The following is a 62,464-nucleotide window of genomic DNA, read 5'->3' as shown; positions in this document are numbered from 1 at the left end:
ATAATAATACCCTTATTTAATTTTAAGGGTTGAATTTTATCAAATTGATGGAGTTTGAATTTTAATTCAAATCAAACGAACTGAACTTGATCCAATGATTGATCTTGTTATCATAAAATGAGTATAAGTTCTAATTGATTTAAATATTTGAATTCAAAGGGACTTAAATCGAATCTACAGTTAGATTGTTTTAAATTCAGTTGAAGTTTAATTTGTTGATCCCATACTAACTCTTTTATAAGGGTGGATCTTAACCGAGCCGACTCAGTCTTAAAAGTTGGCTTGACTTGAATTCATTTTATTCAAAATTGAGCCAAATCCAAGCTAAATGATTCAACGTATTTCTCAAAATAAGTGAAATTTTGTTAAAAGATATTCAACTTAGTTTATCTCAAATTCATAACTCAAATAGATAGTTCAAATTTGTGGTTTGATTCAATTTGAATTGGTGGTTTGAATCAATTCAAATTCATAGTTTGAATTAGTGATTCGAATCTCTGAGTCAGTTTTACTTAAATTCATAACTCGAATCGGTGATTTTATATAGTATTTAAGTAAAACAACGTCGTTTTGTTAATAAATTACGAACTCGAGCTACAAATCTGAGTCATAAATTTAAACTATGAATTCAAATTGAACCAAATCATGAATTCGAATAAATAATTTGAGCTATAAATTTGAGTTGTTTTTAACTTTGATTAGATAAACTCGAACTAAACTATTTGTCAATCAAGTTAAACTTGAGCCAATAGATGTTCAGATTCGATTTGATTCATATCTCAATCCTCGAATTGCTCTTTTAGATTCAATTCAAAATGTCTGTAAATTAAAATTCCAAATTTGAATGTATTCTAAACCACTTCAGGGGTTTAACCTTCAAAGTCAAACCCATTTTACAGGTTTGTCTGAAATCAAAATGTTTTACCATTATACTTTGAATAAAAAAAAAAATCTTAAACCAATTTTTAATATTTTTTATTATTATTATTTGCAAATTATAAAAGGAACATTATTATTTTATTTTTAATTTAAAATAATTCATTCTGATATATTATCTGAGTATTCGAAACTTCAATAATTAGTTATTGTAAACACAATTAGTGTGTGTATTAATTTGAAATATTTCCCATGTAGTCTCACTTACACTTTAAGCCCTTTTCAAATCCTACAACCTTCAAGATATGAAAAATAATATTCTTTGGACCAAGCGTATTTGAGTTGAGTCCAGACGAGGGTTAATTTGACTTGACTTGAATGATAAACAGTGATGTCAAGAAAAAAAAATCATAAAAAAAATAAGAATTATCAAAGAAGAAGAGTTATGGTGTGGTGTGGTGATACTCACAAGCCCTTAAATTTGAGTTGTGCTAAAACTTCAATTTGAATCTAACTTATTCAAGTTAAACATAAATTTAATTTGAATCCATTTAATTTGAAGGTATCTCTAATTTTGGCTATGCAAGTGTACATAAAGGAAATTGGTAACTTTCTGGCAGTGATGTTAAAGAATAATAAAAAAAGGCAATGCTAGTGTACATAAAGTGAAATTAGGTAACTTCCTGGTCAGTGATGTTAAAGATATAAAAAAAAATGGCAAGTGGAAGGAAGTTTCATATTATCTTTTCATTAAAATAAGGGCAAAAGTCTGTTCTTCACCCAAAATTTACTTTAATCTTAAAAACATATTCTTAGGGTTAAAAAACTTAAATATCTAATTTGTTAAAATTTTATTTTAGAAAAAAAAAATCGTTATTTTTCTCTTAAATCTTAAAAATTTATAACAATTTTCTGATTAATTTGAAAAACTAACATTTTCCCTTTAGAATTAAGTTTTAAAAAGTAAAATTTTTCTCTATTTCAAATTTCTTGATAAATGACGGTCACTCTCTCCCTTTCAATGATGGCTCTACTTTTGGTGTTTTCTCTCCATCCAAATCCCTCTCTTCCAGTTGGATTCAAAGAATTCAAATGAAACCTTTTGTCTGATTTTGAAATCCAACTAGAGGGAGAGGTTTCAGGCAGAGAGAAGGAGTAAGAGAGAGAGCTATCACCGAGAGAGAGAGGGTGGTCATCATTTGTCAAGAAATTTGAAAGGAAAAAAATATTACTTTTCAAAACTTAATCTTAGGGGAAAATGTTACAAATTTTTAGGGTTTTGTGATTTAGGAGAAAATAACGATTTTACCTTTCACTTTAACAAAAACTTTTAACAAAAATTAGTTTATAAATAGATATTTAGATTTTTTAATTACTGTAAATATATTTTTAAAATCATGTAAAACTTGGGTGAGGAGTAGTCCTTCACCTCTAAAATAAATTTTCAAGTGGAAATTATGATTACCTTTGACCCTTGCTTAACTGGCCCGGTGGGATTAATCAGAAGAGTTGGGTAATATTGGTGGGGATGATGAGTGCATGCATGGTCCATGCAACACCAACATCAACATCAACATCATCCGGTTACGTGTAAATAAGTTGTTTTGAATTTTTTTTATTACAATATTTTTTAATTCTTTAATTTATTTAAAGATATATATACATTTGTCCAACTAAATTATACATAAATAGAATTATTATTAAATTTAGCAAATAAAAATAATACAAATATAATTAAAAATTTCATTCCAGAAGGTGATTATTCACTTAAACTAATATTAAAATTTTCATGCATTCCAACTTCCAAAATATTTGAACTTTGAACTTTGAACCAATAAACGAACCCAAAACCCTGTCGTTTTGGCTTATCTTCTTCCTCCGCCACTTATAAATACACAAATCTCCGCACGTCTTCTCCTCGACACCCGCCTCGCCGCCTAGTACAATCTTTCCAGGCTTCTCATTCCTGTTCCCTTTTAATCCATAACCTTTAAATCCTTTTATTTATACCCTCTTCGTTTTTCTTCGATATATTTAAATTTTCACCATGGCCATTGCTTACCCTCATTTGATTCCCGCTGAAAAACCCGCTTCCATGGAGTCCTCTTTATCCTCTTTATCTCCTACTCCCGTTATTTTAACCCAAGACGAGCTAAAAAAAATCGCTGCTTACAAAGCCGTCGAGTTCGTCGAATCGGGTATGGTTATCGGACTCGGAACTGGGTCCACCGCAAAGCATGCTGTGGATAGAATCGCCGAGTTGTTGCACCAGGGGAAGCTTAAGAACATTGTAGGAATACCCACTTCGGAGAAGACGCACGAACAGGCCGTGTCGTTGGGGATTCCTTTGTCGGATCTTGATTCGTACCCGGTTCTCGATTTAGCCATCGACGGGGCGGATGAAGTTGACCCCTTTTTGAATTTGGTGAAAGGGCGAGGCGGGTCTTTGTTGCGGGAGAAAATGGTGGAGAGTGTGTGTAAGAAGTTTGTGGTGATTGTTGATGAGTCGAAATTGGTGAGCCATTTGGGTGGAAGTGGACTGGCTATGCCGGTTGAAGTGGTGCCATTTTGTTGGAAATTTACGGCAAAACGGCTGCAGAAGTTGTTTGAGGATTATGGGTGTGCGGCAAAGTTGAGAACTTGCTTAGAAAAAAACCAACCTTTTGTTACTGATAATGGAAACTACATTGTTGATTTGTATTTCAAGAAAGATATTGGGGATTTGAAGGTGGCTAGTGATGCAATTTTGAGGCTTGCTGGTGTTGTTGAGCATGGTATGTTTCTTGATATGGCTACTACAGTGATTGTTGCTGGGGAGCTTGGGGTTACAATCAAGCATAAACAATGAAACTGAAGGGTATTTTAGTTTTATTTATTTGAAGGCTTAACTATTTGTTTACCGTTTTTATGTTGTAGTCTCAGAGAGGGATTTTTAGGTTCATTTAATTAGAGCTAATTGATTAATGTATCCTCACATTTTGATAGGGATTAGGAGATTTTAGGTGATTTTGGGGACAACTGAGTGATAGAAATAAAAGAAAAAAAAGACAAAGAAGAAAATACATGTATTTCAGCTGTCTTTGCTACTAATTAATGCTTTGAATTTGACTGGGTCAGATTTCTATACTTGGTATTATTCTCTTTATTATTATTATGGGTTGCATGTTTCTTGTCTTGTGATTGATAGCTTGACAAATCTGGAATATGCAACTAATTTGTTGACAATATGTCATCGTCATTATCAAACTGTGGCTCCAAATCTGTTCTTTATGCATAGTTTTTTTTTTTCCTTTTTTCTCAATTGTGGGTAGCATGATGGCAGTTTATCAAGCAAGTGTTTATTGTGGTGGTGCAACTGGGTTTGGATTTGGAAGGTGAAGGTTCCTCGAGTGTTCTTGGCAAGCAGAGTGAAATTGCTTGTTTTAGGTTCCCTGAGTGTTCCTGACTATCAGAGAAACAACTCCTTTCTTTATATTTTTTCATTTAATTAATGTTACTTCGATGTTAAACCTTGAAATATAATGCCAAAGAGATTGTATATCATTTATTTAGCAATTACCCTGAAGCCAGAAGTCATTGTTATTAGGTTTTTACCTATCAGTCTGATTGCAATTTCAATGACATTGCGTGTGAAAATTGTTTTGCCTTGTAACCTCACATTCTTTATCTTAATCTTCTACCAAACCAGTGGTGATGAATCCTTTCTGGGTCTTTTATGAAAGAGAGTCTGAGAAAATCCCTAGATTTGTTGGTAAGTACTTTTATGTGTAAAGCTGCCTTCTCAATATTTGGAAAGATTTTGCATGACCAAATTGAGTTCTTTATTGGATGCTAGTTTGTTTGTAATTTTCTTCACGGTGACTGGACTTGTGAGATAAGATCATAAGAGTTGTCACTGCTCACCAAATCTTGTGGATATTGTTGAGACATCCTTTATCTTGAGCATTGTTGATTTTTTTCAATAATCAAAGGTTTCAAAGAAATCCAGGTGTGACTGAGATGGACTCTAAAGCCAACAGATTCAATTAAAATCCACTTTTCCACCATTACAATTGTTGAAGGTAGCTGTAAGACTGAATCCTTATGAAGCATGTGTAATTGAAGTTTGTAGGGAACGATGCGGGCTTATGCCTTTGCTGTAACTTGTCTGTTAAACAAGTTTATTATCTGTTAAACTTTGTTACAGTGGGGACATTCCAAAACATTTGCCTGCTAAATGAGTCTTTCTCCCCCTCTGCCAATTTGTTTGCTAAGATAGCTTTTAATTGGTGACACTTTCTAGTAGCACATGTTGATTGGATAATTTTAAATTAAGAATAAAGTAACATCTAATCATATAATAACATATAATTTATATACTAAAAAATGGGTATGCATAACATTGCTCTAGATCCTTTAGGTTAAATTCTTGTGTTGAATTTGCTTGCTTGTGAAGAACTCTGGATGAAACCTCAATTTGTTTCTTTAATTGTCTTCATCAAGATTTTCATATTCAGATTGTACATTAACTTGATGAAGGGTCGATCTAAGTTAATTGATAATCGATTTAGTTGATCAATGGTTGGACTGGTAAACTCTTAAAAGAGAGGTGTTATATATTTTGTTTTGTTTAGGGGTGAAATTGATATGTATTTAAGGTGATTCTTCTTGTTTTTAGTTTGTATAAGAACAAAGGAAAATTTTCCCCAAGCGAGTAAAAACTAAGTCGAAAAACCCTAGTTACACTAGTCTACTCTAGTTTTTCTCTTCATCGACCTCAACTATTGCTATCGAGGAAATCATCATTTCATCTTCTCTCTACATTGATTTCATCATTTGTTGCGCTTTTTTCATGATTTCATGCATTTTCACCATTGATATCATATTTTCTGGTTTCTATGTCATAAATCAGTGTTTCACATGCAAAACTGACAGGAAATTTTTGGTTGAGCAGCAATTTAATACAACAAATGACTAAAACCATTGGATTGTAACTTGGAGCCGTTGTTGCCTACAGGTTTCAATTGAACTAGGGCCTAATCAATACAAACATATTAGAAGGTGCTAGGGTATACACTTAAGTCTATTTGTAGAAATATGAAGTTGAGATTTGAAAATGATTTATCTTAATATATTTACTCTTCCGAAAAAACTGTGTAATGAGTATCAATTTAAATGTCAATGATATGTAAGTTGAAACCATTATGATTGAATGATTGGATCACGATGAGAAGGTAATCGAACTCTGATAAGGTAAGATGAATCCACAAATCCAACAATGTCTACAACACTTGTAACGTTTCAGTTTGTAAGCATTGGATACGTAAATATCTTAAATATAAGTGAACTCTTGACCCTTAAATTTAAGGGTAGTATTATGCGCATCAATAATATACACAATCTTATATACAAATAATAATATATTATTATATGATTGGATAGTTTTAAATTAAAAATAAAATAATGTCTAATTATATGATAATATATTATTATTTGTGTATAAAATTGTATATATTATTTGTACATATAATTTTATTATAAATTTAAAGTCTCAATATTGTAGTGGCAAAGATGGGGCACCCAAACAATATAAAGGGTATAGGTTTAAACAAACAATATAGAGTATAGTTTTGAAACTCACTGTAGACACTTCAAAATTAGACTCGAATAGGTTAAGTAAAATTTTGGTCTTTTTGTTAGTGCATTGAAAAATATCTGCTTTATAAACTTTCTTTGAACAAAAAAATTCGTTGTATAGTTTAGCTAAGCCACCCATCAATTAATGGACTCAGAGAAGGTAATATAACTAAAATAATGATCTCTGCTAAAATAAGTGAGTAATATTGTTCTATATGAATGCTAATGGAAGTTGGTGTGGATTCGATCAGAGTTGTTTGAGTTCAAATTGCTATTCAACTCAGTTTGAACCCTCTTGTCTCACTAGCATCCCGCCTTAGAGATTGTTTAGCTAATAATTTTTTTTCTATAATCACAAAAAAATTTATGTTCGTCGAGTTTATACAAAACTTAAGCTTAAACTATAAAAAAATTTAATAAATATAATACAAGAAATTAAAGAAATCCTAACTAACATAAATATTCTTCGTTATAAAAATGGTAAATAATATTATTTTATAAGAAAGCTAATAAAAGTAAACACGGATTCGATTGAAACTGTTCGACTTCATATTATTGTTAAACTCAATTTGAACCCTTTCACCTGACTAGCATCCTACACCAAAGTTCACCTTGGTAACAATTCTTCTTTTCCAATCACGAAAAAATCTGTGTTCATATGTCTCAAGTTTATTGGACTATAATATTTATATTAAATATTATATACTGAATTCTTATTGCAACTTAAGGTTGTAATGAAGTAAAGTTGAACCGAGTAACTGTAAGGTCAATGCAAAGATTGAGCTTGAACTAAAATAAAAAAAAAAAAAAAAGTAATTCTGACCCCCAAGGACTATTAGTTTAAAAAAGTTAATAAATATTGTTTTATATAGAAATAATGATGGGTCGTATTGAGTTAAATCATGTTGGCTCTGGTATGACCTATTGCGTTAAGGGACTGTGTCAAGCCCATACCTAGTAATTGATGCACTCTTAACTGATTAGTCCATGTGATTTTATTGGTTAGTCTACTACTTGCTAATATTTTAATTTTTTTAATTTTAATTAATCTTTTGTGGGTAAGCTTGTCTCAAAGCCCCCCAACATGACTTGCATGGCATGCAGACCCAATCTCATTAACTTGTCTAGTTTCATATGAAAGCCAATAGATGTAGATGTAGATTCGATTGAAATTGCTCGACTTCATATTGTTATTTGGCTCAATTTGAACCATCTTATTTCATTAGCATCTCTCACCGAGATTTGTCTTGTTAACAATTCTTCTTTTGCAATCACAAAAAAATATGTGTTTATATGTTTCAAGTTCATTGAACTATAGTATTTATATGTACCTTCATACTATAAAATTATTATATACTAAATTCACATTGCAGATTAAGGTTGCAATGGGGCAAAGTTGAATTGAGTATTACTAGGCTCAAGGTAGACTTGTTGAGTTTATGAAAAGCTTAAGCTCAAGCTACAATAAAAATTTAATAAATATAATACAAAAAATTAAAATAATCCTGACGTAAGTAAAAATTCTTCATTCAAAAAAAGCAAGTTAAAAAAAAGTGAGTAATATTATTTGATATGAAAGCTAAGCTACTTGATTTAATGTCGTTGTTCAACTTAGTTTGAACCTTCTCATCTCACTAGCATCTCGCATCAAAGCCTTGGACTATAATATTTACCCCATGAAGCATCCTCAAGCCATTCGTCAGTTCCAACTTTTGAAACTTCACATATGGCAGAAAAAGTAGCAAATAAGTACGAGGCCTACTGCATCTGATGTCAACTAAGTAGCAAGGCCAAAAGACAATTTCTCACCAAACTTTTAATATCAAGACAAATATATATTTATAAAATTTAAAAAACTGAAACTGTCATAAATATTTGGGTCTATAAATGTAAAAATTAAAATTTATATTATATAAAATTAATTAACTTGTGTTAAAGTTCAATCTGCATACTTATATATATTACTCACTTATATTATATTTATTATATGTGAAATTTTACTCTCCAACATCTCTATTCAAGTGCAATCACTTAAACTGTTAGACCCAACATTTGGTTTATGTTTTGATACCATGTTAATATGTGTTTGATTAGCAAAAAAACGAAACAGAAACGAAAGAAAGTAAAAGAAAATGAAGCCCTGGTTGACTAACTCTCTGAGAAAATGAAAGAAACAAAGAGGAAAAGGATTACTCTATATGCGTATTTTTATTAAAAATGAAAAACTGTATCATTACAAACATTTGCCAAGCTTATAGAGTAAATTGACACAATTACAATTCTGTCCCTGGCACAAAATCACTTCAAATCCTACTTTTCATTCAAACAGTCATTGAGGCCCAACAAGTCTCACGATTATCATTCTCACCCTCATATACTGACTCAAACACTCACCCATAAATTAATTTCTGTTAAAATTTTTTGTTAGAGACAAAGGTAAAATCATCTTTTTACAACAACCATAAAACCCTGCAAAATTTATATCATTTCTCCCGTTAATTTATAAAACTAATTATTTTCTCTTAGGATTAAGTTTTAAAAAATTCAATTTCCCCCTAGGGTTTCAAAACCTTGCTTTTATTTTCTAGTGATCGGCTTTGGCTAACCAATTTTCTTCCTCAATGGCGACAATGGCTTTGAGGCTTTTCCTTGGCAGCTGGGACGATGAAGGGATCGTTTGGACGATGAATCTTTCATTGTCAAATAGAGCCAGACAACAATGAAGATAAATCATCTCTGTCTGGACGACGACGAAGACGATTCGTTTGGGTTTTATTTGTTTTCTGGAGAAGAAGCTAGCCATCCCAATTGCCAAAGGTCACCGGATTGCATGAGTGAGGAGCCTCTAAGCCATCATTGCCGTTGAGGAAGAAGATGGCTTGGCTAGAGTTGGTTGTGGGAAAATGGAAGCAAGGTTTTGAAACTTTAAGGGAAAAAGTGAATTTTTGAAAATTTAATCCTAACGGGAATGAGAAAATTATTAGTTTTCTAAACTTGAAGGTAGAAGGGAGGGAGGGAGGGAGGGAAGGAGGGGGGGAGGGGGAGGGGAATAATATAAATTTTGTAGAGTTTTAAGGTTTAACAGTAAAGTGACAATTTTACCTTTGTTTTTAATAAAAGCTAGCCCTTGTGTGAGTTTTGGGTTTTTGAAACCCGCAAATGTATATTTTATCTTTTACATTAAAACTTGAGTGGCAAATAACCCTTTGGCCAAGTAGCAATTAGGTTGCAATAGCAACCAAGTCCTCCTGGAGTTTGCGCGGCCAACGAAGTGTATGGAGAAATATAGACAAGAAGTGGACTGATATAGACACTGCTGAGATTGAGCTTCCTGAGTACCTTGTTGATATTGTTTATGGCTATCACAAGTTCTATACTATTACTTACGCTGCTTTATTATAACTGTAGATTCTAAATCTTTGGATGTTGTGGAGGTTGCGTACCTAGTAGATTCGGAAGAATTGTTTTGTATATATTTGTTAGAGTCTTCAAATGATTTGCTAATGATTGTCTGGTATGTTTCAGATGAAAAGTTTTTGGTGTTCAAGTATAAGAGAAATGCCAATGGATTGAAGTGACGGATGGATTGAAGGATGGAGTGTTCTTTGTGGGTCGAAGAAGCTGAAGAGTTCTCTTGGTGTAAAGGGAACTATGTTTATTTCAAAGTTGTACTGCATGAATCAGATGTTTAGACTTTCAACCTTAAGGATCATTCCGGTGAGGTGATTGAAGACTTTCCTAAACCTTTCTAGCCTTAGCCTCTGCCAGCTTGGGTACTTAGAGATTTAGCAAAATTTCCTAAAGGATTACTCAAGTTAATGATCCAATCTATGTCAATGGTGAAAGGAAAGCAACTAATAGCTAACATGCAAGTATAGAACTGAAAACTTCTTCAAATTTTTAACTGTCACCTGAGAAAGTACTCTGAAGCCACTTCGGTTGTTGCCGTTGATCTTCTCTTCTTCAAAATGCCAGAAGCCAAAGCATCTTCTTTCCTAACGAAAGACTAGAACATTCAGCTTCTCACTCAAAACACATCTTCCCTTAATTCATATAACTAAACATCCTCCCTGAACAAGTCCTCCCTCAGCCATTACTCTTGCTGACATTCTGCAGTCTCTTTACCACTGAAACCAGACTTGTCCTTACTGACTCTAATAAATTAAAATCACATTTTCTTCTGCAATCTCCATCACTTGCAGCCTATCTCTCAATTGTGCAAAACGAGGGGTTGAAAGAGCTTTAAGATAAGAACATCAGCCACTTGATGCTTGGATGGAACATGCTGTATTGCTACGGACTTCGAAGCCATCTGTTCTCGAACATAATGCATATCAATTTCAGTGTGCTTCGTTCTACCATGAAAAACTGAATTTGATGCTAAAGAACCAACACTCATATTGTCGCACCAAATTACAGCTTTGCCAAACCACTGCTCTGACTAAATTTTTAATCTTAACAAATGCTTCCAGGGGGCTTATTTCTATCTTTATTATTTCGGCTTAAATCCAAATTCCTGGAGGTACTGTGCTCGTCAACTAGATCTTCGCATTTCACAAATCATGGAAAAGTTCAGTATTAATTGTTAGTGTTTGGAGCTTTTGGGATTAGGGTTTTTAAGATTACACAATTGCATAGTTTCAATTTTAATAGGTAATTTCAATGAATCCATATTTGAACTTTTAATAATTGTGTGCTGATTTTGTCCTAATCCCAAACCAGATGTTAAGGCTTTTAACATTAAACGAAGATTTAGGTTAAAAGTAAAAGATTATTATAAATTATTTAGAAGATTATTGGATATAAATATTTATAATTTGATAAGTATAAATAATTATTATGTTTAGTTTAAAATAATTATTCTAAGATATTTTTTATATTATTTGTTATATTAATTGAAAATAAAGTTATTTTTGTCATTAAAAAATTAATAAATAAAAATATAATTATAATAAAATCAAGATTTTTCTGATAATCTTTTAATATTTAAGGTGAATATATTATCCAGCATATTACTATTGGTGATAGAAAATTATTATAATATTATTAACATATCAAACAAGATAATATAAGTAATAAAAAATAGATTATCAAAATAATTTTTATTGTCTAGAAACCAAATGGCGCTTAAGATTCATTTTGTTGAGAAGACCAACAATTTTCTTAACCCCTTTTGGCCTCCACCAGCTTGGGTACTTGGACAAATTTCTTAAATAAATGTGTTACATTCAAGGCTTCCATGCATTTTTCTTCTGTATTCTTACTTTTCTTGGGAAAATTTGCAGCCATAGACACGACATAATGAATATTCTACATGATGACTTCGTTTTGTTTGAACTTTTGGGCTGCTGCTTAATTTTTAACTTGCTTTTGTGTTCATCAATTTCTAATAAACACTGCATTCATTTCATGTAATTGACATCTTATAAAATCCCAAGTTTATAAATTTATTATGATATTTTAGCTTTGAGTAGTTTATTGTTTTCTTTGTTATGCGGTTCAAAATGGGTAAGTTCGAGGATAATTTTTGTAACAATAATAAGAAATATCAAGGATAGGGATTAGGGTTAGATTCGAATTGAATCAAATCGAACTGAGCTCAAGCTCGATTTAGTTTGCAAAAATGGAGCTTGAGCTTGAATTCAGACTTATCGAGCTCACTGCAAATGAGCTTTAGTTCGACTCATTTCAAGCTTTAGCTCAGCTTGAGCTTGATTCAAGCTCGAATTTTAACTAACTCGTTATTAAAACGATATAATTTTAATATATATTGATCAAAATGATATTTAGGGTTGGATTCGAACCGAACCGAGCTCAGCTCGTAGCCAGCTCGAGCTCGGCTCGTAGCCAGCTCGAGCTCGGCTTGATTCATATATGGGCGGATTGAGTTTGGCTCGAGCTCGACTCGGCTCGGCTCGGCTCCGCTCATTTTTTGTTATCAAAACGACATCGGTTTTAATATGTATTGATCAAAACAATGTCATTTTGTATAAAAAATTTTTAAAAAAAATCTATCGAGCCAGCTCGAGCTCGATCGAGCCAAGCCAAGCCAAGCCCAACTCGTTTCGGGCTCAACCGAGCCAAACTCGAGCTCAAGCTCGAGTTGGCTCGGCTCGAGTCTAGCCCTGACGATATTGTTTTGTATCAAAATTTTTAATTTACTAGTTTAACAAATAGTTTGAGCTCGAAATTACAAGCTCGAGCTTATTTAGGGTTAGCTCATTTTGAATTCATTCGAATTAAGCTTAAACTTAAATAAGCTCGGTTCAAATCTAACCCTAATAGGGACACTGGTGGTTAGTAATAAAATAATTTTTAATTTGAAGACTTTTGATTGTTTTCTAAAGAAAAAATTATTAATCGAATCTTCCAATATATTGGTAATGCAGTAAAGGTGTAATTGTAAATGGTGTCAATGTAGCCATGGCTAATCTATTTCAATTCACTTTATTTATTATTAACTTTATTATTTTGGAAAATTATTAAATAACACATAAAAATATGTTAATTACGTATAGTTAGAATGAATATTTTTCGACTAATTTTAATTTTATTTTAAAATAATTAAGATGAACCATCAATAACATATATACATTAAATTATTTAAATTTATTTTATTATTTCTATCTTTCAATGTTTTAATCAACATTTACTTTTTTTTCTTTCATCCATTCTAAAATAACTGATTGAAAAGATTTTATAAGATTTTTGGTCATTTAATATCATATAAACAAAAAATTTATGTAAAAATTAAAAGAATAATGTGTAGTTATTTTTTGATACACAAATATATATATATATATATATATATATATATATATATATATATATATATATATATATATATATATATATATATATATATATATATATATATATATATATATGTGTGTGTGTGTGTGTGTGTGTGTGTGTGTGTGTATGTGTGTGTATTATCATGTAATTGAGTATTATTTTATCTTTAATTTAAAATTATTTAATTACTTTATGACATATATTAAATATATACTTATTTATATATACAAAAGAGATATATATAATTTTATTGAAATTAAAAATTATTCGATTATAGTGTTTGGGCAAGGTTACAAACCCATTGATTTTTGGGCCCACTATAAAACATGACTGTTCAGTGGTAAAGATACTGGGACTATTACATTATATCGGCTATAGTAGTAAGATTACATAATATTTTTAAAATTAGATTGATGATTATATTGATTGTTTTACTGGTTCATGGTTTGATTGGTTCAATTGATTCAACATAGTTACAAAATAAAAAATAATCAAATTATTTAAAAATAATTAAAATTCAAAAAAATTCAAAAGTCAAACTCAATTTTTAATTGAATTTAATCGAGTCAATAGTAAAACCATTTTTTAATTAATCGGACTAAATTTAGAGTCGATTCTTGATTTAATCGATTGAACCAACTAATCCGATCTAATTTTCAAATCATTAAGATTACCAAACCTATTACATAGATATCCGTTTCAATGCATTTTCCAACAAAAGATGAGCTATCTTTTGGATGAAATTTATAAATGAGCCAAATTAGTTTAAATATATGAGTTATATTTATTTAAAATTAAATTATTTTTAAAGTGAATTCTAATTTCAATTAGTTGATCACAAACAAATTTTAATTTATTCTTACTTGGATTTAACTTAAATCGAGTCTTACTTTAATTATTTTATCATCTATTTTTAAAATAATATTTGTCACTTAATTTGACAAAGGTCATTTTAGTAATAAGTTTTAATAAGAATACATTCAATTCAAAGAAAATTGAATTTATGATTGATTTAAATTCAGATTAAACTTATAATATATATTTCGAGTTTATTCAAATTAAATTATAATGTTATTAAAAAGGTTATTAATAATATGAATCATATTATTAAATAAGTATATAATATTATTATAAAAATAAATAATATTATCAAATGAGAACTAATTTATTGACTAAAATTATAATTTAAGATTTATTTATTTAAAATAAATCGTAAAATTCATCCGACCGAGCTGACCCACCCCTGTTTTAGTATGTTTAAGATTAGCGTGGAAAGCAAGATGGGTTCGAATTAGGGCCGGCCCGTGACACTGCTTATTTTTCTGCTAGATTCCTCGCTTCTACTACCTAAAGTTATCTTGGCACTTTGTATTTCTTGGTTATGGATACTTAACCTAGCAATACTAACTTACCTCACTCTTTCAGCTTGCAGTATTATTCTACTCTGTGTTCTTGAAGATCCATCAAAGCAAGAAGCTCTGAGTTCAACACTTGAGGGTCTACAGAGGTTAAGTTTCTTCAAAACCCTCGTTGAGTCTTTTGTCTTGGTACCAAAGTTCTAATCTTTCAACGGATTTCTTTGCACAGAAGAAAGAAAAAATTATAGGGGTGTGTGCTTCAAAATAAATTTTTGTTGGAAGTCTGTATGTCTCGTCTAGATCTGTTGTTTTGTTTATGGATCTTTCCTTTAATTTCTCCTTTTTGTGTTGCTGGTGTTGGTGGTTTGGCTTGGCTTTGTTAATTGAACCCTGAAAAAAATATATATATCGGCCAGAAAGAGAACTGTCAATGTCCATTGAACCTTTGACTCAAAGCTTGTGGAGGCATAATGATGCTAATTTTAACATGTATGGAATCTGTGGCATGGGTGTAGTAGGGAAATTTATACCGATTATAAAAGTTGACTGACAATTTCTTGATGAGAAGTTGTAGTCAAAATGACTAGTGCTTATGGGATGGGTGGTATCGGAAAACAAATCGAAAAAAAAAACTATATTATTAGAAAACGGTTTGAATTCCTATTGGAGATGTTGAGAATGAATTGTCATTTGGTAAAAATCTTTGCTTTTAGCAGTTGAGATAGTAAAAAAAAATTGTAGGTTTATTGATTGCAATACGAGCAATTGCAAATGCATTGAAAAGTGACTATTGGTAAATGTAAAAATCTCTGAATCTTATGTGATAGATGATGATGTTATTAATGAAAGTGCTACTCAATGGACTAGATGTATAATCGGTTTCTTCCTGGGATATGTTATGTCATATCAAGTTGTGAAATCAATCGTTATGCGAACATGGAAACAATATGGCCTAGAGCATGTTATGTCCTCAGATGGGTTTAGTATTCAGATTCAGAGATGAGAATGAAGTTCACAGAGTTCTCGAGGAGGGTCCTTAGATGTTTGGAGGAAAGCACATAGTTTTACAGCAATGGCATGCTCACACATCCTTTGACATAAATAGGATTTCTAAGCTACTAGTGTGGGTTCGGTTACATAATGATGCTAATTTTAACATGTATGGAATTCGTGGCATGGGTGTAGTAGGGAAATTCATACTGATTATAAAAGTTGACTGGCAATTTCTTGATGAGAAGTTATAGTCAAAATGACCAGTGCTTAAGGGATGGGTGGTATCGGAAAACAAATCGAAAAAAAAAAACTATATTATTAGAAGACGGTTTGAATTCCTATTGGAGATGTTGAGAATGAATTCTCATGTGGTAAAAATCTTTGCTTTTAGCAGTTGAGATAGTAAACAAAATTTGTAGGTTTACTGTTTACAATACAAGCAATTGCAAATGCATTGAAAAGTAACTATTGATAAATGTAAAAATCTCTGAATCTTATGCAATAGATGATGATGTTATTAATGAGAGTGCTACTCAATGGACTAGATGTATAATCAGCTTCTTCCCGGGATATGTTATGTCATATCAAGTTGTGAAATCAATTGCTATGTGAACATGGAAACTATATGGCCTAGAGCATGTTATGTCTTCAAATGGGTTTATGGTATTCAGATTCAAAGATGAGGATGGAGTTCACAGAGTTCTCGAGGAGGGCCCTTGGATGTTTGGAGGAAAACACATAGTTTTACAACAATGGCATGTTCACACATCCTTTGACATGAACAGAATTTCTAAGCTACCAGTGTGGGTTCGGTTACATGGAGTGCCCCTTCCATTATGGACTCAAAGAGGACTAAGCATGGTTTCAAGCATGGTAGGCCGACCACTATCATGCAACAAATAGACATATGAATGCACTCGTCTCTTTTATGCCCGAGTTTGTGTTGAAATTGACACAAAGATTTTCTTAAATTATCTGCAATTTCATTGGGGATTTGTTCATTATCCTTGCCCCTGTTCCTACTGTCCATTGATATTTCTACAATGAACATAATTATCTCCATTAACTCTCGACTGTTAGTCATTAAATCAACTCAGCAAGCAAGGTATCTGAGGAAATGAAATAAGAGAGCACTCAAACCAGCTGTATACGACCTCTCTTTGGCAAGAAGGTGATCATTTTTCCTTCACAGTTTGTAGGGTTTTGTTTCTTTATTCTCTAAAACATATCTGTTATGTTTCATCTCTAATTGTGTTAGTTATTACTTATGGTTATAGCAGTTGCAAGGAGAAAACTCTGCTTTCCAACCTATAGCAGTTGCGATGTGCTTGGGCTGCAAGTTTAGAGGTTGACTGGGCAAGAGGGCGTGGGCAACTGCATCATTATGATTCTACTTGTTCATTGTGTCAATGATTGTGTTAGGGAAAGAGTTTATGCGAGGAAGAAGGAAAAAAAGAGAGCTGCAATGGGAAGGACAAGTGGCTGAATGGGAGAGCTAACAGATGGCAAAAACCTGTTGGAGAGACAAGTAGCAGACAACAAAGAGGATGCGGTGCCCAGGCTTTCAGAAAATATGACCACTGAGAGTTTGTGTGCTGAGGTGGCAGCCCTAGAGAAAGTATGCAGTTGTGAAATCATGGGGGAATATAAGCAAGAAGGCAGAGGGAGGGGAGAAGCTAAGAAAAATTAAAGAAATGGAGCAGTGAAGGAGGGACCCAGCCTCTTGAAAGCTGGTGGGATTGTTCTTGAGTTTTGTTATCCTTTTGTAGTATTTCCTGAGTTATTGACATTGCTAGTGTGGAGCTTATATGAACCATATTGAATACACTCTGGAAATATTTTTTAATACAAGAAAAGTTGATTTCATTGCTGTTACATTGAGTACATTTAATTTACACCAAGCACTGCTAATTTACATTACATTTCCACAACTCCCTGCATCTATTTCCCACGCTAGTTTCTTGATCATCTGGAGTTGAAACAGACAGCTTGTTGGTGCAGAGCCAGGTCCCTATCAGATTGTGAATGCGTTTTGAGCAGCAAAATTTTAAATGTAGTTTGAGCTGCTATGAGCTGACTATAAATTCCAGTTTCACATAAGTTATTTTGGTTGCTTAAGTGAGATATTCATGATTCCTGGTTCTCATATTTGTGAATTTTGACTGGCTTTTTATGTGATTGAGGATAACTGTCAAAACTAAGCTGATCTTTTTATTTAAAAAGAAATTAAATGAGTTTTTCTCATCAAGTTGTTAATATTCTTAGTTTTTTAGTTGCCGGTGCACTTGGATAATTAAAGTTGCCATTATAACTAATTAAAGAAATTTTAGAAGAGAGGAATATTGAAGTTGTGTGTTTGTCTGGTACTTTTTCTCATTGAGTTATTACTGTTGTTAGTGATCATTGACCTAATTTTTGCCTTGTGTTGACAGGTTTGTTCGATTTTTCAGTGGATGTTGCAGCAGTAAAACATTCATCTGGCATTTATTTGTTTTAGACGGAGAAAAGTGGCATATGGAGGAATGCAACCTGGATTTGATGACAATCACACGGACAAGTTCATTCTTGAACAAATGGTTATGAATGCCAATGTAGATAAACAGGACATGATAAATGTGATGCAAGACAGTTTCCATTTCACAATATCTATGCATTGTAGTTCTCGTTCTCTTGGTTTGTATCTACACACTTAGATAAACTCTTGATGAAAATTCCCTTTAGCTCTTAGATGTAAGTCTTCTTGCATCAGGTTTCTTGATTCTCATTTTAACTGAAGAAATGTTTTCTGTTAAATTGCTATTCCATTATATTCTCAATATCTCTTTCTTTATAGCCGGTCTTTATGTTTTGGCTAAGCTCATGTGACCATCTCACTTCTCATACTCCATCTCTTCCTGCATGACTATTCCAAGTCTACCGTAAAAGCTCCTGGGGCTCCACAGAACCCAACTTTAACCAGTTGCATCTTTTTAAATGCTTCTTTAGTAGCATCTGTGTTCATTGCATCCCGCCTTCTATCGAGGCTACATGTCTTCGCTATCATGCTTTTCTCCTTGTTAGTATTCCTTTTCGCTCTGCTAGTCACATACTGTGTTAAGAAATACTCCTAGTTATACCTTTTCTTCTCTTTTACCTTGATGGTTGCGATGTCCCTTGCTTTGGTTCATATGCTGCACTGGTTACTTTTTGTGTTGCTCTTAGGCTTGTTCTTTTGTGTTACTGTGGTATGTCCTTACTGGCTTATACAGATTCAAGAAGACAAATTTGAGATCAATGGTCCTTGGGATGAGGCTAAGCTTTGTTTTGATATTACAGATAGAGAACACTTTGTATGCTACTTTCCATATGTTTCAGTAGCAATTTTTTATTCATGAGAGTTCATTTTTGTACAATTTTATGCTGGCTTTTTTAGTGAATGCTGGTTTTTTTCATTTTCTTGAAGATAACTACTGAATTTATTTCAATTCAAGAACTCACTGTTAAAGATTTAGATCGGGAGAACCAAATAGCAAATATAAATTATCAAGAAGAGAGTATCAAAAGACACTAATTAGAGTTGAATCCGAACTGAGTTGGTTCGATTTCGTTTATCTTGAACTTGAGTTGAGCTTGAGTTAAAAAGGTTGGTTTATTTTTAAAATCAAGTTAAAAAAAGTTTAACTTAGTTTGACTTACAAATTGAATGGATAACTTGATTTTGTTCAAGTTTAGGTCGTGACATGCTTTGACTCATGTCAACTATTTGTTCAAACCATAACATTTTGCCAATTATCAGGGAAAACTAGGTAAGTAATGTTAAATTACAACTCAATTGTTCGATTAGAACGATTGAACTGTTATACTAACATTATGATGATATCATACGATTAAAATCTGTTTTAAAATTTTAGTTATGTTTAGTCATCATTACCGATTTGACCAATGACTGTCCTATAATCCTTTGAGCAAGCCAACACCAAATTTGAGTTTAAAAACATTGTCAAGAGGTAGACGTGATTTTTTAAACATAATTTATATATAAATGGTATATTATTATATAATTAAATATTATTTTATTTTTAAATTAAAATCATATTTTTGTGTACTCAAATTGTATGCCAAAAATGTATGTATAATTTTATTATTAATATTTAATTGTGAGTTTTTTCAGTAATAGATATATTTAATTGTGTTCTAAAAAATGTTTACAATTTTTTTATTGTGAAATCTCCCTTACCGTATATGGCGGCTCTCTATCTTTTCTTAATTCATTATTGAATAAATTACATTTTTCCACTCAAAGTTTGGTTTAAAAACTTTTTTTCGCCTTTACATAACATAATTAACACTTTCTCATTCGAAATCAAACCCTTGGTGTAAGAATAAAATATAAAATTTTCCTACATTAATTTTGAAAAATAAAAAGACTAAATATATCTCATTTATAAGTCATATCTAAATATTTTGAACATGACAATTTAATCCCAAAAAAGTTAATCGAGTTAGTTTACTTTTAAATTCCTTTTTAACTCAGTCTCAAAAGTCAGTTCAACTTAACTCAAATTTGAGTCAAGATCGACCTTAGATGGTCAACTCATTTTAAAAAAAAAAAAGTCAAAATCAAATTAGAAAAAGTTCAGTTTGCTTTTACTCATAAGTCAAAGATTGCTCGATTTGAATTAAACTTTACTAGTGGTTCATTCATGTTATATCAAATAATTGGCAAATTAATATTATTTTGTCTATTATTAGATAAAATACTACTGTTTCGTTAATGAGTGACAAACTTGAGCTTCGAATCTAAACCACAAATGTGAGTTATATATTTGAATTATAAACTCGAATTAAACTCAATCCAAACTACTTTTTATTCAAACCAAACTCGAGCTATCTTTATTTTGGCTTGACAAAATTAAGGCAAACTCAAATTAAATTATTTTTCATTTAAGTTAAACTCAAATTAAGGGGTGTGTAGGCTTATCTCAATTCATATCCACCCCTAAATGTTGATATTAATTTGTTAGGAATAAACTATTCTATATCAATTTGTCCAGGGAATGAACCTCTAGAGAGGCAACAGAAGAATATATTGGTTTTTTCTAAATTTTATTTGGCCAAAAGACTTATTCTCACCCAAGGGTTATTGAAAACCCAAACTGATACCTGTTAACTTTGAAAAACCCAAACACTTGCCTATGATTAATTTTTTGTCAAAAATCTTAGTTAAAGTTAGGAGTAAATTTATTATTTAACAAAAAAATTTAAAAAGACTAAACTTTTATAACATTCCCTACTAAATTTTAAAATCTCACAATTTTTCCCTTGGTTTTTTCTCCTTCGGTGATTCACTCTTCCCGACCATCGGCCAACCTCTCGTCTTTCTTTTCCCTCATCATTTGACTCTTTTTGCACCAATTTTTACTTCTTCAGAGAAAAAAATCATCGTCTCTAGGAGAAATAACCACTTTTCAAACTTTGAAGAAAATTATAAGGGGATGTTTATTTTTTATTTTTACTAAATAATAATTTTATCACTAACCCTAATTGAGATTTTTAATAAAAAATTATTCATGGGTAGTTATTGGGTTTTTGAAAGTTAGTAGATACCACTTTTGGTTTTCAATAAACCTTGGGTGGGATTAAGTATTTTCGCCATTTTATTTTACACCTTTTTATTGATTTTGAAAGGATATGTGTAGCTTTACAACATGAATTCCACTTTATCTAAAAGTTCCAATTGCATAATACATACAAAAGATTATGATAGTTGTCCTTATCACTTGAATTCCTAATATTATTTTCCTAATCTAACAAATATACTTCTTGAACCAAATGGAAGATCCATCCTCTGATCCTGCTCGAAGACCTTTGCCGTTGCACATTCCTTTCACCATCACTTAGCTTGTATAATTCTATTCTGAAATTCTCAATCTAGAAGGATTTACAGATGAATAATTTTTTTTTTTAATATGATTTTATAATTTTAAGGGGTTTTAAATAGGAATAAATTCAATCTGAATTGAGTTAAGTTTAAGGTTGATTCAAATTTAAACTAGTTGGAACTTGGACATAATATCATTGGATAAGTCAAAAGTATTATCTCGTTTACGAGAGAAAAGAAATTATTTCGTTACTAAATTTAAATATTTGATTTTATCAAATTCTTAATTTAGGAATTTGGTTGATTCACAAAATTATCATTTATTTCCTAATTTATCAAATCTATATATTTAGAAGGCCTTAGGTTAGGAAGATTAAAAGCTAGTCCAATAATCTATATTTTATTACTTACATAATTTTATTTAATTTATAAATAATAAAAAATTCTGATAATACTCTATTACCAATGGTAATGTGACAAGTAATATAAGGAGTAATCTGATTAGGTATTAAAAGATTACTGATGTAATATTTATTTTATTATAATATATCCTTATTTATTAAATTTTTAAGGCAAAAATAATTTTATTTTCAATTAATATAATAAGTAGCATAACAAAATATTTTAGAATAATTATACCAAATGATATTTAAGTAAAATAATATATTAATATTTTTTTATTATTTTTAACTAAATATAATAATTATTTATATCAATCTAATTTTATCAAACAAAATAATAATTTATACTTAATAACCTTTAAAATAGTCTTCTAATTTGGATAATAAAACCATCCCAATCCCATACCCCATTAGGATTTTGCTAACTCTTTTCAAAGACTTAATTTGCAAGAAAAGACTTTATTTTTAACCAATAATAACGTCTAACGTGAAAGAAGAAATCACAATCCTATCGAGTCACTATTTTCTGTAGTGCCTGATTGCATTTTCACTCTACTCTTCTTCTTAATTCTTCATCCTCTTGCTCTTTAGCTACTTTGCAGCCATGGATACAATCACTCCCGATTGGACCAGTCTTCCTGGAGAACTCCTTACGTCAATAGCAAAACGCCTCCATACAAAAATTGACATCCTTCGTTTTCGTGCTGTTTGTCGCTCATTTCGTTGCATACTTCCCCATCCTCCAAAGTTCCTATTCCCAGAATCAATTTTAAAGACGACCGACTTTCTAAAAGGTCCCAATCCCGACAGCGAAGACCCCTTTGTCCTCATAGAGTCTACTGTTTATGTCATCCAGCCCCTTGACGATGAAACATCTGCACCATGGTTGGTCGAAGTCGAGGAAACAACTTCAGGAAAATTCCAAATAAAAGATCCCCTCTCTGAATTATATCTTAAGAACTTGCCACAAAAGTCTTTGAACCTGTTGGATTATCGGGTTAAGGAAATAAGTAAATCCTACATGTTTGAATTAGCTTCTACCGATGAAGGCAACGAGAGAGACTCCAGTGATTCTTTTGTAGCTGCAGAAGTAGTGCCGTCTTCTTTTATCGATCAAAATGATGATGGGTTTGTTGTCATGGCGAAATTTGGCGACCAACTAAGTGTATGGAGAAATATAGACAAGAAGTGGACTGATATAGACACTGCTGAGATTGAGATTCCAGACTATCCTGTTGATATTGTTTATCGCAATCACAAGTTCTATACTATTTCCTATGTTGATTCTGCTATAATTGTAGATTCTAAATCTTTGAATGTTGTGGAGGTTGCTTTCCCAGTAGATCTGGCAGGTTGGTTTGATATATATTTGTTAGAGTCTTCAAATGATTTGCTAATGATTGCCTGGAACGGGACAGATAAAAAGCTTTTGGTGTTCAAGCTTGATGAAGAGAAGTGTCAATGGATTCAAGTGACGGATGGATTGGAAGATAGAGTTTTCTTTGTGGGACTAAGAAGTTCATATTCTGTTGTGGCTGATGATTTCTGTGGATGTAAAGGGAGTCATGTTTATATCAAAGTAGTTGATGAAGATGATACTGAATTAGATGTTAAGACTTTTAACCTCAAGGATAATTCTGTTGAGGAGATTGACGATAACCCTTTTTGGCCTCCACCACCTTGGGTATTTGGAGATTTAGAAAATGAGTTCAAACTTATTAATACAACTTAATGCGATGCATTTAGGGATTTCTATATTTTTGATTTTGTCCTTCACTCATTTTGATCGGTTTTTACTTGTTAATCGATAGTATTCTTGGTAAGGAGTTGTATGTGTAGTTGTAAAGTTGCTTTGGAAAGATATTGCATGACTTAGTCAAGTTGTTTATTGGATGCTAGTTTGTTTGTAATTTTCTTCACTGTGACTGGAGTTGTGAGACTAGAGTTGTCTACATAGCTTGGATTGCTCACTATTATGTATGCTTTGCTACCTATTATGTATGCTTTGCTACTATAAATATTATTCTGATAACCAAATATTGTGATTATTGTTGAGACATCCTTTGTCTTTGAGCATTGTTGATTTCGGTTTCAAAGAAATCCAAGTGTGAGTGAATAAAATCCAATTTGTCCACCATTACAATTGTGAAAGCTCAATTGTTGAAGGTAGCTGTAGTACAGAATCTTCAGTAATAAATGATGTAGGACTTTGTGAGTGTTGCATTTATTGGCATGCTGCTTGACTGCAGAACTGTGCATCCTTGAGCACCCCTGCGCTTTTGCCTTTGCCATAACTTGTCTGTTAACAAGTCTATAATCTGTAAAACTTGTTTAACAAACAAATTTCATTCATTTTTTTTACGTCAATATCATGTTTTCTGGTTACTTATTCATGTCGTAAACTGTTGTTTCACCTGTGAACCGACACAAATATTTTGGTTGAGTCACGGTTTAATAAGATCCAATAACTAAAACCATTGGACCATAAGTCGTCGTTACCTATATTTCCCAATTGAACGGGGGTCTATTCAATACATATATATTAGAAGGTGTTAATATATATATTCAAGTCTATTTGCGAGAATGAGAATGTTAAACCCAAGTCTTTCCATTTCAAGCTTTGAGACTTGAAAATTATGCATCTTGAAATCTTTACTCTTACAATAAAACTGTTTAATTGGTAATCAATACTAATAATAATCTATTATTATGTAATCAAATAATTTTAAATTAAAAATAAAATAACAAATTTAATACAAAACATTAATAATTGGGATATTGTACTTTTTACCTTGATTTGGGTTCACTTATACATTTGTACCACACTTTTCATACCCTAAACATTTTTACCATTTTATATGTTGGAATACTTAAAATGTCCTTATTTTCAACCTTGAGAAAAACTAGACAAGACAATACTATTCTATTTATGAATTGCAGAGAGAAAACATATGTAGATATTTAGTATTAATATTTAAAACAAGATTTATATATATGTTAGATAAAATCAAGTGAATTTAAAAATTTTTTATTTTAAATTTTTTTAGATTAAATATAAAAAATTTTAAACTCATTTGATTTTATCCCCCTAAACTCTGGTTGGCATTAATCTAATATTAAAGTAACACATGAAAAAATAATTCAATAAGCCATCCATGAAGAGCTTGCAATCTTAAGGATAGCCTCGGTGTGAGACATATAAAAAATATAAAATATGCAAAGAAGCAAAGAATATATTCTTTGCATAGAATATTGCAGAGAATATATTTTTAAGGAATACGCATAATACATTATGCATACTTGTTTGCTTCCATGTGTTCATTCACGTGAATGTACATATCTGTATGCTTTTGCAAATATTTTCTACAAAAACATATTTGTCTGCTTTCCCATGAAGATCATATAATATAACATAAAAGTATTAGATATATATAACACAAGAGATCATCAAATTATTTTTTCGTGCACAAAGAAAATTCAGTGAACAGCTTCATCAATCATCGATCGATGATGAAACTTCTTGGATTGGCAATGGTGACGCAATGACAAGATGACAGGTGATGTTCCTTATAAAAATGGAAGTATAATTATATCGTACCAAATTTAATTAGATCCAAATTCAATTAAATAATTCAATGTAAATCTTGATTTGATTCAAGTTGAATTATTGTTTAATTTGAATTCAAGCTAAATTCAAATAAAAAAGTTTTGTTCATTGTCAAGTTAAGGGTTGGGAAGTGGAACCCCAACTCTTTTTGCTACTTACCCTTCTGCCATCAATTTTTATAAAATTATCCATTTTTTAACATCTCACCTATATCTATTTTTTTTTTTACACAAAATGTTACTCAAGTTGGTTAATTGAGTGAATTTTATTTTATGTATGTTGGTGATTGAAAATTATCAAGTATAGGTGATCAGTTTTAATTCCCAACCCTTTTTGCTACTTACCCTTCTGCCATCAATTTTTATAAAATTATCCATTTTTTTACATCTCACTTATATCCTTTTTTTTTTTACAAAATGTTACTCAAGTTGGTTAATTGAGTAAATTTTATTTTATGTATGTTGGTGATTGAAAATTATCAAGTATAGGTGATCAGTTTTAAATTTTTTAAAAATTATCAAAGATAAAATTATTCAATCTATCATTCATCATTGAGTTGAGAGATTGAAAATTATCAAATATGTTGGTGATTGAGCTTAAATTTTTTAGATTAGCATAGGTGACCAGGGGGGTTAGCAGAAAGTCAGGGATTGCAAAAAGATTGAGGAAAAAAGAAAGATTAATGTTGTGGTATTCTTTCTTTCTATATAGGTTGCATCAACAGGGGTATTTTGGAGAAAAGAATTATTATTATGATATTTTTGTTTAGAGTTTGAGATGAGTGGTGTATATATATACACGGTTTAGAAAAATAAAAAATTCAATATCCCTTAATAATGGGCCCTCAAGCAATTACCTAAAGCTTTTAAGTCAACTCTCTATAATTGGTCAAGGGCCTTACAGGCCCAAATAGTTTTTTGTTAAACACATTATTTGAAATAGGTCGAATAACTATTTTCTACTCAAGGTTTGATGCAAACCTAATTTTTTATTTATTAATTATTAAAAATCTAAATATCCACTAATATATTAAATTTTACTATTATTGTCAAGCGTAAAATTGTTATTTATCAAAATATTTAAAAAATCTAAAAATTTATCATATTTTTCCCTAAGTTTAAAAACTAATAAATTTCTCTCTACCTAAAGTTTAAAAAATCAACATTTCTCTCTAGAGTTTTTTTAGCACATCGGTGTCAGCAACTAGAGACAGTGATGATGGCGTTCTCTCTCCCTTCTGGCTTCTCTCTCAATCTCGCTCTATTTTGGGCCATCAATCAATGACCAATGAAAGCTTTTGCTATCTTCGATCGCCAGTAGTGTTGGCTGGAAAAATCCTAAGTGAAATTCTGATTTTTCAAACTTTATATGGGAGGAAATTTGTTAGTATTTAAATTTACGGGGAATGTGATAAATTTTTAGATTTTTAAAAAATTTTAACAATGAAATTTAACAAATGGGTGATTATTTAGATTTTCGATAGTTAATAGTGAAAAGTTGGATTTCCATCAAACCTTGGGTGGGAAATATTCATTTGGGCTTTGAAATATTAGTCATATATTATTATTAGAGCTGGGCAAAAAGCTTAGGCGGGCTAAACATTTCTTTATATCCTTTATGTTCTAGATGCTTTGAGCAAAACCTTGGCTTCGAACAAGAAAATCTTTGTATTGTTCTCTCAGACCATCCATCCATAATAGTGAAAGGAGCAAGGATTCTTTGTGACAACTATGAAAACAGCAATATTGTTATGTATAAAGGCTATCAGGAGTAAGGGGGATCCGATTGAGATTTGCTTTAGTTTGAATCGCTATTAGACTTAACTTTTACCCTCTCGTCTCACTAGTGTCTTCCACCAAAGCTACACCTAGTAAACGGGTGGGGCAATCAATATAGGCTGAGGTAAAACAGACAAGAGTAAAAAATGAGTTGATTTATATGGATAAATAATACAAAAACCCATATCTTGTCTTGTGGGTATGGGAAGACCTGTAGGTTATCGTATATTTGAGATTTTATTATTTTTGAATTTGTAAATAAAAAAATATATTAATTTATTGTGAAATGCAATAATATATTTAAATTATTGTTGAAAAATTGTACTGTTGAATTAACAAATTTTTAATTCAATCAAATTTTTTTTATGTAAAACCTACTTTGAATGACACCATTTTTCGCTTATTGCATGTATTGAAGAAGAACAACCACAAATCATTCTTTGAAGCCTCTCAGAAAATCAAAGAAGGTAACTACCTTTGTTTATGAGAAGAATGAATTAAGAGAAGAATGGTATGCAATTGTGAAAAGAGTGAAGAATCAGTTGTTAAGTAGAGAAGAAGAAGAGTTAAGTGTTATTGAGTTAAAGGCAAATAAATGATAACAAATAGTATCACAAAAACAAAGGTGAATAGGAGACAAGGAGTTATGTTTGGTAAACTCAGTTTAAAGGTTCTAATTGGGAACAGTGCAAGCAATTAGAGGTGGGAATTTTGGTTTAAATTTAGGGGGTTTCGATCCTTCTCAACCTTAGCGGAGAGAGGATTCTCTAATAAAAACTAAAACAATAAAACTATGTGTACCCAATTTGGGTACACAAATGTGTATACATTTATATGTATCATCATGTAATTGGATGATTTTGAATTAAGAATAAAACAATAATCAATCATATGATGACATATATGAGTGTGTATACATTTGTGTACCCAAAATAGGTACACATAGTATTGCTCAAACTAAAAAGGAGACTAGGACAGAGGCAATCAAGAGCAGGGATACATGTGTCCTATCCCCACCCCCCCTCCTCCCCTTTTATCTTTATTTCTTTATATTAATATATTTACTTAAAATATTAATATATTTTTATAGTTTTAGATTATTTTGTTTTTTAAATTTATTTATTTTTCTATTGTGCATATTAAAATAGTTAATATATGATATTTGTGATATTTGAAATAGTTAGTTGGTTTTAATTTTACTTAATTTTGTTATTTAATATATTTATATTATGTTTAGAGAGTATGATAAAGTGATTTTCTTTCCATAGATACAGAAAGGAGATTTTTCTTTATGGAGAGAGGATGAGGAATCCTTGTAATCCCCGTAATAGAGATAGAGATTGATATCCCTTACAGGGACGAGAACGAGGATTGAGATCTTTTCCTCATCCCTCCTCGTTGCCATCCCTATAAGCAATTGTGCATTAATAGCTTCTATGTTTAAATTCAAACATGGTATGTTCTGTGTGTGTTAACAGTTAACGGTGTAGACTTAATTTATTAGTTTGAGTAATACTATACAAACTTACTTTAACTACACAAGTAAGTATATACTTATGTATATTATCATGTGATTGGATATTATTTTATCCTTAATTCAAGATTATCCAATCACATAGTAGCACCTATAAGTGTATATATTTATACATTTAAAATTGATTCACATAATTTTATTTTATTAGTTTTATCAGCTGAATAAGAAATATTGGATATAGGTCCACCCATGACGAGTCGACCTGATCTGGTTTAATATAATTGTCAAGGGCAGTTATAAGAAGGAATTGAAGGGTAGTTGGACATATATAAATTGTCCAAACTACCTCCCCATGATATAAGAACGCTATTTTTTACCAGAAAAAGAATTCCCTTCTCTTCCTGTAAAACAAATGCACAAATCCTGTCTCCCAAATGAAAATCAATACTTAGGCAAATGGTATCGTGGAAATAAACTAACGTCAATACCTTGCATCATATTCAAAGAAGTTTCATCGAAAAGTAATCCGGGTACATAAATCATTATTTACAGAATTCATAGAATTTGATCCTGACATGTTTGATTATTATAACATTAATATTAAAGCCTAGGATGCGTATTTGCTATGTTTTCTGTCATATTGCGTATGTTGTGCAAATTAGAATCGGTATATTAAATTTTGATTTAAAAAATTCGTTTTTGGGCACAAATTTAATTCGGCCAAAATTGCATGAAATTGATGTAGAAAAACATGTTGGATGAATGATTGGAATGGTGTTACATGTTTTAAATTCAAAAATGACTCAAATTAATGTCGTAATTGATGGAAATCAACCCAAAACCAAGAACAAAAGGCGTGTTTTTCTCCTCACTATTTTGACAGATTCCAATGCAAATGGCATCGAAACTTGGAATGATAAGGCTCGTCGTCGACTAGGCTACAAAAGCCCCATGGTGTTGTCGCCGAAAAATAATTGAAAATCAACCAATTAAAAGGACAACAAAACTAGGGTTCATCACATAAAATCAGGTCGAAATTGATTTTAAAAAACCTAATTACCTGACCCGTTGGTCAATGGGTTGGTCAAGACCCATCGATCAATGGGTCAACTCATTGAGTCAACTGGGTTCAACCTGAACTGGTCAATACCCACCAAGTCAGTAGGCTTATCAACAGTCAAAAGGTTGACCATATTGTTGATAGCGCATATACGCGTATGGAGGAGATGACCAATTGCTTCTAACATGTGGCGACGTGTGCAGGCACGTGACGATCATTACCCGATGCGTGGCAAAGCGTGTAACGTAATCTCGATGCGTGGATGCATGTGACGTTCTCCATTCGGCATGTGGGAGCATGTGCAACTTATCCTGGTACTGTTTTGACACGTAGAAACGCGTGCACCATCAACTCTATGTGTGAAAGAGTGTAGAACTTTATTTTGGCATGTGATAAAGCGTGAACGCCCCTTTCCAGTGCGTTTTGGTGTGTGAAACTTGTTTCCAGTCGTTCGAAGCTGTGTAGTGCTCGGATCTGTATATAAGATGTGTTCCATGGGTCTTACTATGCATAAAGACATGTAATACCTTATTTCGACTCCCAAAAACACATATTGGTGTTTCAAAATATATGTTTCTACTTCATGCAAGTTTGTTGACTGAGGACCATTACATTGCATGTTGAGACTATCAAGAATCTGTTGAACTCTTTTAATTGGAAGAGAGATAGTATCCATGTATGAATATGAGCCCCGTGATCTATGATCTTGTTCAGGACAAGAATTTGAAATCTTTGGGATAGGTGGATTCATTACAGCTTGCTATAAAGCAACACTTAATAATGTACAAAGAAATATCCACTACTTTAATGTTATCCCAAAAATTAACGAAATGCGAGGTATTTGACCTATCACAAATTTCATAGAAATTTTATTTGGATAATTATCTGGGGGGGGGGGGGGGCGCAAAAAGCTTATTGGCCATGTTAAAATAATTAATGGGCTCAATGGCACCATCCTTGTTCAACCTTGATTGAGTCTAATCAGGCTTAACTTAAGGTATTACCTATGATCCTTTGCATTGTATCTTTACGTATTTAGCAAGTCATTTTGTTTTATATATATGTGTGTGTGTGCGCGCGCGCGCACACGCGCGTGTGTGTATATCATAAATTAATTTTTTTTATTTTTTTGGGACAACATCTCACCGCACTGACTATTTGCAGAGGTCTACTGATTCATGTTATATCCGAAAGGAAAGAAAAGAACAAATCAAATTAATAATTAATTTGTGGTGGGTGGGTGTCAACTAGACCAATGAATAAAGAAACTAACTTTTTTTTTTCTCCTTTTCTTTTATTTTATTTTCTTGTCAACCGAACAGATCCGAGAATGTGTAAGTGGACCAATTCTCACCATACAATTAAAATTAAATTAAAAATAATTAAACTCCACCCAAAAGCAAAGTTTTTGGGTCACCAAATATTTTGATTTTTTCTTTCATGTTGGTCATCCAAATGGACATGGTCAAACCAACCCATTTGAGTCATCATAACAAGGTCAAAATAGAGGGCTATACCGATAACTCAATTTCAATTTCAACAACACTTTAAAATTAAAAAGGAAAATAATATAAAAATGAAGAAAATGTAATTATAAAGTGATTTTAAAAACATTTTTTATTCAATTCCAAAAATTAATTTTAATTACAGTCCTAAAACACAAGTGATAATACTACATCAATAAAACTATATATATATATATATATATATATATATATATATATATAATATATATATATATATATATATATATATTTTAAGTATATAAATATATATACTCTTATATGTATCATCACATGATTAGATGATTTTGAATTAAAGATAAAATAACATAGTATTACTTATACTAGATATACTAATAATTATTATAAACATAAGTATAAATATTGATATGTTATTAGGTATTATTTTATTTCAAATTTAAAATTATTTTATCATATAATAACACGTTATTATTTGTACTCATATTTAGGGCTACAATTAAGCAAAGTTGAGTATTGATTGGTTTGAATTTGAGCTTAACTCGTCTTAATTAGAGAAATTATAATTAAACAATATAACTTATATAATAATCAATTACTTCAATATTAAGGAAAGAAGTAAGATTTTTAAAATATAAGTGTAAATTTTTAAATTTTGAGAGTTTATTAATATTACACTTGAATTGAATTACAAGCTTGAGAGGTTCATGAGTTGATTAATAGTGAGATCAAACTCAATCTAAAAGCCAACTTTGACCCATTTGAATTTAAACTCGATTTGATAATAGTTAAGTATTTCATAAGTAACTCAATTTGTTGGTAGCCCTACTCAGATTTGCATCAATTTTTAGTGTTCACGTATTTGTACTAATTGTTAATCCACGGAGCATTATCTAAGACAAATAGAATTTTAAATATAATTCTAAAAATCATTGTAAAATCAGAAAACAAATAAAATTTTTTGCTCTAGCATGGCAAATATTTTCAGAACTTAATTTATTGAATGAGTTTTCCATATATATCCAATGAATTTTTCCAGGAGAATAGGCGAGAAAGAAAATCCCACTACAAAATGACGAGAGCGTTGACGTAAGATGGTGGCAATGGTGCTGCTAGCTTGTTTGCCGCTAAAATCTGTTTTATATTATTTGTTTTCTGTTTTTTGTCTTCACCCTTGCAAAGTTGTATGTATATATATGTATACACGCCTTGTTTGAGGAAGAAGACACAAAATCAGACCAACGAGAAAACAGGAAAGCGTTTTTTGTGCAACAAAGAAAACAGAAACTCAATCTCTTGCTTCAAGCTTTCCAAAAGCGAAGATTCATCGGAAGATTCAAACACAAAAACAGAAAGCTTTTTTCTTGACTTGGCTTGGCAGCTTTGACAAATTCATACGATTCCCTTCTTGTAAGTCTCTTATTTCTTCTCCCTGTTGTCTTTGTATCTTTGGCTTTTGCAACATTCAAGCCTTTGTGTTTCGTAAAGTTTTCTCTCTTTTGGCATCTGGGTTCATTTCGTTTCTCATTTGTCTCAATTGGGTTGTTGCCTTTGTCTTGTGACTGTTGGCTTTACCTAAATTGGGTTCAACTTTTAGGGTTGTTTCTGTAAAGCTGTTGGTTTCTTTGTTCATCTTTTTGCTTCTTTTCTAAAGGGTTTTTTTTTTTTTTTTCAATTGTAAGTTTCTGATTCCTCCACATGTTTGATGGATTTCAGGACTTGAATTGAAAGAAAAGAGCTTGATCAAGTAGTTTTAGTCTTGAATTTGATTGAATTTTATTATTGAGGAGGTGTGAATTTGAACATGGGAGATCATTTTGTGTTGCTAGTGGATCGGCTGCTCACAGAATCCACTCTAGATGCTGCAATTCAGAGCAGAAATCGCTTTCTCGAAGCAGCAAAATCAGCAGCTGATGACTCAGAAGTTGAGAATTCTCCCAAAAAGATTGAGTTTAGGGATATATCAACTCCAAGGAAAGTGGTGGAGTGCAGGATTTGCCATGATGAAGATGAAGATTTAAACATGGAAACACCTTGCTCTTGTTGTGGCAGCTTAAAGGTTGGTTAATGAATTCAATCAAAGCCTCTAATTGAAAGGCCTTTTCGGTTTTGATCTTATATCAGCTGCAAATTTTGTATTGCTGCAGAAGGGCTGTGTCTATTTGAGCTATAGACAAACAATATGATACTTCAATTGCTCTCATAAATCGAGAATCGCTCTATAATTTTCTTGGAAATGTACGATTTCCTATGCCATAATGATGTTTTGTTCATTTTTGCAGTATGCTCATCGCAGATGTGTGCAGAGATGGTGCAATGAGAAGGGTGACACCACTTGTGAGATATGCCACCAGGTAAACTTTTTGTCACTTTTCCATCAGGTGTTAATCAATTGATGTTCGTGAATTTCATTGGTAATTCAATCATATGCACGCTTTTCTTCGGATTCGTAGTTCATTTGTGACATGTTAACTTGAAAATTTAGCTGATAACTGAGGCTAATTTGGGTGAAAATTCCAGCAATTCAAGCCTGGTTACACAGCTCCACCTCCCCTTTTCCAGTTTCGGCATATTCCGTTGAGCTTTAGGTAACTTTTATTTACCTCTTATCTACTTTGTTCTTTTTCCTCACAGCTTTTCAAGTTTTCACTGACAATATTTCAATTAGGGGGAACTGGGAAATCTCCAGGAGGGAGTTGAATAATCCACAAATCATCGCGATGGTCTCAACCGACCGGAATTTCCTGCATTCGCCTACCTATGATGAGTATTCAGCTTCTACTACAAAAATTTGGATGTGCTGTCGTCTGATTGCTCTGCTTGTAAATCCCCCTCTCGCAGCTGAATATTGGAAGTTGATAATATTGCTTTAAATATCTGACAAAGATGATTTGCCTTTCTTCTGCAGTTCATGATTCTTCTGATTTCAAGGCATACTTTTCCCCTCATACTTGGTGGAATTAATGAATTTTCCTTCCCATTGTTCTTGGTAATACTACATTTCACTCCAAAAAACTTTAGAACTCTTTACTTGCACAAAATCCGTTCTAAGTTTTCTCATTCTGGGCAGATTTTGTTTGTTCGAAGCATCGGAATTCTTCTTCCAATCTATGTCATGGCAAGAGCAGTAACTGCTTTTCAGCGCCATCGTCATCAACAGCAGGTAAGTTTGTAGCAGTGACCTTCTGCATTTTTCTGGGCAGTTTTCAATCAAACGAGCATAATGCAGCCTGCTCATTAAGTTGCTTTGTTTGTTTGATCATCTGGGTGATCTTAGGAGCCTCCAAGTTCATCGATGAATGAAGAAACTCAACTATCGACTACCCCTCAGCCGCATGCTCAGATCCTTCATGTCATCTAAGTAATGGTTTAATCAATATTGGCCTGTGATCAGCAGCTTTCTTAAATGCATTGTGACTGCAGAATTGTGGAGGGGTTGAAATTAGCTTTGCAAATAAACAAAATTGTAGGGTCAGAGAAATCATGCCAATGTACATAGAAACAATTATACTTTGAATGCAGAATCAGGCAAAATCAAAAGATGAAGTGTAAATTTGTAAATGGGATAGTGTTATTGTTTGAAAATAAGTAAAAAATGAGCAATCCTACATTTATTAACAATTGGTATAAACACTAGTATAAATGTTGACGTGTTATCGTATGATTAAATATTATTTTATATATAATTCAACAGTATTCAATCAAATAATGATGCATTAGAGTTTGTACTCATTGTTAGTATATGAAACAATATGGGTAAAAAAGCAAGGTACAGAGATTGAATATATGTAGACAATAATACTTTTAGTATAAACAGTTTGGTATTAAATGATACAAAAAACTTGATGTGTCATGACAGTATTTTGTGATATAAAGTAAACTATTAAGGTCTAAGGGACACTTGAGGTAAAGTTTATTATATAAAAAAAGTTAATGTAATTAGGGTTGGGCAACGCAAACTGTAGACAATATTTTAGACTGATTGTGAAGGTTTTCAATTATCGAAATTGTAAAATCTCGATTTCTTGAATTGTAAATTTATCCACTATAAATACCCTTTTTATCAATTTTTTATTTAATATTGATTCATTATCTATTATAAACAAATAGTTCAATCATATGATTACACCACACTTTAAAAATTGAACCATATATTAAGAACTTTAGTACCTGAAATCGTGGCAATTGACTTGCTTGATTAAGTTTTCTAACGAGCTGAAAATAAAATTTACCAAGAGATCTAGTGGAATTCCCTGGCAATGAAGGTGTTTTCTCATTTCTGGGTTTTCAATTCATCCGATTCCCTCATACCAGATCTTACACAATTCTTAACTTCAATCAGATAGAACAGCTAACGTCCATATTAATTATATGGTATGCACAAACAAGCAACAGTGGTCTTGAGCAGAGCCCCAAAAAGGGTTAACTCAAGCTTAATTCGCTTCCAGAACGGTCAACTTGAGTTCCAGCTTGGCTTGCTCAAGTTGTCTGATTAGTTACACCAAATAAGAACAATAGTTGGTGAGATGAGATCCAATGTGGCGATGTTGGGGAGGTGTTAATCTCAAGCCAAATAGCAATACAAGTCTGAGCCAGCTCAAATTGCCTCCACCCCTACAAGCAAGCTCATCGTGCTCATTTATACATTCATCAAAATATGCTTCATCATAAGTTACCCGGTACAGTGTGCATAAGAAAATTAAAATGTGACTCGGGGATGCAATGACTTCCAAAATTAAGATCATGATAAGAATCTGTACAGTCCCAAAATAAATATCTCAAAATCGAAAGCTTCTCAAAACGGTCAGTTGGTACAGGGTTGTCATCTGGATTCCTATAAAGAATCTGAATTCATTCGGCTGGGTACCTCAAAGGGCTATGTATATGGTTTTGTAACTAAACAAAACCTTAGTTCCAGCTTTTTCGGAGCCTGAAATTTGTTGAACGGAAACACATGAGAATGTTTAACCTCCATCATATGTTCTTAAAAGAACGTAGTTGGTATTTAGACTTCCGATTCTTCTGCTGTAATCGCCAATAGCAAGCAAGTGCTCCAAATGCACAACTAGCCAGGGCAATCGCCAGTGCAGCTCCCACAGGTACTACAACCGCATTTGTTGAGACCACCGAATCTTCAAGAGCTCCGTCAATCTGATCCGTTGTGACAGTGTCCTTGTCCTTGTCCTTGTATAAAGATACAAGTGTTTTCCCATAATAACTAGATAGGAACTTGAATACCTCATCCTGGTCCCAGTCAATCTGACTGGTTTCGATATCTCCCTTCGAGCGATAACATGAAGGGCAAAGCTGTGTCGGAGGCCATATAATCTTGGGGAAGTTGGGATCGGCAGTTTTTAAAGATGCTTCTACCTTCATTAATCTCTCATTGACTTTATTATGTGCACTCCACAACCAAAGGGCAAAATCGCGGGTCCTATTGAAAGGAGTAGTAATACTGGCAACCAAAATTAGCCATTATTAATAAAGGAATGTCAAGAGTTCAGGAATGAAAAACTTATTTAGTTCTCTTACCTTGAACACATCTCGAAAAAATGTCGACGACACTCCTCACAAAGAAAGAAACTGTGGATAAAATCACATAAAGCTGAAAATGTAAATTGGCTCTCCTTGTCATCAATTCTTACAGAGAGTGAATGTAGTAGAACCCACAAGCCACAGCTGAAAATAATAATTAGAAAAATTGATAACACAATTAATAAAACATTTAAACTAAAAGCAGCTCTCAAACAATTGCCTTGTTGTAAGAATAAATATTAGATGTAGAACAGAACAAGATTGACTTACGATGCAGTGATAATGCCTAAAATTAATACAAACAGGAAAAAGAAAGAAATGGCATTGCAAATCAGGTCCATCACCAACTTGAATTTTTGTCACCAACAATATGCCAACAAATGCTTATCTTTATCAAATAACATACAATTTGGTCAATTTCAAATTCTATTTGTAACAACAAAAAACGAAACTTTGCCTCTTTCATTCTGCTCTGTTTTTCCAAAAACTTAAAGAAATGATAAAGGGATTAAGTCGGTGGCCCAGCCTCTAGTTAGACAACAACTAGTTGTAAACTTTCTTCTTGTAGTCATTCATTTCTCTAATCCACACACCTGGACAAGCTTTCACCATGTCTATGCGGTAAATTGGGCAAGTTCTCCATGTCTTCATCAAGAGGAAATTATCACTCTTGACGTTTATGTCATCTATCTTAGTTAAAATATGTTTTCATGTGAATGTATGAATCAACGCTCGGATGGAGTAATTATGGTCATTCCGCTCATAGAAGACACTTGGTAAAATCAAAAGTAATGGAATTGAAAGATTTTGATATAAGAAGGCATGTTTCTTTTGAATTGGCTATACTCAAAAATAAGAGCTGTACTAAATGCACAAGATAAATGACACAACCGCCCAAAGGCGCAAAAATTTAGATAAGAAGGGCATTGCATCCATTCACTCTATACATATATATCTTCTGCATAAAAGCATGTGACAGGATTTACTCTAAAAGACTGAGAATTAAGTCTGATAACTGAAAGAATAATTAAATATGGGTCATAAAAAATAATTAAATACCTGAAACCCCTGGTGTCATTCCTGCTGCCACGGCAAAACATCTGCAAAAGAATACCCAGAGCACACCAAAACAACAAATTATGATTTTTCACACAAAATACTACAACCATAAAGTAATCAAGATCTCTTGTTCTAATGATCCACAGAAAAAAAAAAATCGTATTTCTCAGTTATGTCATCAGTTGTATGATCACATCAACAGGTGTTGGCATTCATAAAATATATTTCTACAGTACAGTTGACAAATTGTAAAAGAGAAAAGTATAAATTGAACTATGCCAAAGCAACAGTCGATAAGACTACTTTTTTTTTCTTCCATGCTTTCATAAGATTTGAATTAAAATTCCTGATAAATTTAAGTAAAGCAAATAGTATAAATTGAACTCTACCAAGTTACAAACAATAAGACTACTTCTCTCCCTTTTTTTAACCTCCCTCTTTTATAAAATTGTAGTTAACACCTAATCTGGCCCCTCTCCATGCTTTAAACATGAACTAAGCCCAGGGGCCAACGCTTCATATATATGCTGGAGCAACAATATGTCATTTAGTACTTACCCAATATCCACGAGGAACTTTTCCACAAATTTGGAAGTTCCCCAGGGCACCCTTTCCATCATTAATGACAACTTCCTGTCTATCAGATTGCATATGTAATGGGGAGAATTCATCAAAATTTACCAATATTTCTGCACTTCCCTTCCGACACCTAAACCAAAATATTTAAGAGTAAAGCAATGAATGAGGATGAACCAAGAAAAATAAAAAACAAATGAAAGCAGCAAACAGCAAGCACTGTAGTATGCAAGAAAAAGGTGCATACTGAAAGTTGAGCTTTACCTCCTAGAAGGATGGTGAGCCACTAAAAGCTGAAGGAATCTTATTAATGCACCCCGAGTTTCTGATTTGCCCATCTGCAACATAATATCCACAGAAATCATAATTGCTTACTATCACAAAAACTAAAAAGCATAGAGTACAAAAGCAAATCATCTACCTTGTGTTCTAAAATGATGTCAAAGGCAGTGGCCGTTGCCTCTTCAACATCATACACAGCTCGAGCAATCTTCAAAGCCATGCAATGCATCAGTTAAGACTTGGATAAAGGAGAAGATTTTGTTTTTAATATTTATGAAGCAAATTTGGGCTATGCTGTTAAAAATACCTGTCTGGGATCTGATATATTTGATAGAAAAGGCTCATTGTCGAACTTCCCATCATCCAAGCCATAGGAGCTGTTTATGAGCACATAGACTAGAAATGAGAGGAAGGTTTGAAGCTAATAATCACAGAATTACAAACTAGAAAATAGGATAAAGAATGTCATGGTATAATAATATAACAATAAGCATTTGGTGTAGATATTCTTACCTGCCTATTTGTTTATTGATCCAATTAAGCAAGCGATCAGCAGTCCGTCCATCATCAATTACACGTATTTCACTTTTATCTTGTTTAGGTTCCCAACTACTAGATATAAATCTAGAAGGAGGGCCCCAGAAGAGCATAGGATAATGACTTACAGAAAACTTTTCACAAAGTTTGTTATTTATCTGTGCTGCCAAAAACAGTAAAAAAAAAGAAGGCAAATCACTATGTCATATCTCCAATATATTGAAGAAACGTCATAAGCAATGAAAAAGAAGTAACTTTAGAAAGAGTCTGATAAGCAAACCAAAGATAAAATCACCAACAAAAAACCAATGCCATAAGATATGCTTGTTCCACACATTATCTATTTTAATTTTTGAAGGCTGTAAAACATTATACTACATAACTATATAGCTGAAAAAAGATGATATCTTATCACAGATCTAGGCAGTCAACGGTCCAGTCCACAAAAACATTTCTAGAAAGAAACAATTACTGGACTTCAACTTCGAGCACACCATATCTGAAGGGAAATAAATTAAGAAGACAGAGCATAAATACCTTCAATGCACAGTCTACCCTAGTCATCAATATGATACCAGGATGCACTGCATTAGGTCCAGTAAAAAGCCTAGCAACCTTCTCATAATGCAGCTGCATAAATGTTTCTCAAGTAATTAAATTGTGCCCAATATAAATGAGATAAAAAAATACAATAGAGACAAACATATTACCTTATAATTTCTGCAAGCAGGACACCTGAAAGCCGGCATTGGCACGAAAATAAATGTTATATATCATACCATTAGTACAAATAGAGTAAATTAAACAGAAAATTTTATTATTTTTTATTATTTTCACTATCCAAAAATGATATTTGCAATTTGTGGAACCAAAGCATACTGACCCAGACACTGTACTAAAATAAATTCATAGGAAACAGACATGCCACCTTCACAAAATTTAGGTTCAAGGATTTTGCATGCTTGTGTATGAATTTATTGGGGACAAACGTCTAACAATTTTTAACTATTATAATAATTTCAACTATAGGACGTAAAACCATTAAGAACATAAGAAAAATAGCAAGCGTGTCGAATCAAGTGTCAAACATGGGTAGAAAGCAAATAACATGAGAAAGTACAAATCATATATTGATATCCAAATTATTATACAAATTAAAAAAATAAAGCAAACTGAATTTTGTAAGATTTATCCTTTGGAAATTCCTCAGAGTATTTTCAAAAAGTTTCCCCAAAATAAAAGTAATCAAAATACATTATATACTACAATTTAAAAAAGGAGAAGAATTTTTGGAACTAAACACTATTTTATACTGATTTTAAAGTCATGTTTGTTACAATGCAACATTAATAAGCGGGGCCCTACCGAACATGATTTTATTTCATTTCAGATTCATGAAAAAAAAGAGAAAAGAAAATGATTTGAAAGCAACTGTAAGGCCCCTTAAAAACCCAGAATGCACCACATGTCACATTCTTCCAACTCCAAGCTGTCCTAAATATCCCAAATGAAACACCAAATTAACCACCCACACTTCTATTAAAAGTCAACTCACCACTTGCGAACCAACATAGAAATACCAAATACAGTCAATCCTAATGAATTAAGCACCTTCCCATTACTATAATCAAAAACACTAAAACAAACTGAATTTTGTAAAATGTAAGCTTTTCAAAAAGTTTACCAAAGATAAAAATAATCATAATACATTATACTATAATTTTGAAAAGAAGAAGAATTTTTGGAGCTAAACACTACTTACTACCTTTTTTGAAGTCACATTTGTTACAATCCAGCAATAATGTTACACGTTCATTTCCGATTTATTAAAAAAAAAAAGGAGAAAAGAAAAGGGTTTGAAAGCAACTGAAAAAGCCCTTAAGAACCCAAAATCCACCACATGTCACATTCTTCCAACATCCAAAATGTCCTAAACATCCCAAATGAACCACTAATATAACCACCTACGCTTCTACAAAAAGTCAACTCACTATTCACGAGCCAACATAGAACTGTCAAACATAGTCAATGCTGATGACTTAAGCACCTTCGTATTTCTCTTTAGTCAGCACATTTCGACTCTTTTTCTCAACCAATTCATGCCAAACACACCTAACTAAAGCGATTAATTTCATCATAAGCAATTTACACTTCACAGCTAATAATTCGATAAATAAACATAATAGCATTATCACTATCAGATTAACTAATTAATTAATTAACTTAAATTCAAACATGACTACTAACCAATGAGCGAAGAACTCAACGACAGCGTAAGTAGCCAGAGTATCTCTAAGGACGGTATCGAAGTTCGTGGCGTTCAATTCGACGGCGTTATCGACCTCTCCGTTATTTTCGCCGTTACTAATTGATCGGAGGATCGACCGCGATCCCACCGAAAACGATGCCGCTTCGGAGACAAACAGGAGCAGCAACAGAAGCAGATTCAATATCAGAATTATGAGCTTGTGATACATGGAAGATTGAGAGAAGTTTTCGGCGATTGGATTTCGTTTCGAGAAACAGTAAAAGTGATTTCTGTGTTTTCAGTTTTTTTTTTTTTTTGTCTTTTTGTTTTTTCATTTGCTTCTGTTAAACCTGTCGAGTTGGTGATTTCGGGTAAAAGGGGGTCCAAGTTCGATGGATTGGTAAATAATAAGCTTCTCCTTTAATACAATCCTAAAACCTTTGGGATTTTGGATATATAATTGAAGTAAAACTATCATTTTAATTAATAAATATTAATTTACAATGATAATGGATTGTTGAAATTAAATAAAAATATTTATTTTTAATTTATAAATAACTATTTATGAATTGATGGATAATCGTTCATAGTTTTTTACATAAAATTTATATTTTTAGATAACATTTTATCCTTATTTTGGGTGTTAGAGAGATGATTGTAATTTCCGGCTTTAGGTAGTGGCTCTTGACAAGGTATGAGGGAGGGAAATCGTAGTTGTTTCTTGTCAGAAAAGAATTAGAGTTGCGTCGTTGTTGTTTTAGTTTCAATCATCATCTGAGACATCAATCAACTTGTCATCCAATAGTTTCATAGTTGTATCGTCATCTATCTTATTCGTTGCTCAACTTGTTAGTAAATCGTTTTTCTTTTCGATTTATTTTTTATATACAATTCTTTATTGTTTACTTAAACTAGATCACAAAAATACCAAATTTCTCTATTTATTTTTCTTTTTAGTTCTTACTTATAACTTTAGCTTAAGTTTGTTTACCATTCACTTTAGTTTCTTATAACTTATTAATGCTCTTAATTATACATAGCTAAATAAAACTGTCATTATAAAATCCTTTGCTCTCAATATGCTAGAACAGGTCAAGGCTAAACAACTTTGCATTGTGTCAAAAGTTTAATTTTTAAATAGATTTTTTTAATATTGTTCATTGGTGCGCTATTGTCATTGTGGTTGGCTTGGTACTTTCAAGTGTTGGGTAATACATCTCTACATGGGGTATTGCTTTTGTGGAACAAAGTCTTACACACTTAGGAATAAATGGATAAGGATATTCATAAGGCTTTAAAGTCTTGTTTAAATAGTGGAAACTAGCCAAAAAGATGTCTATTATTTCCATTTACACATATTTTGAATGCTTTATATTCTCTGGTTGTATGCACACATGAGGAAAAATTTTCAAAACACCAACTAAACTATGGTTGCTAAACATATCTCAAAATACAAAATATTATAAGAAAATAATTTTTATCAGATTTAAATTATAAATCAAATCAAAGTAAATTATATTTTATTCAGTTTGGTTTAATTTAATTTGAAATTTTTTAAAAATATTTTTTTAATTTAATTTAAAAATATTTTAACCGCGTCAAACTAGATCATACACTTCTCTGGTGGTCTAAATTTATGGTCCTGCTCTTTTCATTTTATCAATAAATTATTATTTTCTGAAAAATCATTTTATGATTGTCAAAATACTCCTTGACTTGACTTTGACTTCTTACTTACGCAATTGAACAAGGATAGGCTAAGGGGGATAGCGGTTGTTCCCTACTGAAATCATTGTACAGGGATCTGGATAAGGTGAACTTAAAAAATTAAATGCATTTGTAGCTAGAGACAATTGCTGGCGCCAAGTGATGCAGGTTGTAACCTGAGTGTGAAATTTACGTTTACAAACCAGATTCTGATGCAGACCATTTTCTGAGAAATAAGTAGGGTGAGAATTGGGCCCAGCCCAAAGGCCTAAAACACTGTTTACATATTTAAAATTTTTAATATAAAATATTATAAAAACGATGAGTCTCAGATAAATACCTACTACACTCCTTCACTCGAGCAGCCGCCCCTTTCTTCCTCCTTTGCAAGTGGCGATGAAGAAAAAGAAGAAAAAGCTGGAGGCCAAAAGCCATAAGCATATAATTATATGCTCCGTTCCTTTATTGGTATGGGAGGAGTTGGCAAGAAATTGTTACTGGTAAGTTATTTCAATTTTTTCGGGCTTCGATTTTAAATTTTTTTGCTTGCAAAGGAATCTTGTTGTGGGATGCAGTAGCTTATTCTATAAGATATGTAGTTCTTAATTTCTTAATGATCGTATTGAGTTGAGATTTTTATTTTGCTTTTCCAAATTATTGAAAATCAACCTTCCCAAGTCAAGGTCTTTCTCTTTTATAATTTTCAATAACTTTTGATATTATAATTTGGGAAATTATAAAAAATAGGTAAAAGTAAGAGGGTTTAAGAAAATTACCCAAAAAATTTAGATTAAAGCAAAAATGTTCAACTTTTGTGAAATATCGAAACTGCTCATATATAAACACAACAAATTCCCCTTGTGCCCACTATAAGTTTACTGTTCATAAATAGGGGAAAATTCGAAATTTTCCCCTATCCCATTGTCATTCCACTGTCGGCCTGATTTTCGACGATTTTCGTCGTTTTCGATGACCGAAAATAGCACAGAACGTTAGCATATCTTCCGTCATCTTGTTTGAATCAAGTTATTGTTCATTTTATTGAGATTTGAGTGAGATTTTACGGTTTGAAACTTTAGGGTTTCGACTTTGAACAATGATTAAAATGTTTTGATTCTTGGTTGATTTCGTTGAATTGGTTGAGGGGTTTTGTGTTATAGCCTATGCAGATTTGATTTGTGTTAAAATTGGAGGCCGAAACGACGAATTTTGATCGAAAATCCCTTCCGAAACGTTCGGCACTCCGACAGTGGGAACAATGTTTCCCATTATCGGACGATTTCTCCCACTGTAGTGTTTTCAAAATATTAGGGAGTTGTGTGAGAGTCTTCATTCCACTGTGGACGTTTTTGAAATTTGTCGTGGGATGGGGGGAAATTTAACATTTTCAAAATTTTAAGGGGAGGGGGAACAGGGGGAGATCTACGGGGGTCCATGTGAAATTTTACACTAAACAGTGGGCAAGCCTTGACTTTTTTAAAACTATATGGTTTATATGAGACAGACTTTGAACGACCATAACTTTTGCTCTAGAAGGAGTTACGGGGCCTGTAATATATCAACGCGAAGCTCGTTTTGAGCTCTATAACGACAACTAGCTCTGCTAGTTGCACCGAATTTGAAGGCCAAAATAAAACTATTTCAATGTGTATTATGCAGTTTTATTATTTTATCAAATTTAGAATTTTCGGTTATTATGATTTTGAGTTTGTTTGTGACTAAACTAGACTTTTTTCATATGACATTTTCAAATTTAATATTTGTAATTATGATGTGTTTTTTTAGACATGTTTTACGATGTAATTATGAAATTTTTGATCGATTTTTTGATTCTCATTCATAAGTTATTTGAACGTATAGTTTTATAAATTTAGATCTGTTTTTTAGATTTTCGAGTAATTTTTTTATTATTGACATTCTAAGGTATTTCAATATATCTATTTATTCATAACATGTTATTTTCAATATATTTTTCATGAATTAATTTTTTTATTCGAATTCAGAAATACGAATTTCTTCTTTCCGAATGAACTCGTAGTGATTAATATTAAATAAAAATGAGAGTAAAAGTAAGTATTTAAGTGATATAAAAAATGTATGTAATGAGAGTGAGAGTGAGGGGGTGATGTACTTTATTTGATTTTCTTTTTTATTGTATCTATTTCTTTACTATTAAACGTTAGATGAAATAAAGAAATACTCAAACAACTTATTCTAACAAATATAAAATGAAGAAATAATTTGTACTAAAGTTATTATATCATATATCAATACAATTACACATTTGAAATAATAATAAAAATGCATCGGTTACATGTAACTGAAGTACAATAATGATGAATCATATAACTAACGAAACTAATTCCATCGAATGTCAAGATCTTGTCCCTTTGCCTTTTTTAGATGAACGCTGCGGGGCAGAGGTCGGCACGGGTGCTGGGTTTTACATTAGGTTCGTACGTGTCCTGGTTCATGGCAACGGCTACAAATCCTCGGTGTCATATTTTCTCCTTGCGAAGGACGTCGATTTCTGTTGGAGGGACGACCCGGACGATGACTATCGAGGAGGGAGCACGCGTGGTGGACTTGACCGTGATTCAAGATTCTCCAGCTAAACCTCCTCCCGCATACATGAAGAAGGTAAAATAAATCAATTAATGCTAATTGTTACGTAGGATGAAATGATGAATTAATTGTTTTTTGGGATCATGCAGCTGATTCGTACAGCACGTGGTCGGATCATCTGGAAAGGTCCGCTGGTTCGCACCCCATATATAAATCCACTCAAAGGGAGGGCGAAACGGTAACTTAGGACCATTTCATCCTCTGCCTCAGAGCGTGATGAATCTTTTCTCACGTGGTACACCAGAGCTGCGACGTCCGACACATGATGTCTACTTCATCAAGTCGAAGTCAAAGGACAGTTTTTGGCGGCTTGTGGTAGAGTTGCGCGAGTGGCTGACCGACTTGATGAAGTAGGTTTGATATAATTCAGGAAAAAGTTTGATATATTTATCAATAACTAACACATGTGAACTTGCTTATACCATTTTAACATGTGGATTCTTTTTTGGCTTTATTACGTCGGCACTAGGACGACCACCGTGCGACTGTTTCACAGCATTTGACGACTGCCCACACATTCTTCAGAGCCTATATTGAGATGGCTTGGAAGAGTTGACAGACCACACCGTTTGAGGAGTTTGAGTTTTCGGGGCTCTTCACGAGGATGGTTGAGGCAGCATACACCCCGAGATTGTTGTACAAACCATAGGAGATGGTCAATCAAGTATAGTATATATGTATTTTCATTACATTGAATTAGTTGAATTAGTCTACAATTAACTAAAATTTGTCACTGTTTATAGGTTTACATCCTTATAAACTTCGACTGTGCACATTGGGTGGTCAGAGTTATAGATTTTCGTGAGTGGTCGATTACAGTATACGATTCGGATGTATCATATTCGAAAAATATGGGGTCTCTTGAGCAGCGCATACGACTGTATATGACATTCATACCCGCGTTATTAGAGGCGACGAGTTTTTAGACTACTTCTGGATAGACTCCACGACTTGATTCCCTCACTTCATATCGAGCGACGGATGTCCCTCAGCAGGGACTAGGCTCTGGTGACTGTGACGTGTTTATGCTACGTTTTTTTTTTAGTGTTTGGGGTTGTCACAGAGCGTCGATTTTCTCCGAGAGTCGTCTACCTCTATGCGTCGACGTTTAGCGTCGCAGTTGTATTTTCACTATATTGAGTAGCTCATGGATGTATATTTAGTTAGCTCATTGTTTATTTATAGTTCTTCATATGTTTGTCTGTATATATTTATTGTATGTGCGTACTTGTACGATGTACTTTATCTGTCATTATATATAGATATGTATTTGATTTCATTTTATATGTGATTTGAGTGATGTTACTATCCAGCAACAATCAAAAAATTCTTCAAAAATCTGAAAAATACGATTCGATATATCGTAAAATGGTGAAATTTGAAAAAATGGAACTGAAATTCAAATTCTAAAAATTGAAATACCCTAGAATGACAACAATCGAAAAATTCTTTAAAAATCTGAAAAATACGAGTCGATATATCGTAAAACAGTGAAATTCAAAAAAACAGAACTAAAATTTGAATTCTAAAAGTTGAAACACCCTAGAATGGCAATAATCAAAAAATTCTTCAAAAATCTGAAAAATACGAGTCGATATATCATAAAAAGGTGAAATTTGAAAAAACATAACTGAAATTCGAATTTTAAAAGTTGAAATACCGTAGAATGACAACAATAAAAAAATTCTTCAAAAATATGGAAAATACGAGTCGATATATCGTAAAACGATAAAATTCAAAAAACAGAACTGAAATTCAAATTCTAAAAGTTAAAATTTCCTAGAATGACAACAATCGAAAAATTCTTCAGAAATCTGAAAAATACGAGTCAATATATCGTAAAACGGTGAAATTAAAAAAAACAGAACTAAAATTCGAATTCTAAAAGTTGAAATACCCTAGAATGACAACAATCAAAAAATTCTTCAAAAATATGGAAAATACGAGTCGATATATCATAAAAAGGTGAAATTCGAAAAAACATAACTGAAATTCGAATTTTAAAAGTTGAAATACCCTAGAATGGCAACAATCGAAAAATTCTTCAGAAATTTAAAAAATACAAGTCGATATATCCTAAAATGGTGAAATTCAAAACACATAACTGAAATTCGAATTCTAAAAGTTGAAATACCCTAGAGTGGTAACAATCGAAAAATTCTTCAGAAATCTGGAAAATATGAATCGATATATCATAAAACGGTAAAATTCGAAAAAACATAAAATTTCATTTATAATGCTTCTACAATGTTTAATATCAAAATACCCCCCAATTTTAATAACAGTGTTTTGACCCCTCAATTATCTATTCTTAAAATTTCATTGAGAAATTTATAATGCTCTTATAATGTTTAATATCAAAATATCTCCTAATTTTAATAAAATTTCATTTAACCCCTTATAATGAGTAAGGAGGGTTTATATAAATGAGAGAAAGGGCAATTTTGATATTTTAGAAAAAGTCATGGGCATTTTTGCTTAATAATAGTGAATTTTGGTATTTTTACTTGAAAATAGTGACTTTGGACATTTTTGCTTAGTGGAAGGGTATTTTGGGTATTTTTTATAATTTCCCTTATAATTTTCTAAAAGGGAAATTAAAATGATTGGCCAAAACAATAGGGGTTAATGTAAAATTGTTTAGAAAATTAAAAATGCCCAATTTAGTTGTAATTACAGAAATGTTCTTATATATAAACAAAAATTTTAGGGTGCGTTTGGTTGACGGTTTTTAAAATTACCTTGGTAATCTATCTTTTATTCCCTTGTTTGGTTTGTCAGTAATAAAATATTACAGTACTCTTCTATTACCAATGCTGACGTGGTAGGTAATATAGGTGGTAATCTGATTACCACCTGGACCTTAGGTATTTAAAAATTACTGGGGTAATCTTGAGTTTATTATAGAAAAATTATTATGTATTAATTTTTTGAGATCAAAATAAATTTATTTTTAATTAATATGACAAATAATATAAAAAATATTTAAAAATAATTAATTTAAGGGCATTTAAGTAAAATAATTTACTAGTAATCTTTTATTACTTTTAACCAAACACAATAATTATTTATACCTATCAAATTTTATCAAACACAGTAATCATTTATACCCAGTAATCTTCTAAGTAATCTATCTTCAAGGTAATCATTCTATTTTAGTAATCAAACATTACCCAAACCAAACGCCCCCTTAGTATCCAAAATTTCCCCGGTATACTGTTGAAAATCAAAGAAATTGATGGGTCTTCCATGACGCAGCATTTGTTCTTTTTCTTTGGATTTTCATCCATTTTTTCATGTTTTTAATGACCAAAAATAGCAACTAAGGTTAGTATATCATCCCTAATTATGTTTGAAACAATTTATTGTTAGGATTATTATAATTTGATGAAGATTTTACGCATTGAATGTTTAGAGTTTTAATTTTGAATAATACATAAAATATTTTGATTCTTAATTGTTTTGTTAAATATTTTGAGGGCTATTATGTTATAGAAAGTGTAGATTTGATTTGTGTTAAAACTGAAGATTGAAATGATGATTTTTGACTGAAAAATGCATTAGTTTGGTTGAAGATTCGATTCGGGGGACCCTTGGATTCTTCGGGGTGAATTAAATTTCCCTCGAATTGAAACAATGACTCGTGGGATAGGGGGAAATTTAACTTTTTCAAAGAATTACGATCGGGAGGAGGTGGAGGAAAACCTGAGGGGAGGTAGGAATTGTACATTAATCCGGGGGTGATTTGTAGAACACGAGAATAGGGAGTAGGGGTAAATTGACTTTTTTGAAACTCTTAGGGCAGTGGGAGATTAGAAAATTAATAAGGGGAAAAGGAAAATAGGACCTCTGGAGAGTAGAAAATATATAAAGGGGTAAATTGATATTTTTTACATATATGGTTTTTCAACGTATAGTTTTCAAATTTTATATTTGTTTTTCTTGTTTTAAGATTTTCAATATATAATTTTCGAATTTGAGGTTTGTTTCTTTATTTTTGTGTTTTTATAGGCTTATTTTATGATTTAATTATCGAATTTCAGATCGATTTTTCAATTTTTGTCATACTAAGCTAATTCAACGTTTAGTTTTCAAGTTTTATGTTTGTTTTTTCTGATTTAAGGTTCTTGAACTTGTCCTTTTCAAATTTTAGATCCGTTTCTTTATTTTTGTGCTTTATAGGCTCATTTTCTTATATAATTTTTGAATTTCAGATTGTTGTTTCGGTTTTTTTTTAAAACTATTTCAACATTTAGTTTTCGAAATTCATATCTTTTTTTTAAGGAAAATTATAATAAAAAACCAAAATTAAGGAGATCTAAGCAAAATTGCCCAAAACAATCAGGTTAAAGCAAAAATGTCTAACTTTTGTGAAATGACCAAATTGCCCTTATATATAAACAAGGCAAATTTTCATATTTTCTACAGTAAAACTGCCACAGTACACTGTGCAAATCCAAAGAAAAATCGCGCTCTCTCCACTGTCCCACGGGCAAGCAGGTTTTTGACGATTTTCTTACTTTTCGGTGACCGAAAATGGTCAAGAAGATTAGTATATCTTCCGTAATGTTGTTTGAATCAAGTTATTGTTCATATTATTGAGATTTGAGTGAAATTTTGTGATTTGAAACTTTAGGGTTTTGATTTTAAATAATGCTTAAAATGGTTTGATTCTTGGTTGTTTTCGTTGAATTTGTTGAAGGATTTTGTGTTATAACCTATGTAGATTTAATTTATGTTAAAATTGGAAGCCGAAATGATGGATTTTTGGCCGAAAATACGTACGAAGCAATCGGCAGTTCGACCATGGGAACAGTGGATCCCACGGTCATGAGGAATACTCCTACTGTACAAAGACATTGATCGTGGGTTAGAGGGTTAAGTGGTTTTTTTAAAACATTAGAGAGTTGGCCATCATAGATTAGTCCACTGCGGGCGTTTCCGAAATTTGTCATGTGACAGTAGGCTGCTGCCGTGAATACCGTGGGTTGGGGAGAAAATTTATTTTTTGAAACTGTAAGGGTGATAATAAATTCAAAAATTACTAAGGGGGCATGGGATAAATATTGGACCTGTTTACAATAAAAATTTTCTCAGAGGATAAATTGATATTTTTACATCTAGGGTTTCTCAACATGTAGTTTTCGAATTTGAGATTTAGTTTTTCGATTTTTATACCTTTTGGACATATTTTACGATGTAATGATCTAATTTCACTCAATATTTCGGTTTTTTTGTTTATAGAATATATCGACTCATATTTTTTAATTTCAGTTTCATTTTTTTGAATTTCGCCATTTTATAATATATCGATTCATATTTTCTAGAGTTTTGAACGATTTTTTCGATTAGTGACATTCTTATGTATTTTAACTGATAGAGTTCGAATTTCAATTCTGTTTTTTCAATTGTTCACATTCTAGGGTATATCAACGTATAAAATTCGAATTTCATTTCTGTTTTTTCGAATTTTACCGTTTTAGGATATATCAACTCGTATTTTACAAATTTTGAAACGATTTTTCGATTGTTGTCATTCTAAGGTATTTCAACGTTTAGAATTCGAATTTCAGTTCCATTTTTTCGAATTTCACTGTTTTATAATATATCAATTCGTACTTTTCAGATTTTCAAACAATTTTTTGATTGTTGACATAATAGGGTATTTCAACGTTTAGAATTCGAATTTCAGTTTCGTTTTTTCGATTTACACTCTTTCAGGATACATCAACTCATATTTTTCAGATTTTTAAATGATTTTTTTATTATTGATCTTTTAGGGTATTTCAATATTTAGAGTTCGAATTTTACCGTTTTAGGATATATCTACTTGTAATTTGAAGATTTTTGAACGATTTTTGGATTATCAGCATTTTAAAGTATTTCAAATTATAGAATTCGAATTTTAGTTCTGTTTTTTTATTTTCATCCTTTTAGGATATATCAATTAATATTTTGAGATTTTCGGTTGATTTTTCGATTGTTAACATTCTATGGTATATCAACATACAGATTTTTGAACGATTTTTTGTTTGTTGATATTCTAGAGTATTTCAACGTATAGAATTTCAATTGGAATTTCATTTATTTATTTTCACCATTTTAAGATACTGAAATCTTATTTTTAAAATTTTGTCATTCTTTTTTGATTGTTTTCTATTTTTCATCTTTTTATGTTTTTTCATGAAAATATTTGTTTACATATTTGCTATTTGTGAATGTCTTACGAATTTTTAAAATTGTTGCAGGATATTTCTTGTAAAAGAAAACGTGTTAAAGGTGAGCTACGCATCCCCAATAAGTCCAGACACTTCCGGACAAATCTGATATGTCGTGCACAATGCACCGCATTATCTAGGATTATTTCTACACTGACATCGGATCAGCTACGACTATTTGAGATGACATGTTTCAGGTATCTCCTTCGTTTATCCTAAACCAAATTCTCTGGGATATTGATTCATACATTTCTACTACGACAACTACATTGACCCTTTGTCAGAGATGAGTTTTGGTTTAGGGGTAGCGGGGTTGATGTGAGATTTATCCCGTTTGAGTTTACTCTGGTGACGGGTCTTTCATTTAATCGACGCATTGATATCTCTTCATATATTCCTAGCTCCTCCTAATATAGGATAAGGGATACGTATTTTCGAGGTTGTCCGAAGGTGCAGTATCATAACCTAGAGCGTGTTTTCTTGTCGAGATCATAGGGGGATGACGATATTGACGCTGTCAAGATGACCTTGTTGTATGTTCTTCACATAGTTTTGTTAGGGAATGATTGACGAAAAAAGGTGTCTTCAGAACATTTACAGTTGGTTGATCATCTGAACGGGTTTAATTCCTACCCCTAGGGCGTTGTCGTGTGGCAGATGACGTATGAGTCTATATCACAGGCGAGTGACAGAGTATACTCTAAACGGATGTCTGAAATACGTAAATACGACATCTACGGATTTCCTTTCGTATTTCAGGTTAGTTTTAATTTATTGATTATATATTAATTAGCAAAAATATGAATTGATTTATTTAAATCGTAAATGATTATGTTGCAGTATTGGATGTATGAGACTTTGGACACGTTGTACGATAGGTTGACCTTATTGATATCTATGCGTCCCCACGGATGTTTAGGTAGCGTATGCGGGCTTCACTAGTTGGACTTATATAGGTCGTATTTTCACTGATGATCTGGTATGTACTCGTTAATTAATAAGTCGATTAATTCATTGAATGTTGCAATTATTTTGACTTATATATCTTCATCATTAGGAGGATGTCACATTCCCTTTTCCTCCCTCACCAATAGAGAAGGGTTTACCCTAGTATGCTGAGATTCGTGAATACACCGGTTTACCTGATGCTGATTCCTCCTCATCATCTTCGGTTCCTCTCGCCAACCTCAGGGCTTTCAGATATACCGGTCGAGACTTCTGAGACACATGAGGAGCCTATTCAGTCTCCTGTTATGGAGCAGCGTCTATGTGCCCATGTAGTTTAGAGCCTACTGACCATAGACCATTCTAGAGTGAAGGACCGTACTACCTATCATGCCATCGAGAAGTGTCCCCCATCCGTATCACTTAGTATTTTCATATTAGATGCTACATTGGCGCACTGGGTGCTACGATTTTGCGTGAGATTTCGAGTTTTCACGATGATATGTCTTCACAGATGACTTGATTACGCGACGATGTGGATTTACATATGACTCGATTACGCGACAATGTGGCTCGATTACAGGATCGTATGACTCGTTTAGAAAACATCGTTATGTATACATGTCTAGCCCCTGTCATTCAGGTTGTCAAACCACTTCTAATTTATTACTTATAAAAATTGTATTTCGTTATTATTCTGATAATTATAATTATATTCATACAGAAGAGGGACGACGATCTCGGGACAACCTCCCTCATTGATACCGCAATGTCATCCCATCAGTCACATGAGGTCTGTATGTAATTTCAAAATTATATTTAATGTTAAATGTTATTATTATATTATAATATTGTTATATATGAAATGTCACTGATTAAATTATTATTACTATTACCTTAAGGTAGTCGTCGGGAGGACGCACTGGTTTGGCCTTCTGTTGCATCACCTGTCTGAGCTGAGGTATGTCACTTATCGATGAAACTTTATTTTTATAATTGTTTTGTTATCGATTAATTCATTTTATATATTTGTATAAAGTCTTCCTCATAAAGGCCTTTCAGTCGGATCTCTAGTTACTTCAGATCATCCATTTGAGGTATGAAAATTATTGTAGATATTATATTTTATATCTACATATCATTTACAATTTTGTCATTTTCATATATGTAGGGAACCCGCATTGAGATATCATTGATCGAAGGTTCTCCCCGAAAACCTTTCCCAAAAGTTGAGGTTATGTTTTTTTAAGAAATCTCATTGATCGATTTGTCTTTCCAATTATAATATTTATTTAATGAGGTTTTGTCTCTTTTTCAGGACGAGCGACTGTAGTTACTTGCTGATATCCCGAGCTTAAGCAAAAGGACAGTGGATATTAGTTCACTAGAGGAGGACTTTCAGGATAACATTTCTGAGGACATCCACATTGAGGTATTGAGTATTTATAATTAGTATATATATATTCATATATATTGGTCACGAATGAGAAAATTACAATTTTGCAGTCCGTCAAGGGAGCACACACGGTGGACTTGACCCTTATTCAAGATTCTCCAGCCAAACCTCATCCCGCATACATGGGGAAGGTAACATTAATCGGTTAATGTCTAATTATTACGTAAGATGAAATAATGAATTATAGGTTTCTTGGAACTTGCAGTTGATTCATACAGCATATGGTCGGATCGTCTAGAAGGGTTCACTAGTTCGCACCCCATATACAAATTCACTCATAGGGGGGCAAAACGACAACTCAGGACCATTCCATCCATTGCCTCAGAGCGTGAAGAATCTTTCCTCACGTGGTACACCAGAAGGACGTAAAATGTTTTGATTCTTGTTTATTTTGGCTGATTTTCTTGAGGGGTTTTGTGTTATAGGATATGTACATTGATTTGTGCTGAAATTGGAGATAGAAACGATGATTTTTGCTTCGGAAAAGGGGTTAGAATAGTCGGTGCTCCTGCCATGAGAGCAGTGGATCCCACGGTCAGAAGAGATTAACCGTGGGTTAGAAGGTGAAGTAGCATTTTCAAAACATTAGGGCACTGGGAGAGATAGATTAGTGCACGGTGGGTGTTTGTGAAATTTGGCATGGGACAATGCGCTAATGTCGTGAATACCATCGGTTGGGGGGGAATTTACTTTTTTGAAATTGCAGGGACGTTAAGAGATTAGAAAATTATTGAGAGGGCAAGGGATAAATATTATACATGATTTTAGTAGAAATTTTTTGAGGGGGTAAATTGATATTTTTCATATCTAGGGTTTTTTGACTTGTAGTTTTCGAATTTTAGTTCTGTTTTTTCTGTTTTAGGGTATTTCAATATGTAGTTTTCAAATTCGACATTGAGTTTTTTTATTTTTGTGTTTTTTTGGCATATTTTACGATGAAATGACATAATTTCAGTTCGATAATTCGGTTTTTTTGTTTATAAGATATATCGATTCATATTTTCAAATTTCAGTTTTATTTTTTCAAATTTCGTTGTTTTATGAGATATCGACTTGTATTTTTCAGATTTTTGAACGATTTTTTGATCGATGACTTTCTAATGTATTTCAACTTATAGAATTCGAATTTATGTTCTATTTTTTCGATTTTCGTCGTTTTAGGATAAATTGACCTGTATTTTTTAGATTTTCTAACAATTTTTCGATTGTTAACATTCTAGGGTATTTTAACGTGCAGAATTCAAATTTGAGTTTCGTTTTTTTATTTTTGTCGTTTTTAGATATATCGATTCGTATTTCTAGATTTTCGAACGTTTTTTTATTGTTGACATTATAAGGTATTTCACCATATAGAATTTGAATTTGAGTTTCGTTTTTTCGATTTTCACCTTTTTAGGATAGATCGACTCGTATTTTCATAATTCTGAATGAATTTTTTATTGTTGACATTCTACGGTATTTCAACGTATAGAATTCAAATTTCAGTTTCATTTTTTTACTTTTACCTTTTCAGGATATATAATTCATATTTTCAGATTTTCGAACGATTTTTTTATTGTTGACATTCTAGGGTGTTTCACCATATAAAATTGGAATCTGAGTTTTGTTATTTTGATTTTCACCTTTTTAGGATAGATCGAGTCGTATTTTCATATTTTTGAATAAATTTTTTATTTTTCACATTCTATGATATTTCAACGTATAGAATTTGAATTTAAGTACCATTTTTGTTATTTTCGTTGTTTCAAGATATATCAAAATGTATTTTCAGAGTTTCGAATATTTTTTAATTGTTGATATTATAGGGTATCTCAATATATAGAATTTCAATTTCAATTCCATTTTTTCGATTTTTGTCGTTTTAAGATATATCGACTCGTATGTTTAGATTTTTGAATAAATTTTCGATTGTTGACATTTAGGATATTTCAACGTATGGAATTCGAATTTTAGTTTCGTTTTTTTGTTTTTCATCTTTTTAAGATATATCGACTCGTATTTTTAGATTTTTGAACGATTGTTTTGTTGACATTTTAGAGTATTTCAATGTAGAGAATTCGAATTTCAGTTTCATTTTTTCGAATATCACTATTTTAGGATAATGAAATCCTATTTTTTAAATTTTATCATTTCTTTTTTTATTGTTTTCTATTTTTTATCTTACTATGTTTATTTATCATTACTACATTTGTTTACATATTTATTTTTTATGAATGTATTATGAAGTTTTAAAATTTTTTACAAGATATTTCTCGTAAAAGAAAACATGTTGAAGGTGCATTGCAAATCTTTGATGAGTCTGGACACTTTCAGACAGAGGTTATATGTCGTGCACAGTGACCGCATTATCTAGGATTACTTCTACACTGCCCTGAATCGGCTTCGCCTGTTAAAGAGGACATGTTTTAAGAATCTCCTTCGTCTATCCGAAACCAAATATTTCAGGATGTTGTTTCATGCATTTCTCCTACAACAACTATATCGGCCCTTCGTTAGAGAAGAGTTATGGTTTAGGGTTAACGGGGTTGACATGAGATTCAGTTCGTTTGAGTTTGCTTTGATAACGGGGCTTTCATTTAGTCGACTCATTACTATTTCATCATATATTTCTCGTTCCTCCGGGGGTAGGATCACAAATACATACTTTCGAGGTTATCCAAAGATGCAGTATCATGACATAAAGCGTGTTTTCTTGGCCAGGTCATGGGGGGATGACAATATTGATGCCGTCAAGATGGCCTTGTTGTATTGTCTTCATATGGTGTTGTTACAGTTGGTTGATCATCTGGACGGGTTTAATTCCTATCCCTAGGGCATTGTCGTGTGGCAGATGACATACGAGTCTATGTCACAGGCAAGTGACAAAATTTGCTCTAGATGGATGTCTAAAATACGTAAATATGATCTCTACGATTTTCTTTTGTATTTTGGGTAAGTTTTAATTTATTAATTATATATATTAATTGACAAAAATACGAATTGATTTATTTAAATCATTAATGGTTATATTACAGTATTTGATATATGAGACGTTAGACACCTTGTATGATTAGTCTGATATGATTGATATCCATGCGTCTCTATGGATGTTTAGGTAAGGTACACGGGACGTCTATAGTTGGAGTCATATGGGCACTATTTTCACTGGTGACCCAGTATGTAATTGTTAATTAATCAATCAATTGATTCATTCAATATTGCAATTATTTTGAGTTATATATCTTCATGATTACGATGATGTCACATTCTCATTTCGCCCATCACCGATTGAGAAGGGTTTACCTTGGTATGCTGACATCTACGAGTACACTGATTTATCAGATGCTGATTCCTCCTCATCATCTTTGATGCCTCTTACAACAGGAAACAGGGCTTCTCCAGTCTCACGACATTCAGATATACCCATCGAGACTCCTGGGACACTTAAAGAGCAAATTCAGCCTTCTGTTATAGAGCAGCCTTTATGTCCCCTTGTAGTTTAGAGCCCACAGACCACAGGCCTTTCTGGGGTTGAAGACCGTACTACCTATCTTGTCACAGAGAAGTGTCCCCCTTCAGTAGCACCCAATATTTCCACATTATATGTTGTATTGGCGCACTGAGGTACTATGATTTTACATGAGATTTCTTATTATCGCGACTCTATGTCTTCATAGATGACGTAATTACGTGATGATGTGTCCTCTCAAGTGACTCAATTGGAGGATCATCTGACTCGTTTAGAGGAAATCATCATGCTTACATGTCTAGCCCCAGTCGTTCAAGTTGTAAAACTATATCTCATTTATTGCTTATAAAAATTGTATTTCGTTATTATTCTGACAATTATATTAATTTCATACAGGATAGGCACGACGATATCGGGACGACCTCTCCCATTGACAGGTCAATACCATCTCATCAGCCGCATGAGGTCTGTATTTAATTTCTTAGAAATATTTAATGTTAAATGTTGTTACCAAATTTTAATTTTATTTTATATGAAATGTCACTGATCAAGTTATTATTACTATTATCTTAAGGTAGTCGTCACGATGGGGCATTGGTTGACCTTTCTGTTACATCACTTGTCCGATATGAGGTATGTCACTTATCAATGGAACTCTATTTTTTTGAGTGTTTTATTATTGATTAATTCATTTTATATATTCGTATAGGGTCTTCCTCATGAAAGTCTTTCGGTCGAACTTCTGGTCGCTTCAAATCTTTTACCTGAGGTATGAAAATTATTGTAGTTATTATATTTTATATAAAGTATCATTTCTCATTTTGTTCTTTTCATGCATATAGGGACCCGCATTGAGGTATTATCGATCGAGGTTCTCCCCGAACACCTTTCTGGAAAGTTGAGGTAGTTTTTTTTTAAGAAATGTCATTGATTGATTTGTCTTTCCAGTTATAATATTTATTTAATAATGTTTTGTCTCCTTTTCAAGGTGAGCGGTTATGGTTACTTGCTGATATCTCCAGCTCCAATAAAATGACAATGGATATTAGTTCACAAGAGGAGGACTTACAGGAGGATGTTCTCGATGCAATCCATGTTGAGGTATATCCATTATAATTAGTATATAAATATTCATATATACTTATCACTAAGATTTTCAAAATTATAATTTTGTAACCCGTCGAGGGGGCACGCACAGTGGACTTGACCATGATATAGGATTCTCCAACGAAACCTCATTTAGCATACATGGAGAAGGTAACACTAATCAATTAATTTGTAATAGTTACGTAAGATGAAATAATTAATTAATAGTTGTATGTACTTGTAGCTGGTTCGTACAGCACACGGTCAAATAATCCGAATAGGTCTGCTCATTCGTACCCCGTATACAAATCCAATCAAAGGGAGGGCGAAATGACAGCTTATGACCATTCCATCCTCTCCCTCAAGGCGTGAGGAATCTTTCCTCACATGGTAAACCAGAGCTACGGCATCCGACGTGCATGATGTTTACTTCATCGAGTCAAAGTCGAAAGCTAGTTTCTGGTGGATTGTGGTAGAGTTACACGAGTAGCTGACTGACGATGTAAGTTGTCTATATTATATAATATATTCGTCAATAACTAACACATTTAAAGTTGTTTATCCCATTTCAGCGTATGGATTCCTTTTTAGCTATATTACATCGGCACCAGGATGATCACTGTTCAACTGTTTCTCAACGTTGGACGACCGCCCACACATTCTTCATAAGCCATGTTGAGATGGCCTGGAAGAGTTGGCAAAGCACACACGATGGGAAGTTTCAATTTTCACAGCTCTTCACGAGGATGGTTGAGGTGGATTATACCCCGAGATTGTTTTACAAACCATAGGGATAATCGACAAGGTATAGTATAATAGTATTTTACATTATATTTTACGTTAAATTAATTTATAATCTAATTTAATTTGTTACTGTTTATAGGTTTACATTCCTATAAACTTGACTGCACACATTGGGTGGTCGAAATTATAGATTTTCGTGATTGGTCAATTATGGTGTACGACTCAGAGGTATCATACACAGAGAATATAGGGTCTCTCGAGCGACGGATGCGATTGTACATATCATTCATACCAGCATTATTAGAGACAATGAGTTTTTGGACAGCTTCTAGGCAGACTCTACGACGTGATCCCCTCATGTTACATCGAGCGATGGATGTCCCTCAGTAGGGGGAAGGCTTCAGTGATTGTGGCGTGTTTATGTTACGTTTTTTTTGAGTGTTTAACATTGTCACAGAGTGTCGATTTTCCCCAAGAGTCGTTTACCTCTATGAGTTGACGTTTAGCAACACAGTTGTATCTCCACTATATCGAGTAGATCACGGGTATATATTTAGTTCACTCATTCTGTTTATTTTTAGCTATTCAGATATTCTTATGTATATATCTATTGTATGTGCGTATGTGTATGATGTATTTTATCTATCATTTTATATGGATATGTATTTGATTTCATTTTTCTAAATAATCTTGTCACAGAAATAATTATATGAGATTTGAGTGATGTTATTAGCAAATATGAGATGAAATTAAGAAATACTTAAACATCTCATTGTAACAAATATGAAATGAAGAAATTATTTACACTAAAGTTATTACATCATATATGAATATAATTACACATTACACATTTGAAACAATAATGAAAATACATTAGTTACATATCATTGAAGTACAACAATGATGAATCATATAGCTAAATAGAAGCTTGTCAAGATCTCGACCATTTACTTTTTCTGGACGAACACTATAGGGCGAAGCTCGAGACTGGTGTTGGGCTTTTGCATTGGGTTCGAACATTATCTCTACTCTTGTTTAAATCAATTTATTGTTAAGATTATTGAGATTTGAGGGAGATTTTAAGGGTTGAATTTTTAAGGTTTCGATTTTAAACAATGCGTAAAATGTTTTGATTCTTGGTTGTTTTATTTGAAATTCTTGAGAGGTTTTGTGTTATAGGATGTGTAGATTTAATTTATGTTAAAATTATAGGTTGAAATGACAAATTTTTTATCGAAAAATGGGTTACAACTATCGGTGATAGGGTCCATGGGAACAGTGTATCCCACAGACCGAATGAAATCTCACACGGGCATAAACAATCCCCCGTGGGAAGGGGGCAAATTTAGCTTTTTTAAAATATTATGGGCTAGGGAGATAAAGGGAAAATCCACAGGGATCTGTGTGATATTTTACAGAAAACCGTGGGTTAGGGAGAAATTGATTTTTTTTTAAACTGTAGGGGCTACAGGAGATTAGAAAATTGATAAGGGGGTAAAGAAAAAATATTTGATCTATTTGAGAGTAGAAATTTTGTAAGGGGGTAAATTGATATTTTTCACACCTAAGCTTTTTTGACGTATAGTTTTCAAATTTCATATCCATTTTTCCTATTTTAGGGTTTTTCGATATGTAGTTTTCGAATTTAACATCTGTTTCTTCTTTTTTGTGCTTTTTAAGCATATTTTACGATGTAATTACGATATAGTTTTCCAAATTCAGATCCGTTTTTTTTATATTTTTGAGTGATTTTTTTATTATTTATATTCTAGGGTATTTCACCGTATAAAATTTGAATTTCTATGTCTTTTTCTATTTTTGTCATTTTAGAATAGGCCAAAGGACTATTTCCCACCCAATGTATGTTACAATCTAAAGTTTCTACCTTTTATCTTTGATAATACCAAACATCCACCCATGAGCAATTAAAATTAACGGTTGTAAGGGTAAAATCGTTATTTTTTCTATGATATTAAAAATAAACTAAAATATAATCTATTTTTGCCCCCCTAAACTTTAAAAACTAAAATTTTTCCCCAGCCTAAGTTTTAAAAAATGGCAGTTTCACCCTAGGGTTTTGTTTTGAAATCTCTGAGGACATCTCTGGCTCCATTGCCGATGGCCTCTCCCTCCCGAAGCATCATCTCCTTTCGATGATCTTTTTCCTCCTATTTGGACGTCTGATCGATGTCGGAGAAGCCTTGGGAGACAAAGAACTTTGTCTCCCAAGGTTTCTCCGATGTTGATCGGACGTTCAAATGGGAGGAAAGAGATGTCGGAAGGAGAGAATGCTTCGGGAGGGAGAGGCCGTCGGCAATGGAGTCAGAGATGTCGTTGGAGATTTCAAAACAAAACCCTAGGGTGAAACTGCCATTTTTTAAAACTTAGGCTGGGGGAAACTTTTAGTTTTTAAAGTTTAGGGGGCCAAAAAGAGATTAAATTTTCAGGCGTTAGGGTTCTGTTAAATTTAACCGGTCATGGGTGGGTAAACAGTATTTCCATAGTTAATAGAGGGAACTTTGAGAATTCAGCATAGTTTGGGTGGGAAATAGTCCTTTGGCCTTTAGAATATATCAACACATATTTTTCAGATTTCTAAGCGATTTTTCGATTGTTGACATTCTAGGGTATTTTAATGTATAGAATTTTAATTTTAATTCTGTTTTTTAGATTTATCATTTTTGAAAAGTATCGACTCA

The 62,464-nt window shown here is 32.3% G+C and overlaps 4 protein-coding genes, 2 long non-coding RNA genes and 1 pseudogene across 8 annotated transcripts; 6 read left to right on the top strand and 1 right to left on the bottom strand.

The window, feature by feature from the left end:
• The first annotated feature begins 2,713 nt into the window (after nucleotides 1–2,713).
• Nucleotides 2,714–4,982, top strand: LOC123216274 (probable ribose-5-phosphate isomerase 2). The gene is made up of 2 exons (XM_044636681.1): nucleotides 2,714–3,733; nucleotides 4,199–4,982. Exon 1 carries the CDS (start codon nucleotides 2,924–2,926, stop codon nucleotides 3,722–3,724), a length of 801 nt encoding a protein of 266 aa, XP_044492616.1. The 5' UTR covers nucleotides 2,714–2,923; the 3' UTR covers nucleotides 3,725–3,733; nucleotides 4,199–4,982.
• Nucleotides 4,983–14,541: 9,559 nt separating this feature from the next.
• Nucleotides 14,542–19,084, top strand: LOC123215249 (annotated as a pseudogene).
• Nucleotides 19,085–22,394: 3,310 nt separating this feature from the next.
• On the top strand, nucleotides 22,395–23,956 carry LOC123216185 (F-box protein SKIP23-like). Its single transcript, XM_044636570.1, has one exon. The coding sequence runs from the start codon at nucleotides 22,504–22,506 to the stop codon at nucleotides 23,629–23,631; it is 1,128 nt and encodes a 375-aa protein (XP_044492505.1). The 5' UTR covers nucleotides 22,395–22,503; the 3' UTR covers nucleotides 23,632–23,956.
• A 6,692-nt stretch (nucleotides 23,957–30,648) lies between these two features.
• Nucleotides 30,649–34,841, top strand: LOC123217590. The gene is made up of 9 exons (XM_044638679.1): nucleotides 30,649–30,655; nucleotides 32,518–32,709; nucleotides 33,129–33,358; nucleotides 33,582–33,653; nucleotides 33,820–33,887; nucleotides 33,968–34,121; nucleotides 34,208–34,288; nucleotides 34,370–34,462; nucleotides 34,577–34,841. The coding sequence occupies exons 1-9, from the start codon at nucleotides 30,649–30,651 to the stop codon at nucleotides 34,658–34,660; spliced, it is 981 nt and encodes a 326-aa protein (XP_044494614.1). The 3' UTR covers nucleotides 34,661–34,841.
• A 1,108-nt stretch (nucleotides 34,842–35,949) lies between these two features.
• Nucleotides 35,950–41,896, bottom strand: LOC123215749 (sulfhydryl oxidase 2-like). 2 transcript variants are annotated; one of them, XM_044635972.1, is made up of 11 exons: nucleotides 41,536–41,896; nucleotides 39,999–40,023; nucleotides 39,826–39,918; nucleotides 39,265–39,446; nucleotides 39,059–39,128; nucleotides 38,891–38,959; nucleotides 38,734–38,807; nucleotides 38,452–38,602; nucleotides 37,894–37,934; nucleotides 36,832–36,978; nucleotides 35,950–36,733 (listed from the first exon to the last, which is right to left on the bottom strand). In XM_044635972.1, the coding sequence occupies exons 1-11, from the start codon at nucleotides 41,763–41,765 to the stop codon at nucleotides 36,274–36,276; spliced, it is 1,542 nt and encodes a 513-aa protein (XP_044491907.1). In that variant the 5' UTR covers nucleotides 41,766–41,896; the 3' UTR covers nucleotides 35,950–36,273. The 2 variants fall into 2 exon arrangements, with proteins under 2 accessions (XP_044491907.1, XP_044491906.1); XM_044635971.1 differs by having other exon boundaries at nucleotides 35,950–36,754; nucleotides 41,536–41,892.
• Nucleotides 41,897–43,589: 1,693 nt separating this feature from the next.
• Nucleotides 43,590–47,044, top strand: LOC123216256. 2 transcript variants are annotated; one of them, XR_006502210.1, is made up of 5 exons: nucleotides 43,590–43,743; nucleotides 45,647–45,883; nucleotides 45,958–46,218; nucleotides 46,338–46,532; nucleotides 46,612–47,044. It is a non-coding gene; the product is annotated as an uncharacterized LOC123216256 (long non-coding RNA). The 2 variants fall into 2 exon arrangements; XR_006502211.1 differs by having other exon boundaries at nucleotides 45,623–45,883.
• Nucleotides 47,045–52,127: 5,083 nt separating this feature from the next.
• LOC123216214 lies at nucleotides 52,128–60,418 on the top strand. The gene is made up of 19 exons (XR_006502205.1): nucleotides 52,128–52,845; nucleotides 52,927–53,065; nucleotides 53,144–53,674; nucleotides 53,756–53,824; nucleotides 53,934–53,992; nucleotides 54,071–54,128; nucleotides 54,203–54,265; nucleotides 54,350–54,463; nucleotides 54,538–54,618; nucleotides 54,693–54,837; nucleotides 58,332–58,400; nucleotides 58,510–58,568; nucleotides 58,645–58,704; nucleotides 58,778–58,838; nucleotides 58,924–59,036; nucleotides 59,121–59,192; nucleotides 59,266–59,523; nucleotides 59,594–59,826; nucleotides 59,905–60,418. It is a non-coding gene; the product is annotated as an uncharacterized LOC123216214 (long non-coding RNA).
• Nucleotides 60,419–62,464: the final 2,046 nt, after the last annotated feature.

Source organism: Mangifera indica, chromosome 5 (genome assembly GCF_011075055.1).
Source record: "Mangifera indica cultivar Alphonso chromosome 5, CATAS_Mindica_2.1, whole genome shotgun sequence".
Taxonomy (NCBI): Eukaryota; Viridiplantae; Streptophyta; class Magnoliopsida; order Sapindales; family Anacardiaceae; genus Mangifera; species Mangifera indica.
The sequence above is the reverse complement of the archived record's forward strand: the minus strand, read 5'-3'. Positions and strand labels throughout refer to the sequence as shown.

What these genes read in the sequence shown, in the direction of transcription:
- LOC123216185 (XM_044636570.1), top strand. Translation starts at nt 22,504, where the DNA reads ATGGATACAATCACTCCCGATTGGACCAGTCTTCCTGGAGAACTCCTT.
- LOC123215749 (XM_044635971.1), bottom strand. Translation starts at nt 41,765, where the DNA reads ATGTATCACAAGCTCATAATTCTGATATTGAATCTGCTTCTGTTGCTG. An exon ending in ATCAATAAACAAATAGGCAG is followed by an intron (nt 39,129 to 39,264) that starts GTAAGAATATCT and finishes GCTCATAAACAG; the next exon opens with CTCCTATGGCTTGGATGATG. An exon ending in GCTCACCATCCTTCTAGGAG is followed by an intron (nt 38,603 to 38,733) that starts GTAAAGCTCAAC and finishes ATTTTGGTTTAG; the next exon opens with GTGTCGGAAGGGAAGTGCAG.
- LOC123216274 (XM_044636681.1), top strand. Translation starts at nt 2,924, where the DNA reads ATGGCCATTGCTTACCCTCATTTGATTCCCGCTGAAAAACCCGCTTCC.
- LOC123217590 (XM_044638679.1), top strand. An exon ending in CTTGTGAGATATGCCACCAG is followed by an intron (nt 33,654 to 33,819) that starts GTAAACTTTTTG and finishes TGAAAATTCCAG; the next exon opens with CAATTCAAGCCTGGTTACAC. An exon ending in GCCATCGTCATCAACAGCAG is followed by an intron (nt 34,463 to 34,576) that starts GTAAGTTTGTAG and finishes GGGTGATCTTAG; the next exon opens with GAGCCTCCAAGTTCATCGAT.